The 70,393-nt window shown below is 44.1% G+C and overlaps 5 protein-coding genes and 1 non-coding gene across 12 annotated transcripts; 1 reads left to right on the forward strand and 5 right to left on the reverse strand.

Moving 5' to 3' along the window:
- The first annotated feature begins 14,071 nt into the window (after positions 1-14,071).
- Positions 14,072-18,427, forward strand: LOC133896407 (nucleobase-ascorbate transporter 2-like). Its single transcript, XM_062337004.1, has 13 exons — positions 14,072-14,545; positions 14,646-14,743; positions 15,234-15,410; positions 15,505-15,605; positions 16,068-16,143; positions 16,382-16,626; positions 16,715-16,811; positions 16,900-16,986; positions 17,161-17,219; positions 17,323-17,414; positions 17,496-17,573; positions 17,685-17,845; positions 17,971-18,427. The coding sequence occupies exons 1-13, from the start codon at positions 14,449-14,451 to the stop codon at positions 18,181-18,183; spliced, it is 1,581 nt and encodes a 526-aa protein (XP_062192988.1). The 5' UTR covers positions 14,072-14,448; the 3' UTR covers positions 18,184-18,427.
- Positions 18,428-23,846: 5,419 nt separating this feature from the next.
- On the reverse strand, positions 23,847-23,932 carry TRNAY-GUA (transfer RNA tyrosine (anticodon GUA)). Its single transcript is given in 2 exon segments — positions 23,847-23,882; positions 23,896-23,932. It is a non-coding gene; the product is annotated as a tRNA-Tyr (tRNA).
- Positions 23,933-24,493: 561 nt separating this feature from the next.
- On the reverse strand, positions 24,494-31,854 carry LOC133894851 (protein tesmin/TSO1-like CXC 7). 6 transcript variants are annotated; one of them, XR_009905534.1, is made up of 9 exons: positions 31,305-31,854; positions 29,935-30,430; positions 29,438-29,545; positions 28,463-28,640; positions 27,303-27,644; positions 26,777-27,068; positions 25,361-25,517; positions 25,167-25,260; positions 24,494-24,997 (listed from the first exon to the last, which is right to left on the reverse strand). XR_009905534.1 is itself a non-coding variant. In XM_062335033.1 (9 exons), the coding sequence occupies exons 2-9, from the start codon at positions 30,369-30,371 to the stop codon at positions 24,884-24,886; spliced, it is 1,728 nt and encodes a 575-aa protein (XP_062191017.1). In that variant the 5' UTR covers positions 30,372-30,430; positions 31,305-31,854; the 3' UTR covers positions 24,494-24,883. The 6 variants fall into 6 exon arrangements, 4 of the variants coding, with proteins under 4 accessions (XP_062191017.1, XP_062191015.1, XP_062191016.1 ...); XM_062335033.1 differs by having other exon boundaries at positions 24,494-24,990; positions 25,167-25,517; positions 26,777-26,871; positions 26,959-27,068; XR_009905535.1 differs by having other exon boundaries at positions 24,975-24,990.
- A 2,817-nt stretch (positions 31,855-34,671) lies between these two features.
- LOC133896257 (iron-sulfur assembly protein IscA-like 2, mitochondrial) lies at positions 34,672-38,910 on the reverse strand. Its single transcript, XM_062336829.1, has 4 exons — positions 38,612-38,910; positions 37,526-37,656; positions 37,230-37,338; positions 34,672-35,020 (listed from the first exon to the last, which is right to left on the reverse strand). Exons 1-4 carry the CDS (start codon positions 38,780-38,782, stop codon positions 34,958-34,960), a joined length of 474 nt encoding a protein of 157 aa, XP_062192813.1. The 5' UTR covers positions 38,783-38,910; the 3' UTR covers positions 34,672-34,957.
- A 10,505-nt stretch (positions 38,911-49,415) lies between these two features.
- On the reverse strand, positions 49,416-50,376 carry LOC133895662 (major strawberry allergen Fra a 1-E-like). The gene is made up of 2 exons (XM_062336127.1): positions 50,171-50,376; positions 49,416-49,962 (listed from the first exon to the last, which is right to left on the reverse strand). The coding sequence occupies exons 1-2, from the start codon at positions 50,340-50,342 to the stop codon at positions 49,679-49,681; spliced, it is 456 nt and encodes a 151-aa protein (XP_062192111.1). The 5' UTR covers positions 50,343-50,376; the 3' UTR covers positions 49,416-49,678.
- Positions 50,377-52,170: 1,794 nt separating this feature from the next.
- LOC133895783 (NEDD8-conjugating enzyme Ubc12-like) lies at positions 52,171-57,221 on the reverse strand. 2 transcript variants are annotated; one of them, XM_062336294.1, is made up of 6 exons: positions 56,836-57,221; positions 56,064-56,177; positions 55,725-55,833; positions 52,963-53,041; positions 52,776-52,892; positions 52,171-52,521 (listed from the first exon to the last, which is right to left on the reverse strand). In XM_062336294.1, exons 2-6 carry the CDS (start codon positions 56,170-56,172, stop codon positions 52,384-52,386), a joined length of 552 nt encoding a protein of 183 aa, XP_062192278.1. In that variant the 5' UTR covers positions 56,173-56,177; positions 56,836-57,221; the 3' UTR covers positions 52,171-52,383. The 2 variants fall into 2 exon arrangements, with proteins under 2 accessions (XP_062192278.1, XP_062192277.1); XM_062336293.1 differs by having other exon boundaries at positions 56,847-57,220.
- Positions 57,222-70,393: the final 13,172 nt, after the last annotated feature.

The raw sequence follows: 70,393 nt of genomic DNA on the forward strand, positions 1-70,393 counted from the left end.
ACAGAGAAGAGCTCACGCCATTTGCCATAGTTGCGCTGTGAGAGTTTAAGGGAGAACAGAATCAGGGACTTGATATTGACAGAGTTGAGGTGAGTGGAAGGCTGAGGTTGAGGATCGCCCATGGTGGCACGTAGTGAAGGAGAGGCGGCATGGGGCTAACATAGGCAATTGATACCATGAAAGCATGAACACTGATTGGAAAACCCGTGATGAACTTTGTGTTCATTCTACGGTGTGATTTATACACAAAAGTACAACAAGATTACAGGGGATTAACAAGGAAATAAATATCTAATCTACAGCTATACATTGCCTAAACAAGTGCCAGGTTGTTAGGCAAGTGATGGCGCAAAAGAGGCAAGCGAGCGTCCATGCGAGATTGCCGGGTGTGCTGTTCCAGGATTAGCAACAGTAACGATGCATTCCAATAGATTGACATCATAGGAAAGTTGCCACTAGCCCCGGGAAACTTTCACTATGTTGTTGTGGCAGTTGAGTACTTCTCCAAATAGGTGGAGGCAGTTCCATTGGAGAAGATCACGTTAAGAAATGTTCAAAAGTTCTTGTGACGAAACATCATCCGTCTCTTCAGCGTTCCACATGAAGTAACAGTCGACAATAGAATGCAGTTTGACAACGAAGGCTTCAAGCAATTTTGCAAAGACATTGGTATCAAAATTCGTTTCACTTCGGTATACCATCCACAATCGAATGGAGCTATGGAGAGGGCGAATGGCAACATCGTGGCTGGTGTGGCAAGGCGGCTGTTGGGTCCCCAAAAGAGAAAGAAAGTGGGTCGAGGAGTTGCCAAAGGTACTTTGGTCACTTAGGACAGTAGCAACCAGACCAACAAGATTCACATTGTTTCTCTTACTCTTCAGTGAAGAGGCTATGACTCCAAAGGAATGTAAAAACAAGTCATTTTGTGTCACTGCTGAGATAGCTCAGAACGAAGAGCTAGTAACAAAAGATACACTGGAAGAAATCAGAATGCAGGCCATTGCAAACTTGGCAAAGTACCAAGAGGAAAAAAAGAAAGATGGAGGGACAAGATTGTGTCTCCAAAGGAGTTCACTCCAGACCTTGTGCTTTGAAGGCTTACTAATGCTTCGACTGTGTTGCTCAACCTCGAATCCAAGGCAGCAAACCTCTGGCTTCGAATAAGAAATAGTTTATGTTGCCAAACCCAAGTGAGGGCTACACACTTTGGTATGAACAAAATTAAAGCATTACTCGAATTGGAAATGAGAGTTACATACATGACAAAAGAAAAAAATTCAACTTTGATCGGAAAAACAAAGATTAATACACCCTTCGCCCAATTTGAAATTGGTCTTCAAATAAAAAGATATGAGCAAAAGTACTATTAATCTGTCGAAGAAGCACTCGACTAGACAGCTCATGCCAAAGGTCCCTATGGCTTAAAAGTGGGGGGAGGGGTGGACGGCGTTTTCTGATCTACGCTTCACGAATGTTGCTGCCGAAGGTCCCTATGGCTTAAAAGTCAGGGGAGGGGGATGGCGTTTTTTTAATTGAAGCCTCACGCACGTTGCTACCGAAGGTCCTTATGGCTTAAAAGTTAGGGGCGTTTTTTTCAATCGATGCTTCGTGCATGTTGCTGCTAAAGTTATCTACGGCTTAAGTGTGTGTGGGGGGGGGGGGGACGGCGTTTTTTCGATTGACGCTTCATGTAGTTGCTACCAAAGGTCCATACGGCCTAAAAGTCGAGGGGGCGGCAATTTTTTATCGACGCTTCACGAATGTTGCTGCCGAATGTCCCTATGACTTAAAAGTCGGGGGGACGGTATTTTTTCGATCGACACTTCACGCAAGTTGTTGTTGAATGTCCCTATGGATTAAAAGTTGGGGAAAGACGATATTTTTTCGATTGACGCTTCACGCACTTTGCTATTGAAGGACGACATTATAAATAATCTGGATGTACTCATGATAGTACCGTATTACCCTTAATATATCGAGAATATAGCAGTTGAAAGGATAATCTCGTAAACTGTAACAGAAAAAAACTAGATACAACTTATAAATAAAGTGTAATTGTAACTGACAAGATCGTGACATTAATACTCTGAAAGATTACGCACTTTATGTACTTTTGTCTAACCTTCGAATCACTCTGGGGTTGAAGACCCGTCACTCTATTGGTGACGCTGGATCCCAACAATTACGTACCTGCCAGACATTTGATGTTGGTGCCATTCCATGCTTGGTGCACTAAAAACCTGCCGCTGGGTACCCACACCCACTCCCCAAGTCCATACCTAATGAAAAGGTGAGGGTATGGGCAGAAATTCGTGTACCCATGAGGTTTGGAAGGGTACGGGTAATACCCACGAAAAATAAGGTACGAGGAGGACATTATCCATTTGTACACTTCTCACGTGTCCCCAACTGGCCAACTCCTTCGATGTTTGCAAGTCTGGCAACAGAGTGAGGAGACTCATCGAACAAGAAACCGACGAGGAAGAATTGTTGCGTGAAAGGTGTGTACATCATGATCTGAGGGGTGTTTGGTTAGGGGTTAAAGGAAGCTAAGCTAATTTTTTGTCGTTTTCTGAAACTTTGGTCTCCATTTGGTTTAAGATCAAAATTTAGTCGAAAAAATTTGACCGGTCAAAATTTTTTATAGCATTTCTGGTAAATATCGGACGGCTAAATCGTCTACTAAAATTTTTAGCTGACCATATTTTAGCTTGATCTCAAACCAAACGCTATTTTAACAGCCAAAATTTGATACTACTATGATTTAACTTCTGATCAAATTTCGGCTTAACCTGTTGAGACCAGAAACCAAACAGCCTCTAAAAATCCTCCACGGTTCAGTCTTTCCAATTCTTCTCCCTCTCAAGCCATAGAAGCAATCCGCTTATTCCAACGAAACCGTAGTATACTCTTCCCAGCTTTAGAAGATTTGACCAGTCTACTGCAATTTCTTGTGCTGGATTTAGGTTCATAGGGATGCAGTGTAGTCTCTCATGGTGGAGTCATGGAGTTGATTTGCCTTTGCAATTATATTTAATCAAAGCAAACAAGATTTGATCTGATTTATGCATGTGGGTGCAGGCAAGAGACTTATATCTAGGGCTGGATTTGATTCGAGTTACTGGATAGATATTAGAGTAGCACATGACACCATTACTCAATCACAGGACTTATCCATGTCGATATATACAAGATATTAAAATGCATAACAACAGATTAATGTGCTTCGCTTAGATTGATGCTTTATGGTACATCCACATGGGGTTTTGACATTGGTAAATTAATTAATTTTGGGAGTGCCGTATATACATTTTCCAAACCTGCATCACTAGGATTCACCCACACAAGAAAATGCTAGCTGTGTTACAATTTATAATATTGCCACTAATATCTGTCTAAAAATATTATTATTATTTATAATGCTAGATACAGAAGATTAGAATCAACTAGTACCACTGGCCACGCCATTTCCAACGTTGCCAAGGGAATAACCGTAGAGCCAAGGGAATACTTGTGCAGCTTCTTTCACGAGCCGTCGCAATTAATAATTGTGGCGTGATGCGAGGCAGTCAAAGGGAATTCCGGTCTAAACATTGCCAGGAGCTCCACCGAAACACTTGGTACTAGCTAAAGCTCAAATCGGAATATAGTTAACCAGATGAATCTGAAATCCATGACACGGGGTAATATTTCTCTTTCACGCACTCCAGATTAATTATCATTTCTCTTTGCTGTCATTGTAATAATTAGATCAAATTAAGCACACAAAGAAATAATATGCCAAATAGTCTTCTCCTTTACTGGATACAAACGTTTTATTCCTCTATTTTTATGTATAAATGTCTTATGTATCTTCTATTCCATGCTAAAATTTGTAGAATTATAAATTTAATTGAATTTAATGAGGGAGAAACCTTTTTAATTAGAATTAGCTAAAATTAGACCTTTTGTTTCACTTCGATTGTGAGATGGTGCTGCAGAAAATCAGCTTGCTAATAAGAAGCTCAGATAAAAACACAGCGCACAAACTACCTAGCTAAACGAAGTTAGAGATGCTCCACAACGCTGCAGAGAAGATGAAAGATGGACCGAAGCCAGCAGCCACCCGAAAAACGCGGGGAAGATCATTCCCAGGAGATGCCACTAAGGATGGCATGATGCCAAAGACTTCGTCGTCGCCTATTTCAAAAACTGGAATTGGGTTTTCACCTGGAGAACCTCTCCTAGTAGGCCGGTTTTACCACGGCACTACCTCTAAGGAGGAAACAGCACCCCATGGCGTCTCTGGTGCTGTCATCGACATGAAGCTGAATATGTCTTTTGTCCGGTGCTCCCACACACATCAAGGTCAAATGGGCTAAAAATGTGGATGTTGCCAAGAAACCATCAGTAATTCACCGCCAATAACACAGCCGTCTGCCCCTTGAGCATCGTTATCCAAGGAGCAGCAGTCAAGCCGTAGAGCTCCCCATGAGCTAGATCTAGGGGAAAGATAGATTTAGCAAGAAGAGGAGCCCATATGACGTTGGAGAGGCCCGGACAAGAACGAGTGCCGTGAGAAGAGGACTGGGGTGCCAATGCTTCCAATATGACCAAACACCAGGCTGTGCCACCCATGGAGCCAACCCAAGCTGTGAAGCTCCTCATGGTCCAGATTGAGGGAAAGAGATCTATCTGGTGCGAGGGGGGATGAGTTGAAGCGGCCTAGGGAGACCAAAATGGCAACGAGCATTGTGCAAGCTCGATTACTAGGCCACCCCACCAGAATTGTGCCTACACCACCACATACATCTATATCAAATACACCATATGGATAAGAAGAGGACCGATGCACCACTACCCCCGAACTGACCAATGCCGGTCTCAAGCCATTTGACACACCGATGCTTCAAGCTCAAATACAGGCTAGACATTGCAAAGGATCACCATTGCAAGAAGCTTGAGAGAGAAGAATGGAAGTAATGGTATGATGAACAACAAGCTTCATCATGGTCGAAAGAAAACCACTACGAGCACATGACAACTTCATCACATCAACAACTTTGCCCCCAAAACAATGTAGCTTGGTTTGGATATCCTCAACATAGATTGACCAACGAGCAAGCATGTGTTGAGACCGGACCAAGAAACAGTCCAATCTCTGCTATGCATGGAGCCAAGAATTATTCTCAACAAATAGTGACTTCATTGATAAAAAAATAATATTCAGAACTTGTTTGAATAAAATCGTCTTACAAAATAAATCTTCAAGGGTTAAAGAAGCAAATAAAACAACAGTGAATCTAAGCATAGTCTTCAATTATTCTGACAGCTTTACAAGCAATTGATGGAGAACATCTCCCTAGAATGCACCTTCTTTCGTGAAGTCCTCCTTGTATTCCCCAATTGAGCAGCATTGTTTGTGTATAGCAAGTATGAGTACATGTTGTATAACGCAAGTTGTGGAAAAATGCATATGAATGCATAAACAAGGATAAAGTTAACAGGGCTTATTTGTAGAAAAGCAGCAAAAAAAGTTAAAAAGTGAGTAATTAATTAAGTAATGAATCTCAAGATTTCCACATCTTAACTTGACCAAAAATCCAACCACCTCAACTATGGTTCTCACCACCAAGGTTGACCAAACCAACACCTAAACTATGGTTACCACCAAGGTTTACTAAAACCAAACACCTCAACCATGATTCCACCATCAAGGTTGACCAACCACCTCAACTATGGTTCCCACCACCAAGGTTGACCAACCGCCTCAACCATGGTCCCCACCACCCTAATTGATAAATAACCAAACCATCAAGTTCTAATCATGTGAGGGCTCCTCACTACTCTTGATCATGAGCGCGACTGATTAATCAGTTTTCACTCTGTAGAGGTTGTACACTTTACCGAAAAATTATGATCTACTATTTTGCTAGTGTTGATTAGTCACTTACACACTTCTGGGGTATGCATCTAGGGATCACTACAATGCCTTTACAAAGCCCCTCCCATCATATTGAGCTTTTCTAAAGCATAATTTTTTTAGCATGATACTATAATAGTACAAATTGGTTCAAACAATAATGCTGTTAGAATGCTCGGACACGTTACTAGTTCATTATAAAATGGTTAAGGAATGAAAGGTTTCAATCCTTTTTGTTTTTCTCTGTTAAAAGAAAATTTTCGATTCATTAGAACATCTATTGTTGGAGTACATACTTTTTCAAAGTTTTTCTGAACAATTTAATACATTTGATGCATAATTAGCTATTCTTGTACAAATAATTATGTAGATTCTATTATATGTGTAGTCTTGAGAAAATTATACTTTCAAGTTTGTTATTTTTTTTCTAGACTTTTCTGGTCCTATTTTGTTTACTGTATTAAACATGGAATTTTGGTGTAATTGTACTTTATATTATCGATCCAAATTTAGATGTAGAGCCCTAGCTCACACTGTTAAACAATCTTACATATAGAAAGTTGCTGCTTAGTTATCATCACCACACCGCCAAATAATCTTACAGAGTGACAGTTGATGATTAGTAGTCATCACCACACTGCCAAAAAATCTTACAGATAGAAAGTTCTTGCTTAGTTGTCATCACCACACTGCCAAACAATCTTATAGAAAGAAAGTTGTTGCTCACTTGTCATCAACACACTTCTAACAATCTTACAGAGAGAAAGTTGTTGCTTAGTAGTCATCACCACATTGCACTACTACAAAAAGGGTCATCAGTGCCGACTCAAAAAAGCCATCAGTGACGGTTTTGAACAGACACTGATAGTCATAGACTATCCATGCCAGTTTGTGAGCTAGCACTGATAACGAGTGTCAGCACCAATCCATAATAAAGAACCGGCACTGATGCCCCCTCCCCCTATATAGAATCTAGCCATTGCCAATAATAGCACAAATAATGTCACATACATCACATCCAACAAGATAAACATGCATTCAAGTTCCACATGCAAATATAATCATCTCAGCACATATAATCTCACACACATACACACATTCACATCTCATCTCATTTATGCACACATAACCATGTTCTTTCATATGACATTCACTAAAGTTCATGACTAAGACAAGTTTGCAACAAAAGTTCACAATTAACACAAGTATGCAACAAGGGTAAGAAGTTGTAGGACCGAGAAAGGCGACTAAAGGGGGGGTGAATAGGAGTCTTACCAAATTCTTGGATGGTCTATCCCAATCTTTTCAGCCAACGCACACCTCAAATCAACATACAGAAGCAACAAAACTGAGAGAAATAAAACACAACAAAAATCTCTAAAGAAAGCATGACACTCATGGATGAATATGAACTCAAGGGTTGTAGCGAAAATAGCCCTATTAGACTATAATTGGGATTTTGGTGATTAATGACAACATAGTCATTGGGACTAACATGTTTATAAAGTATAAGCTTTAGTAGGTCTCATGGATGCAACAAAAGAGAAGTCGTCGAAACCAGAATAAAGAGATAAATGAATTAGACTTGTTCCATAAATTTTGATATGATCAAATGGAATAGATTTCTATATAATCTTGTATAGCTCTTCACAAGCTTTTCATAGAGCCAAAGATCATCAAAATCGGAATTCAGAGCCAAAAGTTACGCCCAAAATACATAACGTTGTTTTGCTGAAATTTGCCTGACCGGATAGTCCTGTGCTCACATAAAAATTAGTCTGGTACTACATAGGATAATCCGGTGAGTAGAAAAATAGTCCGGTGTTCACAGAAAATTTAAAGCGAAATCTTTTGCCTCACAGAAAATGAACACACCGGACTATTATTTCCAGAGAGCTCCAAAATGAAGATATACACATAGGATAGTCCAGTACATTTGTCCAGTGTTCAATAAGTTATCACTGGATAATTCGGTGTTCACAGATGAGTCTGAGTGGGTTTCAACGGCTAGTTTCTTCTGCTATACTCACCAGATGATCCGGTGTTCACAAAATGAACACATCAGACTATTATTTCTAGAGAGCATCAAAATGAACATATACACATAGGATAATCCGCTGCAGCCATGTGAGCCTTGGGCCACTTGGCCGAACCGGCCTGCACGCTCCTGCGCCTCTAGGCCACAGCCCACGTGGGCTCCCATGCAGCCGCCTGGCCACCACAGGTCGTGAGCCCCACACCCTGGACTAGTTGGCTCCATGCTCTGGGCCGATCTGAGCGCCTAGGTTCGCAGAGCACTAGGACGACACGCACGTATGACGGCTGCTACCTTGGGTCGTACGCCCAACTGCATCAGACCGACATCTTTCGAGTCGCACAACCAGACTGAGCCGCTCACGACTCCAGTACATACCAACCACATAAACTGAGCCATCATACCAGCAGCTCACCCCACGCACGGGCCTCGCATGCCCACGCCCTGGCCGCTTGTGTATGTTTCCTGCAGTCGTACGTCGATTAGCCACGGACACCTCTTCCCACACGAAGCCGTGTCCAACACCAACTCGAACCAAAGATCGATGCCATCACGGTCTCCCAGCCAAGAACTCAGCTCGCGTGGACCTCAGCCACCGAACCGCCTGAGCTCCTGCTGATCGTGTACTACCCAGTCGATGTACAATCTCCTGCCGATCACGCCATGTTCGACGACCGCACCTCCACCGCGCGAGTCGATTCCTCCGCAATGACATCCGCGCCCGCCCTCAACGATGACTTCTGGCTAGCAATCCTAACCACCGCCGATGCTCACATCGACCCGCCCCAACCGTACGCACACCGTCTGTGTGCACTGGCCGCTACCATGCTCCACCTTGCGATGTGTCCCCTCACACAACCCGTGCATGACACGACGCCTTGTAGAAGCATAATCCTTGTGCCTCTATGTGATCTTCCACGTATCACCTCTAGATCCAATCCAATCCAACCATGGCTCTGGTACCACTTGTTGGGAAATAAGTCATCAACGGAAGTAATAGATGGATCTACCGAGATGATGCACACAATCACAGACGACACCAGAGGCACGATATTTGTTAACGAGGTTCAGCCGAAGCCTACATCCCTAGGGCATGACTACGGGCGCTCCTCCCCAACTAGTAACACCGGCCGCTTCCCGGGGTTTCCGCAGACTTGCTGCCCCCTGCGAACCTGTCGTTATGCCGTCATAGTTACAAACAGCGACCCTCCTCTCATATTTATGAGAAGACTTGAAGACAAGAGTCCTACTAGGATTCCACCATGTACCGTTAATACAATTATATGTCCTATATATAACCAACTTCATACAATTATTCGACACATGTCGAACGTATAAATTAATTTCTGTTCGGAACGTCTTATAGGTTATCTCTTGTAAACCTATTTCGATCTGTTAGAATTGTGGTGTTCTAGGCAATGAGACACGTGTTGCATCGTTTGTTTCATGAACAAAACATAAGTAAGCAGATCAAACATACTACAAGAATAAAAAAAAAAGCATTGTACTACTAAAGCAACTAGAGCCAAACAAATCAAATATGATATAGAAATAGGTAGAGCATATTGCAAAACAAAAATCAAGCATACCACCGGAAAAATTGGCCCTGAATGTATGCAAAATATCATTCTCAATTTACAGTTCTTTCAACTGTATGTAATACAAAAGACGTTGACGGAAGAAAAGAAATAACCTTGTACAAGAAAATTTGGTATACTATATAGCGATCAAAATGACACGCAAGCAAATAAAATCGCAATGTATGAAATATTTGTCTAGTTCATCTCATCACAGTTAACACGGTGGTTCAAACGGGTTTCAAACAGAATGCTCAGTTGAAAGATATACACTCTTAAGTTTCAGTAAAAAGATGGTAAAATTTAAAAACTGCATTGCATACTTTAGTCCTATGGCATGCACACCTATTTTGCTCCGGAAAGTATACAATATTACTTGCGAGTTTAAACCAATTTACTTTTCTGAAATTTGTTTGCAGCAAAATTGTGCACAAATTGTTCTCATTTTTTATTGAAAATATGTAGCCGCTAAATCTAATATTTTATTTGAATGGTTCTAATTTGTTTACAAAATTTTTAGAACATCCGATCTAAATTGCCTTAACCTATTTCTTAAATTGCTCATAAATCTATTCTAATTTGCTTACAATTTTTCATAAAGTTACTTACGTAACTACATTTAAGAGGCAGATGAATAGATGTATTTTTTTTATCAAATAATTCGTTTTTATTGCCACGCATTTAAGTGGGTCACAGATAAGTATTGCAAATCTAGATATAAAAAAAATCCAAAAATAAAATAAAATGCTGAGATATTCAGACTTTTTTTTTACTAAAAATAGGTATGCATACCTTAAGTCTTAAACAATATATCCATGTGTTGGCACAACTCTTTCCCTTGTCATCTACTCCTCTTCTCACACTTGTAAACAATGAAGTTTGGTGCCATATAACAACGAAATACCCACACACTTATTGAATACCACTATGTTCCCTTCGTGGAAGTTTGATGCGGCAGTGTTATTCGAGGCCAATACGTCAGATGGAATGATCACATCACACCAACCGTACCACTCGCTATTCTTGCTGGAGTCACGGGTTGAGGCATTTCAAGTTGGGTTGTGTCCTGAGATATTTCTGTTTTAGCTCTTAGATATGCACATTTCCCTGTTATCTTATGGATTTGACAATATTCAGTTCATCAAGGGTTAGCTAGGCAATAAACAAATAAAATCAGGTATAATCATGCAGAATATTAATGAAAAAATAAGATACACATTTTGGTTGTATCATTGAATGCTGACACTTCAATGAGACTTTGCCACTGGTATACGGCAAATTTTTATTTTTCATAAAAAGATTGGTCATGTGTCGCACTACAGGCACTTGAGCGTTACTTCTCCAGTGGTATACAAGGCAAAAAAAATTCTACTAAAAAATAAGCCACCCGTTGCACTACAGGCACTTGAGCGTTACTTCTCCGGTGGTATACGAGGCAATTTTTTGTTTCTACTTAAAGTTAAGCCACCCGTCGCACTATGCATACTTAGCATTTCTTCGGTGGTGGTATACAAGGCTAAATTTTGTTTCAACTAAAAGTATGAGCCATACCTTGCATTGCATACAATTGAGCATCTTTTCACCAACAATATACGAAGCAACTTTTTTATTTTTACTAAAAAATTTGTCACCCATCGCGCACGACAAACACTTGACCGTTGCTTCTCTAGTGGTATATGAGGCAACTTTTTTATTTTTGCTAAAAAAATTTGCCACATGTCGCATGACAAACACTTGATCGTTGCTTCTCTAGAGGTATACAAGGAAATTTTATTTTTGCTAAATATTTTTGCCACGTGTTGCACGATAGACAATTGATCGTTTCTTCTCTAGTGGTATTTGAGGCAACTTTTTTATTTTTGCTAACAAAAATTTGCCATATGTTGCATGACAAACACTTGATCGTTGCTTCTCTAGAGGTATACAAGGAAATTTTTATTTTTGCTAAATATTTTTGCCACGGGTCGCACGACAGACAATTGACCGTTTCTTCTCTGTTGGTATGCAAGGCAACTTTTTCCTCTATTTAAAGACGCGCTGGGAAGGAGAGCACACACACCTCAACACTAGCCAAGAACCTAACTCCACCTCTTGAGTAAGACTAGGCAGCAAAATCCTTTATGAGCCAGTAGATCTCCATTTCATCCAAGTTGTTGTATGGTTCAGGTAGGGACGGATCATCGCCTACCGCGTAAAATTTGAAGACTCCTTGGAAGACTTTCCAGAAGAAGTTGAAGTTGTCTAATTTCTAATTTATTGGATCATTTTTTGCTTAAATCCTCACAGACTTCTCTCTACAATTCCATAAACCTTCTAAATGGCACGCTTCCTTGATCGCCTCATCTTATTTGTCATAAGCTGGTGGTCAGACATCCCAGATCTACAATCAAATGCGAATGATGAAGCCTATTACAAGGCTTGGTACGCAGGTCCAACTGCTACAGTTGTTCTCATCGGTAGCTGCCACCTCATATATGTAGACAACCATGACAATGATGCTACTGACGCCCCTTACAACCTTGAGCCACCAATAGGTGAACTACTCTTTGATATATACTTACCTGCTTACATTGCACAAAATTATTTATTTGAGCTTCTATTTCGTTGTTTTCATGAAACGTTCCCCTTAGACTTCAGATTTGGATCCAAAAGCATACCGAGTGTCTATTTTCCAAGAGAAGAGTTGCAGATCTAGGCTTAGTCGTTCTATTCATCTGTTTGTTACCTCCCAATAGAAATGAGAAGTGTTGGGTAGATATATTTTTTTCACTCCCTATTCATTCTTTTCGCCCGCATAAAAGCTCCTTCTGCCTTTAATTAGATTTAGATCTGAAGGAATGCAAGATGTCCATTTTATCACATATCTGCACCTTAGCACGAGTAATTATCATTCATTTAATGTTTTCTTGTAAAAAAATGATGTCAAATTTGTTAGATGTACACTATATCTATCTATTGTATTTATTTATTAGATGCATATCTACTTATATATTACTAGAAGCATATCTTTCACAGATCACCATAACAAATCGAATATGACCAACCAAAACCAAAAGGGAGTCACTTGATGAGGCCACAATTAATCAAACAAACAGCCTATTATTCATTTGGCGATGTCATTTTGGTCAAAAGGAATTCCAGCGGTCCAAATTCCCAGCCCACACTACCAAACAATCTTATAGATAGAAAGTTGCTTATTAATTGCCATCTTCACATTGTCAAACAATCTTACACATAGAAAGTTATTGCTTAGTTGTCATCACTACACTGCCAAATAATCTTACAGATAAAAAGTTGCTGTTTAATTGTCATCATCACACTACTGTCGAACAATCTTACATATAGAAAGTTGCTGCTTAACTGTTATTACTACACTACCAAACAATTTACAGATAGAAAGATGTTACATAAATGTACTAGTAGATTGGACCAGAGCGAAGCCAATGGGTTAATAGGATTGAGAAATATAGTATTATATATAAACTATAGCTATCTATTGTATTTATTTATAGATTCATATCTACTTATATATTACTAGAAGTATATCATACATAGATTATGAATTGATTATGACCAAGAGGAGATCATTCAAAACCAGGCTACGCTGCTGTAACAAACATCCCTTACAGATAGAAAGTTGTTATGTAACCATCATTATTGCAGAACTAGAAATTCATGTGTGAGGAGGGTATTTTGGTTAGAGGTGATTCCAACGTGCCAAATTCATAGTACTAGAAGGATACCCCACTAAATTACCACACTACCAAACAATCTTACAGATAGAAGGATGCAACTTAATTTCCATCCTCACTGCCATCTTAGAGATAGATGGTTACTGCTTAATTATCATTACCTCGCAGCCAAACAATCATATAGATTGAATGAAACCTGCCGCATAAATGTACTGGTAGATGGGCCCCACTCGCAGTGGCACATTTGTAGATAGGCGCAATCTTTCCTGTCCCAAGGAAATTATCTGTCCAATTTATTTCGTTCTAGGCAGATGAGTAGAGAGAAGCCATTGGGTTAATAGGAGAGAGAAAGGAAGCAGAGGAGAGGAGAGCGATGAAATGAAGTGCATGCAAACAACGCCTCTGTCTTTCTCTCTCTGACTGCAATTCATCTAGATAGAAAGCTGCTGATTCATCTACAGCTACCCTCTGTTTTCTCTCTCTGACTCTCTCCATCCTTGTACACCGTTCTGTAATCTCCTCTTCGGATTCCCTCTTTTGCCCACAGCTTTCCTCTTCCTCGCGCTACAGACTCTTCCACTAAACCTCTCTGCCTCCACTGCATATCTTTGCAAAAACCAATTTTGGCAGCAATAATTAGTTGTTTCGGTTACTGTCGCCCCGAGCGGCCTATAAATCCAGCGCCTCCTTGGATTGCTTCAAAGCATTCGTGGATCTCAGAGCATTTCGCAGCATTCAGTGGCATTCTCAAAGCGGATTTTTGCCCTAGCTGCTCTTGCGGATTTTAGCAGTAGCATTTTCAACGCGATTTGGTGAGCGTTTTGTGTGCTACTTTTCTTGGTTTCTTGTTTGGATTCTGATGCTAAACTCCTCGTCGTTGAGGGTTTAGCTTTTCATCTCTGTTGTGTTTAGGCTCATAAAGTTCTTGATCATCCATTAAACCTGTTTTAGCAATTTAAGTACATGTTTTAGGAGGGATTTGGGATTGTTTTGCAATCCTTCCAGATTGTTGTACACCTGAAAGTTCGCACAACTTTGTGAGCTAAAGACTGGGACTTTATTTTTCTGCGAATGAATTCCTGTGGCATCTGATGCTCTAGGACCATAAAGCTCATTAAAGCTTGCAACTTTACTGCCTTCCTACCATACTAAACTGCCCGGTGGAATAAATCCTGAAACTGTTTTTCTTTTCCTGCTTGTTTGCTATTGATCATCTTGGACAAAGAAGAGGAAGGGCCTGCTATGGAGGTGGCAGACATGAAGCCAGAGGCGATGAGCCATCCTCCCATGGATCAGCTGCTGGGTATGGAGTACTGCATAGACTCCAACCCATCCTGGGGTAAGTTTCTCAAGTGCCTAGGCTGGTGTGATTTGATTCATACATCTAGTTGTGTTGCGTCTTTCTGGTACTGAATCTGTGTGTTTCTTGGATGGTGCAGGAGAGACTGTTGTGCTGGGTTTCCAGCATTTCATCCTTTGCCTGGGGACAGCAGTGATGATCCCCACCTTGCTGGTTCCCCTCATGGGAGGAAATGCCGTAAGAATATTTTCGCCCTTTAATCTGTATTGTTGTAAATGATCTCATGTCAGATTGTTTTATTGCATATTAGCGTTTGTCTGGCAATATATGTTGGAAATCAAGATTCTGAACTAGAAGTAGATAAGTCATGCCATTTGCAATCATGGAAGATGTCTGGCTTTTTCAAATCAGCATGTCCATGTACTAAGGCTACTGAATTATGTCATTGCATCAGATATATTATTTCTTAGTTAGCTGGTCCAGTTTAATGTTACAAAACTAATAGTTTTTCTTTGAAACTAATAAAGATTTTAGTATCTCCCGTTCCATTTAGCATCTTAGACTATTAGAGCTAGAGTGACCTTGTACTATGAAAATGTGGTCACATTGGTACGTCACTTGCATATATCCAGAATTCGTCTTTTTTGGATAATGATGTTTAGAGCTACTGTTTCATTGATAGAGTCCATCCTGATTGGTGCATGTTTGTCTATTTGTTTGGTTCCAGCATGACAAGGCAAAGGTGGTACAAACAATGCTGCTTGTCACTGGGATAAATACAATGCTCCAAACTCTGTTTGGAACTCGGCTGCCCACCGTCATCGGTGGGTCATATGCATTCGTAATCCCGGTCATATCAATAATCAGTGACCCCTCACTGATGCAAATAGCTGACGACCATATAGTAAGTGTGCAATGATTTTTGTCCTTATAACTAATCGATATCATTAGAAGTCATTTCAGTACCAGAACGTACATGTTTCTTATTCTTATTGCAGAGGTTCAAGATGACTATGAGAGCCATACAGGGGGCCTTGATAATATCCTCCTGCATTCAAATAATACTTGGCTACAGCCAGTTGTGGGGGCTATGCTCAAGGTATAGACAAGTCCCTCCGGTTCAATTGATGTATCATGTGATCCAATTGTTCAAATACGTGCTTGGTCCTTGCAAGATAGTATTTTTTTTTTCCTTTTAACTTGTATGCGCAACTGGCCATGAAACTGAGCAGTGTTTCGTTACTTATGTTACAAGTAAGGGAGCTTTCTTACAAAGTCCTTGTTTTTTGTATGTGCAACTTTTGACACTATGTGTGTTGACCATAGGGGCATAACATCAATCAGTAGTTGTGTCCTGTTTATTCTTTATAGTAGCCCTGGGCCCTTTGACAACCCACTTTGTTGTCTCTCAGTTTGAGAAGTGGGCATCACTTTCAGAAAAGGGCAATATGCCAATATACTAATCAATGGTTGCAGATTAGCCAAAAGTAATGGAGTATGGTTGCAACCTTCAGATTGACGATAGGAATCTTAAAATGTTGTTTGGATGTGCACGTTGCAGGTTCTTCAGCCCACTTGGGATGGTTCCAGTGGTTGCACTGGCGGGGCTCGGCCTTTTCGATAGAGGATTTCCAGTGGTAAAGCTCTAGCTATAAGTAATAGCTGTACTATAAGTATATATGTTCCCTAATTGAGAGCTTTCATTAAATCATTCGATAAAGTTGAAACAATTCATTACTGTGTTAATTTTATAGATCAACATCAGCTATGCATTTATCCATGGCAGAATCTTCAACTGGGAAAATATTTAAAATAAGCATTCTCTATTTCTGCTTACCTAGTTATGAAGCTAATTGTTGGAACTGATGTTGTTAGATTGGGAGGTGCGTGGAGATTGGCCTTCCCATGCTCGTCCTGTTTGTGGCGCTCTCCCAATATCTGAAGCACGTACAAGTGCGTCATTTTCCGATATTGGAGAGGTTCTCAGTGCTCATCTCCATCGCACTTGTCTGGGTATATGCCCACATCCTCACTGCGAGCGGGGCATACAGGCATAGCTCACTGCTCACCAAGATCAACTGCCGCACTGACCGTGCCAATCTCATCACCACTGCGCGATGGTCCGTAGATTTTTATGCCTGCCACTGCTTTTTTCATCTCATTTTCTTCACACATCTGAAAGAAACTTGTTTGAAAACCTTCCCTCAGGTTTCGTGTTCCATACCCACTGCAATGGGGCGCGCCGACTTTCAGCGCAGATCATTCGTTCGGCATGATGGCTGCTGTTTTGGTGTCCTTGATAGAGGTACTAGTCCAATCCTACCATGGTTTTTGCATAGTTGGCTTAAGTTATGCTGATGTGAATTGGTTGCCAATATTTTGACCATTTGCAGTCCACCGGAGCGTTCAAGGCTGCTGCCCGGTTGGCAAGTGCGACACCACCGCCACCATCTGTTCTGAGCAGAGGCATTGGATGGCAGGTCTGTTCTTTTCAAAGACTGCACCTGTGCCAGCGTCAGCATTTATGCAAATAATACTTTCATGATGAGTTTGAGTTTTGTCCAGTCGAATAGGAAGTATTTAATACGTGGTTTTCTGTTGAGAAGGTATAATACTTTTGTCCTTTTTCTTCTCAATTTTGTAAAAAAAATCAGGGAATTGGCCTGCTATTCAATGGCCTATTTGGTACTGTGAGCGGCTCAACTGTCTCTGTGTAAGTGTGTTTGCTTATTTGTCAGATCAAGGAGATTGCATCGAGATCCTTTTGCAGTGTTATGCCATGCCTGACATCATGAACATTTCTTGGCCCAACGCAGGGAGAACGTCGGTCTTCTTGGATCAACCAGGATTGGTAGCAGAAGAGTGACCCAGATCTCCGCTGGTTTCATGATCTTCTTCTCCGTCCTAGGTACCATACTGTCCCTATAATAAAAATGTTGTTACACCAGTATTGCTCCGGTAACACAACACACTTCATGCATGATTGCAGGGAAATTCGGAGCACTGTTCGCCTCGATTCCATTCACAATATTCGCCGCCATATACTGCGTCCTGTTTGGCTATGTTGGTATGTATTTTCAGATGTCAGAAGAAAAGCTTCATGTTCGCCCATGTTCTTGCCAACAGTTTGTTTCAAGCTTTAGCTATCCAACGCCGTAGTCTTGTCTGATCTCTCCAGGTGCTGTGGGGCTCTCCTTTCTGCAGTTCACCAACATGAACTCGATTCGCAACCTCTTCATCGTCGGCGTATCGCTCTTCCTTGGCATCTCCATCCCGGAGTACTTCTTCCGGTTTACGATGGCCGCTCAGCAGGGCCCGGCACACACTAGAGCCGGATGGGTACGTAGCCCTCTCCCCACTGAAACTTCTTGCTATATATCAACTGAAAATTACCAGACACCGAAAAGCAATTTTAAGTTCTGAACTGAACCTAACTTTTTTTCTTTGTGCGATGCAATGTGCAGTTCAATGACCTCATCAACACCATCTTCTCCTCGCCGCCGACGGTCGGGTTCATCGTCTCGGTGGTCCTGGACAACACGCTCGAGGTGAGGAACGCTCTGAAGGACCGCGGGATGCCGTGGTGGGCGAGGTTCAGGACGTTCCGCGGGGACAGCCGGAACGAGGAGTTCTACAACCTGCCGCTCAACCTCAACCGCCTCTTCCCGCCATCTTAAGACGGATGGCTGGATCAACAGTTGAGTAGGATTCTAGTTGGAAATGAAGCCAACCGATGAGTGAATCTAGCCACCGATATCATTTTAGCTATGGTTTGGCTTCCATAGAAATTAGAGAAGAGTAGGAGTAGAAGTAGAAGAGGAAGAAAGAGATGCGGCAAGAGAGAAAGGGTTTGTTGGTTGTACATGCTTGAGTTGGTGGTTGGTGATGAGCAATGAGAATCAATTAATCATTTTGAGTTCACTTTTCTGCTCTCGATGCCACTTCGGCCGTATTTGCAACACAGGAATTTCATAGGATAAGAAACATGCTACGCCTTGCAGGCGTTACCTATCACATTCCTCTCTCGATGAAACACTGAATGAACATGTGAAAACCTCAATTCACCCTCAAGCATCAAAGATAAGGATTGCTGACCAAATCCAGTTATACAGTACGGTACAATTGGTAGAGAGAGCAGCACAGACTAGGGAGATTAGCAAGCTGGATTGAGAGGAAGGGAACAATAGCAGAGGAAGGGATTGGAGAAGAGGTAACTCAGGGAAGGAAGAAGGCTTAGGGAAGAAGGTGGAGTTCTCATGTCTGTTCTTCGATATCCCTCTGCCTTACCATGACCTGCACATATATGCCAAGTGCTTCACAGCCGAGCGGGCCACTCTAGCCCATTGCAGTCCAGGCCAACATCCGGCCTGTTGGCCCAGGCCATGACATTCCTTCCCCCTTGAGACTCATCTTGTCCTCAAGCCGATGCCTTGAACTCCGAATGTTTGAACAACTGTGATTGCCAAACTTGAGACCACCCGGATCCATGGTGCTTCTACCTCCTTGGAAACAACTCTAGCCTTCCACCATCAAGAGCTGCTCCTCTCACCATCTTGGATAGAACAATCAAGGAATGGCTGAGAGTAACATCAGGAAGCTCATCATCAGTGCATCCAGCTCTATCCATGCCCCCACCCAATTCATCACAGATTTTCTCATGCTTGAACAGTACATCCTCAACACGGTAAGTTCCAAGAAACATATCCTGACAAGATCCAGAAGCGACCTTCCTTACAATCTTCAGAAGTCTTGTGTCACTGTCTGATTCGCAATCTTCTGCTTGGAATGACCATGATTTTTCTGAAGTTGAGGAATCAAGCCAGACCATGAACCCTCCTTTCTTAAAGTTGATACTCCCAGTGCCTTATGCAAATCATCAGTATCCTCAATCAACGGCCAAAACATTTATCTCTTCAAGCCTGAGAAAACAGACAGAGAATGCCAAGCGCCTATCAGGATCTTTTGCTTCTGCTAAGACCTTATGAGGGATTATTAACAAGGCCTCTGGTTTGTCAACACTCACTTCAAGTAGATAACTGATTTTTAGTTGAGCTGTAGATGTACTCATCACTACCACACCATGATATGCCTCCCTGAGTGAAATTATGCTGAGATTCCCATTGTACAGCCGGGCTCTCGTTATTGTCAGTTCTTCCGCTTCACTCCAATAACTGACAATACACACAACCTTGAGATTGACTGGCATTTTGTAGTTAAGTGCTTCTGCAAACTCGACGATGGCTTGAGGCAAGTATATGGTGGCTGTGTATTGACGCCACTTCGTTCGCTCCAATTGCTCATTCTCCAGTTTCAATGTGACAACCTCCCTCATCTGTTGAGTAGCCAGCTGCTGCAGTGGTTCCCAGACGGCACCGAAGTGGATGGGGTCGGTGGCGGAATTGCTCGCGGATACGGACAGGCGCGTGTTGCAGCTGTGACACGGCGTCGAGCACTTGGCAGTCTCGACCAGCACCCTACTCCCGGACTGCCACTTCCGGCCCACCTCGTTGGTGAGTACCGCGCCCCTCTCGACGTCGCCGGAGACCTCGTAGGTGATGGAGCGGAGGAGCTCCTCGCCGTAGGCCTCGACGTAGGCGCAGCGGATGGCCTCGACGTAGGCATGGATGCTGAAGGAGATCACGCCTTGGTGGAGGTCACCGCCGCCGGCCTCGAGTGTGAAGCACCCCAGGATGATGATCGACAGCTTGGCCATCCGTCCGTCGAACAGCGCGGGCGCGGACAGCGACGCCATGGTGTCGTCGACGAATCCTGAAATGGTCAACACGCACGGAAGCTTGGGAAGGTGATAGACGCATTCCTTCGAGCTGTTTGCGTGCGTCTGCTCAAGGGGGTCGGTGGCCGCAACGGGGGTGGTGATCGCCTCCATCACCCGGATGAGCGTGTCGCCTAGCTTGTCCTGGTGGACGAGTAGGCGTGGAAGTGGCTTCCCGGGGTTTGCACGCTGGTGGAGATCGTGAGCGCGCGCGCGCCCGCGCAGCTCCTCGCGGCCAAACCTGCGTACCTTGACAGCTTCTCGCGCTCGCTCGCCGTGGAAGGAGATGGTGGCTGCGGCGCAGGTGACGACCGCGGGAGACGGCGGCGAGATGCGGCGGAGGAAGAAGACGGTCGGTGGTGCAACCGTCTTCCCGGAGACGAGGCACGTACTCTCGATGTCGAGGATGGCGGCCACCTCCTCCGATCCGGAGCTCACTCGCTCCCCACGCGACTGGAGCGACGCTCCGCGAATCGAATCCACATCCTCGTGGAATGGCGGAGGCGATGAGAGCGCTCGTGCCGAGAACGAGTGCTCGATGTCGTCCTGGTGCGCGGTAGGGGCGATGTGGATGCAGTCGGTGTGCGTTGTCGTCGCCGGGGAACGGGGAAGGGGAACAACGTCGATGGCGGGGTCGGGGTGCCGATCCGAAGCAGAGTTCAGCGAAACCAGCGAGCGCATCGAGGCCGCCAGAGAGCGCACCGACGCTAGAATCGCCGCCGAGGACGCCTGCAGCGCTGCCACCCTCTCGGAAATCTCTGCGAGAATCGACGCCGAAACGGTGAGTGGCGTAGCGGATGTCGGCGCGAGGTCCTTCGCTGACGCCGGTGTGGACGACTCGGGAAGACCCTGGTGCGCGATGGAGGCGTTGAGGACGATGCCGAGCGGGGACTGGTCTGTGTGGCTGATGGTCTTGGACGTCAGGGTGGTGGTCGATGCGGTGACCGATGCGGGCTCGCAGTCGAAGGTCGGAACGCAGGTGGCACCCAGCGGTGGTCACCGGCTGATGATGGCGAGCAGATATCGCCGAGGTTGCCGTGACCGAGGCCGTAGTCGAGCACGCCATCTCGCCTTAGTGATTGCCGACGCCGGGAAGACGGTGCACGACGTCCAAGGCACAGCAGCCGGCGTAGACGCTGCGTCCGTGGGTGGCAGGTGGCTTGCCTCGCCTGCTCCGCTCCCTGACTCGTCCGGAACCAGACGGCAGCCTGACACGCCACGTGGTCGTCGACACGAGCACTTGCGCCGCTGTCGCCCCCATGGACGTCGTAGACTGCGTGCAGCACTTCCTCGGTCACCGGGTACCGCACCTGACTGACGGTGACACGAAGAAGACGGCTCAGGGTGGTGTCTAACCAGTTCAGCATTTCACCGAACGAGTGGCAAGCACTTCCACCACGATCTCCTCCACCAACGAAATCCATAGCTGCTGCACCACAGCTTCGAGGAATCGATGGTTTTGATACCAATTGTCACGTTCCTCTCTCGATCAAATACAGAATCAGCATATGAAGACCTTAATTCACCCTCAAGCATCAGAGATAAGGGTTGCCGACCAAATCCGGTTATACAGTACGGTACAATCGATAGAGAGAGCAGCACAGACTAGGGAGATTAGCAAGCTGGATTGAGAGGAAGGGAACAACAGCAGAGGAAGGATTGGAGAAGAGATAACTCAGGGAGGAAGAAGGCTTGAGGAAGAAGAAGGTAGAGTTCTCATGTCTGTTCTTCGATATCCCTCTACTTTTTTTTGAGAAGGGGTAATATCCATTAAAACGAAAGCACCATATACATATCTGGACAACAGTACCCTAACAAAGATAAAACAAAGAAAAATACAAAGCCTGCTGCGGACACCCCGAGCTTCTTCTCCGATCCACCGTCGCCAAACATGGTCGAGGGAACCGAAGTCACAAACCACACAGAGAAGGAACCATTGAAGGCCATTAAGTTTTTGATAGCCACCACAGAGAACATCCCGCAAGCAATATGTGTAAAGACCGTTGAACGCTTCGAGGAACCTCGCCAGGTAGAAAGAGATCTGACACTGTCGAGCACGCCGACGACGTAGAAGGGAGAATCGGCATCTTCAACGAGAATGTTGTCGACCCAGATAGGAAGCTTAGACCCCTTCGCAAAGAGGCCCAGCAAAGCTAGCTCCATACCTTCCACCAAAAGGTAGAGCAGAACAATCCTCTTTCGTCCAACGCCAAAGAAGACGTTATCGTCGCCGCCATCGCAGGAGAAGCCGAAGAGGAACAAAATCACCCCAAATGATACCGACATCGTGGGGGAAACCTAAGCCTTAGTTACCTAAACCCCTCCGCAGGAACTCGCCAGAGCAAACACCTCCACAGCCGGAAGAAGCTGAGGGGATCACATTCGAAACAAGTTGTCGCACCGAGGATCGGGACCCGACCGAAGGTGCCCACAAGGAGACGCTGGATCAGGCCGGACACGAACAATAGCACCACTCCAACGAGGTGCCCACCAAGTAGAATGAAGGCGCGACCACACGCGGAGCGGGGCCTGGACCTCCCGACGACCAGGAATCCCTGAAGGAAAGCACCGCCACCTACAGGTGAGCCCGCAGCTCGACGGCTAGCTCGATTATTTTAACTACCTAAACTAGCCTAATACAGCTAGAAGCTAGACTATAGAAGCAGCCGGACGCAGATCCGAGTTTCCTGCCCTCACCGGCGCTAGGAGGCTATCGAAGAGGAGGGGGGACCTAGGAGGAACGACGCCGGAACGGAGACTCTCGCTTTTTGCCCGCTCTCTAGTGTAGAGGAAGGGGAACCCTCGAGAAGGATTCTTTTTTGATATCCCTCTGCTGAACCATGACCTGCACATATATGCCAAGTGCTTCACAGCCGAGCGGGCCACTCTAGTCCATTGCAATCCAGCCCAACATCCGGCCCGTTGGCTCAGGCCGTGACATTACTCTGATCTATTCCTAAATTGCTTAAAATTAAGCTAAGATTAGACTCCCGTTCTTTTAATGTACTCCCGATGAATTCTAGTGCATATATGTATGTACATGTTTTCAGGTAAACTACTACGTAGGACTATTTTTACCGGAGGGTCAAATCATTAAAAACATTAATGGTGCCATGAGGTTGTGTATGGTTCATATAAGCATAGCTAAAAGGAATGTGTTAAAGTGTTTGATTTGAAGAGTGGGATATGTTTGGTTTGAGAAATAAGATGGATTGATCTTTTAAATCAAACATTCCATATGTTCGCTAGCCTTGTGGGATACAAAATTACAACCCGCTAGGAGGCCAACCTAAAACACTAGTCAAGTACAAATACAAATTGATAGTTAGTCATCAAATGTAATCAGTTTGTTTTGAATCATGTTCCATCACATGGAATGGAAGCCATTAAACTGTACTCGCAAAGTGCAACTAAAAAAATTACTCCCTTGTACAGAAACTTTGCTAATGCACGGATTATCAAGGGGAAGAATAATGCAAGAACTTGACCGGGGGGGGGGGGGGGAGAACTCTGCCCATTGGGTAGCTTTGCACAGGAGAAAATGAAAAAGAAAATAAAAATTTAAATTCCGACCTGCCGGATTCGAACCAGCGACCTAAGGATTTATCTGCGACGACTACAGTCCTCCGCTCTACCAACTGAGCTAAGGTCGGTTACTGACAATGCAGCCACATATATAGTTAACTTAAATGTTAAATCCATCGAGAATACCGTACTGTTTGCTGATTCATTGGAAGTTTGTATATATCTGTTGTTAGTTGTTAGCTGTGAACAAAAAAGAAAAAAAAACTCTCTACTTGCTGATAGAGGCTAGAGCTCCTCGTTCCTCAGTGGCTCTACCGCCAGCAAAACCAATGTGTACTATCATCTCTTTTTTACACAGAGACCTCCAAATTACATTACTGCCGTTTAAAATGTTAGTGACAAATTACTGTGCAGGCAGGTCCAGCTTTTCTACAAAGAGCAGTAAATTCCGATCCCGTTTCTTGTCGATCGAGGCGTTGGCCAACCAGCCAGCCATGTGCGTATCGTACTGTAGGAGCACACGCAAACACCAGGAAGCCATAAATAGTAAAAACTGAAAGGTTCATACAACTTTTATCCCCAGAAGAGACAATGACCGGATGAAACGTTCCTGATTCTCATCCACATACCAGGCGACTATAGTATGAACAAGAACAATTCCCAGATTCACGTAGAAAAAAAATGGCACGGCGAATGGAGATCTCCCCACGGCTCACAATGCCGCACCTTCTGCTTCTTGCCATTTCAGCACTTTCCATGGATTCATGGTAGGGCAAACAGGGTATTCGATTACATTGGACTTGGGGGTTGGTAGAAAATTCACAGATGTACTGGGAGACAATTTACATGAGAAAGCCAACTCAACAATGTACAGGGGCTGAGAAAAAAAGATGGTGGCGTGTCAGGAATTGCTCAGCACAGACCAGATTCACGTATCAAGTTCTGCTATAACCAAGGGAGGTCTCAGGTTTTCTGTCCCCTGTCGACACCATTTCTCTGATCAGGAAATGCGATGATCGTTCCGCATTCAACATTTCCTCGCCTCTAGGTGTTCAATATTGGTTCTTTTCTCAGATGTTTCAGTGGACTGAAAAGTGAAGTTCATTGATACTGGATGGAGAATGGAGGGATGATTTGTCCGAATCTGGATACCTCTTCAACCCTTGTTGTGGAGGAACTGGTGATGCTGTTTCCTTTCTGCTGTTTCCTTTCAGCAGAAGAAAAGCAGTTATCTGCATACTGTTTGCTAGGGTAAATATTAACCATGAAAATGTGGTCAAAGAGAACATATAATATTAGATGCTTTCAGTAGCTTATGTGTGTGCATTTACAGAATTATATGAGCAGGACAGTATGACTCACCTTGCAGTCTCCCACAGTTTGCAAGCTTCCAAAGATAGTCACGGAAATTTGTCAGTACACGCTTCTCTTTCTCTATGAAAATGTCCGACAAGTCCTGTGCCGTGATTGAGTGAATTGCATATGCAGCTCTTGACAACTGGAAAACAGCGTCTTGCTCATCACACATCAGCGCCTGGGATCCAGGAGACACATACCTGTTGTTAGCCTTGCATCCATCATAACTACTTTCCTGAAAGCACACTTGTTTATCCTGTTCTTTATGAACTGCTTCCTTATCATGGTTTGTGGAAGAGAGGCAACTCTCCGCTCGATGTAACTTTTTTGTGTTGGTGCTTTCCTTAATACCTGAATCTGAAAATTAGAGTTTCAGAGAAAATACGTCATGACAAGATGTGTGTGTAAATATAATATGCATGTATTAGGAATCAGCAATAAAAGTTTTATATCCACATATCAAGACTGGAGGAAACCAACTGTTGTGAGTGCTTGGAGAATTTTATCAGTAAACAAGATTGAAGTTCAGAAGATCAATGAGGATGAGCGGTGAGTAACATGTAAAATGCTCATAACAATTACTAAGAAGTGGATAAAATGTAACTGCAGCAAGCAGATAACACTTGGAACGAAGAATAAGTCCAGTTGCACTGGTTGGGCTTAGTATAATTGTGATGAGCACAAGGAATGAACATGAAATAAGTGCAAAGGGTCAGATGGACACAGCAACTGCCTGCATGTGTAAGTCGTATGGGCGCATGGCCGAGCGCAACCATTTGATAAAGGGAAACAGAAAAGCACAACCTTCCAATAAATAAAAAAAATATAAATGGCACGGATATAATTCTAACTATATGTGTGTGGACATGGCAATTATCAATAGGCAAAACAGTGAAAGATAATGATTTCAATTCGATAATTGGTCAAAGTGATAGGTTTAGAGAAACAATGGTGCTTTGCCTTTTCTTTTCCTTTTCGTGGGCAAGGGAGAAGATAAACATAGTTTCAACTTTCAATATCCAATTTGAGTAAATACTTCACACAAGGAAAAACCTTACAAAGCTTACAAGAAAAACGGGCTTGTAACTTTTAATATATGTATTGTAAAAACTAGGATCCAAGTGATAAACCCTACACCACCTAACCAACCTATTCTGGCACCTTGGACCAGTTAGAAGGCCTATATTATAGACTATGCTAACCTCCATGGATTGTAACTGGCTTGCACCCATCAATAGGGGGTAGTAGGAAAGATTGAGACACTAACTAAACATTGCATCAGACCTTAAATTGTTTTTCCCCTTTTCAATTCTTAAGCAGAGTGGACAAATAAGATAGTTTTGGAACCCGATTTGGACCCATAGGTGTCTAACTAGTACAGATTTACCCATACTCTCCCGTTCCGATTTCTACTTTCATATCTGTGCAAATTTTCATTAGGTGGAGCAATTCAAGCAATTCCCTCACAACACTTTATGGTAATCAACAAGTCATGTGAAACATAACCAGAAGTTTCTATCGTCAGGTAGCAAGAAAAATACGAGTCAGTAACGTTTATCTTGTAACTCGCATATCGAGTGGTGATTCACTTGTACGGTTTTTTAGATAGAGCGAACCTGAAAATGCTTCAGCAGATTGGCTTGATGCTAGAATCAAAAGTTTACAGAGCTCATTTACATCCTCCATCTGGATAGTGTTTGCTAAAAGCCGCCTTGAGGAAGATAAAAAATATTTATTATACCATAAATTGAAATAAGCACAGAAGAGGAATCTAATATAAGCATAAGCTGAACGCCACCTGTAAGAAACTTCATGAGGTCCTAAGTTTGAGGGACTTTTAGTACCGTTTTTTGAAACAAGAGATTCAATATCTTTTATAGGAAGAGAACTGAGTAAAGGAACAAGTGCCTGCAACGGGGTAAAAACATGGAGATATGTTATGAACCAGAGTTTTAACTTCTTGTTGACCTTTTGTTTTATAAATCTAAAATATATGCTTTACGAATTATTAATCATAAATATACAATCCTTATATCCAAAAGGCACCACAACACCCAATGTCATGTCTACTACAGTTGGTAGCCTTAACTTTTTTCGTAAGTCAATATCATAAAAGCAGAAAGCATGTTTGAAAATAATTACTTGTGAAGAATTGCTGTTGCTAATGGGCTGATGACTGCCTGATGCAGATATTGTGACATTGGGGCCATTTTCTGTTGTGTGAAGGGCTGAAGATGGCCCAAGCATTCCACTTAAAGCATAATTCTGCACATGCTGCACAAAGACAGCATGCTGCGGGGCAATATGGAAAATTGCTTTTCTATCTTCATTACTCTCATAGTTCTTGCAGTTCTTACAGTTGCAGTTCTCTGAACAGAGAACATTATATAGAAAGCACTCACAGTATTTCTTCAGACATTCTGATTTCCTGCAATTGCAGCCCCTTGTATGCTTACCAACAAGTGGGCCTTCAGCTGTTTTGCCCTGGAAAGTAAAGGGGGAACAATTTCATACTTGACATGACAGTACAATAGTACATACATATTCATATACAACTCAGCATCTCAATTGTTTTTCAGATAACTGTTGCCTTAATTTGTGATATGCACTAACAGTCAATAACTGATTAATTAGGATCTCACTCAATGCTTGCATTAATTGAAATATACCAAAAGGAAGAAATTAACGCAATTCAATTATGTCAATAGAATAAAAATATATATTGGTATGCAACTCAGCATCTGATTTATTTCTCAGATAACTTTTACCTGACTTGTGATATTGATAACTTATTAAATGCTAACACATGATCATGTTTTGTCAGTATTATGCAATCTTTGAAAATATACCAAAAGGAAGAAAGCAAGGTAATGAAATCAACCATGGAAAAAGTTAAGGCGTAGAAAATTTCAGATGACTGAATGATGAACTTCATGTTACTGTTTTTGAGGGAGAAAACTTCATGTTACTGTTGCTGCCTGAATCTCATAGATCTTACTTAAGGATAATGGAAAATAAAATCCAAGCAATCAACAACTAATTATATACTTGTGCACATTACAACGTTACACTTTTTCCAAAGATATTTGACTCTCAACCCAAGAAAAATTAGCTGCAATTGTATTTACTAAGCAACTTCAAGTTTTTCCTTTATTTCACTTTGTTCATTTAAGAACGGAAAATATCGAACAAGTATTTTTACTAATGATATGGATAGTTGAATAACTAAGTCCTTCAACAACTAGAGACCCTGAAACAAAACATAAGTAATCCAATATATACATACATACATCATGCCCTACCCAATAGTTTTGCGCTGTTCGTGGGCTATTCAAAATTTTGGGATTCAAGGCCATAGCTTTTCGTTCCATTACAGCATTGACAGCATCCTTTCTTGCACTCTCATGACTCACATTGTTAAAACAGCCTGTGCAGTTGCAATCATTGCAGTATCTGCCTGTTGCAAAACACTCACAGTACCTAGAAATGATTCAGTTGAAAGACCAATTAGTAGGATTATGATTCAAAAGAAGCAAGTCGATCAACAGCAAAAAATATTAACAAAAAGCTAATGACCATCAACTTCAAGACTATGGTCGGAATTAATCATTAATTGAAGTGTACAGAAATCCAAATGTAGCAGCTCATCATTATAAGAAATAAGAGTTTCTACTTCTTATGCTCTTTCATAGTTTCATACTCGAACTTGTGTTCTACAAAATTTGTAGTTGAAGGGTTTGTTGTTAGTACCATATGCAAGTGATTGTAGCCTTGTAGGCTGTTGTGGTCAATCCTTTGTATCTGATGCACTGACAGGATATTTTTAATCAAATTTTCATAAAGGAATCTAACATAGTATCAAAGTTGTAAAAAGACAAAGCATCTGAGTCTTTAATCCTACATCAAGTTCAAATCTGTCACATGCAATCCTCTTGAGAAAAGCACACGCAATTACAAATGCACACTTCCCTGCAGTTCCTACAGAATCACCTTATACAATATTTTTACTTTCAGTTTTTTTTGATATAATTGCTGGGCAATAAAGAAAGCAGGTGCACATGTGATGCAGCCTGCAGGTACAACCATAGTGAGATTTGGGCATACTAACAGTGTGGTGTAAGCATAAAGTGTTATATCTAAATCACAAAATACATAAGAAGAGAACAAGGACCAAACAATCAACTGTGATAGTAAGACAATTCTTATGATGCACATTGTTTGGACAAAAGCTATTAGGACTTTTGGAAAAAATGAAAGAAAATTATTAGGGAACCTACAGCTTCAGACATTTTGAGTTCTTGCACTTGCAGTATTTTCTCCTTGTCGGTGTTGTATCTATTGATTCAGATGATGTTTCTGTCCACGGCTTTAGAGAATTCAGCACCCTGAAGAGAACCAAAAAAATTCACCATTCAACAAATTTTGTCGCATGATGATAAAGAGTTATTAAGCCTTTTAGTACAAGTATTCCAGTCTTTCAGGCAACTCTTTATTACTCCGACAAGAGAAGAGGAAGGGGGCATGTTGAGAGATAGTTTTGTGTTTATCATATCTTCTTGTATCATTAAATTCTCAGTTGACTTAGGAAATTTACATACACATTGGGCAAACATCTTCAAAGACAGGGTACCAACTGAATTAATTTTTACACAAAATATCCAGCATGCCGCCAATAGGAACTAATAATATTCCATTCCTTGAACAAAACATTCCCGATATAAGGCATAAGCCTTGAAGCTTCAAAAATTAAATGATAGTGCAATAGAAAACTCACACGCCAATAGAGGTTGCAGGTGTTGACAACAATACTGGCATCTCCTTCTTCAGTGACTCTTGCTCCAGCAGTGGCGATGCCTGTCGCAATGGGCGACGCACCTGCAGCTTTGGTCGTTGCAACTTTGCAACCGGCAATGCCTCCAGAACTGGCAAAGCTGTTGCCAGTACAGATGAATTCCGCGGCACCTGCAGCTTCTTAGCTGGAGGGAGCGTAGGTAATGGCATAGGGTGCTTTACAGCAGCAGCTGTACGCCATATCAGCAGTGGCGACTGCACGCTCTGCGGCGAGGGCTGATGGCGGGGAAGCGTTGGTGCTGGCCCAAGCGCATGGGAGACTGCTGCTTCTGTGGCAGCAATCTCTGGCTTGCCAGCATAGAAGGCGGAGGCGATGTCCAGCTGCATGGACCCCAGCTGCAGCTGCGGTGGATTGTCCATTCCCCTCAAATGTTGATCCAATTGGGGTGCTAGATTTATGCTCCCATCTCCAAGATCACCTATGTTATCACAAAAAACATAGCTCAATTTGGCTACAAACTAAACAATTTCTAACTCACTGGATCGTTTGGGCGATGCAAGCTTCCTCTCAAAGTGAGAAAGAAATTAGAAAACGAAAGCCACCAAAAATTTAGAAACACACACACACACAAAAAAAGATGATGATGGACTCGATGTCAATCAGTAGGACAAAATCCGTGTGGTTAAACATAACACCGCCGAACTAGGCAATCCCCCAAATATGTCGAGGAAATCCCACCTGTAAATCCAACAATTTCAACCAAAAACACAACATGTCCCCCTGATCACAAGTTCACAACAATTCGTAACCCACATTAACCAAACCTGACGCAATATTGGCAGAAAAATCAAACCCCGGCAAATATGAATCGCCTACCAAACAAGCCCAAATTTCACGGTAACAAAACAAAAGTCGACACAAAATCGTCAAACCCCCTCCCCCAAAAAACCAACAGAGGCCAGAGAGTCACCTCAATCCCCCCCAAAACTTTTGGTCCAAACGCTAACACTCATCAACTCTCGAGAATCCTGACCACATGTAGTACCAGAAATCCCAGAATTTCATCCGAATCCAGAAAATTCCTCACAAACAACCAAAACCCCACACCGACATGCTCCCAAACCTTCACAAAATCCAAACAAAAAAGCCCCAACAAGAGAGAAGGAAACCGAGACCTCAACAGACGGAAACACGAAGCATCCATCACTCCCCGCATTCTCCACCCCCCCCCCCAACCCTCCACAACGGATGGCCCGAAGCCCAAACCACGCACCCGCAAACTTCTCGCAAATATATGCCACCCGCCAAAAACGAAAAAGAAAATAACCGCATAAAGTTCGCCTAGTATATACCTTATCAGCGACGCGCATAGGACCGGCCGACCGATCGGTCGGGCTCTCCGTACGGGGGGAGGGTGACGGCGGGGCGCGCCGCGGCGGAGGCGACGAGGTCGATCGGACCGGAGGAGAGAGATCAGAGAGTGGGGTTTTCGTTTCGCTCCGGTTTTGAGGGAGAGAGACGGGAGTTCGTATTTATAGCTCCTGACGCGACACCGCTTTTTTCAAATCGGGATCGCTTTTGGACGGCATGATCCGGAGCCGGGGTGTGCATCGGACGGTGAGCTGGGCAGGCTGGCGGATTTGTCGGGAAGCGGGACCAGATGGGAGGGGTACCAGGAATTGTTTGGGTCCCTTTTGTCAATGGACAATAAGTTTTCCTGTGTAAAGTAGACCACTCGCGAGACTGGCACGAGTGATGTTTTTCTCTTGTTAGGCACACGAGTGGTGTTTGACTGTTTGGTTTTTTTCCCGGCAGATGTAACGAGCTTTATTGATGAACAGCGGGATTACAATCTCAGAAAACTACCTACAATTGTTTGGTTTTTCATATCTTTTTCATCCTAATCAATCCTAGTCAGTGGATAGGTAGAATCCCGATAAGAAAAAAAAATTATTTAATTATTTATATCAATTGTTGCAGTAAGACTCGATGAATACAAATATACAAAATCATCCTAATCCAAAAGTAAAGTTCGATTCGAACTTTATTCCGCAGTGTAGTGGTGTTTGAATGTTTGTTTTTTTTTTTCTCCGCAGATGTAACGAGCTTTATTGATGAATAGCAGGATTACAAATCCTGGAAGCTACCTAATCGGCGATAGGAGCTAATGAAGCAGCGACACAACGCCCTAGCACCTAATCGGCGATTAGAAGGGAGCTAAGTGGCGTTTCCATATTTTCCTTAGTATGTTAAAACGACGACGGAGCATCTGCTCAACTAGTGTTTCAGTGATGCTACCGGTTCCATGTCATTTGCTAGTGGTCTGTAATATAATAACAATGTTACTATGATGTGAACAGCAGCTGATGATTGAGACATAAAAAAAAAAGTAGAGCTCGAAGCTAGTTGAAAAATAACAGTTTCCAAGTTTCTCGTGATAAAAAGTACTCTATAGTTTTATCGATTTCACATTTTGTTTTTACAATTGTTGCACAACACACGAGCTCAATAACAATAAATTAAGTTTGGACTAAGCAGTAAGCACTACTTTTTGGTTCACTAAATAAAATTTTACATAAAATTAATCAAATTGAGGGCTTCACTACTGTTTGGCGACCAACTGATGGTCCACATCTTCGAAAAAAGCTAATTGCTCTGGGACTGCGAAGCCACATTATTGCTGTTTCTAATCCAGTGCTTGCAGTTAGTCGGCAGTTCGGCACACTTAACAACTTTCTTGCAGTTTTTGTGCAACTGATCTGTTCATATTAGCAACAGTATACTTTATCATGAATTTTGTCATATAAATAAACCTATAGATTCATTTTAACTTAAACTGACTCTCTATTGCTGAAGTAAAAGTGAAGCATGCATAAATCTCTTCAGCATGCGGAGAAGTATAGTTAAGACATTGTATAATGCAATTTCCAGAACAACGTTGATCAACAAACTTTCTGTTTCTTTTCTTCTGATTGTAGGCTAAAACATCATCAAAGATTTATCACTTGCTCTCAATCCAAGTACAAAGCTACAAGGGGCTCTGTCAGTACTAAAAATAATATTCTAGATACCAAAATTATTTCTCAGATCTACTTGTTCAATCGAGTAAAATGGCTCCGTAAGTTTTCAAAAAATTCTTCTTTCTTGAACTCTACGCCTCATAAAAGGGTTTAATGCTATGTTCAGTCGTCCATTTTTAAGTTTCGGCTTTTCAATAAGTAACCTTATTCTCCATGGTCGAAAACAGCTGTTTGAACAGACATTAATCAAACTAGGAAAGCATACTAATTGGGGATCTTCAGTGCTTCATGAGCAGAAACTTGATAACAAGATCAACAGCTTCAGGAATATCCAGAAGAAGGATTTTGTTCCCAGATCAGCAATAGTGAACAATAAATGGATGTGCATGAGAATGGACTGAAAACTGAGGATGTCATTTCAGAGAGCACAAAGTTTTAAAATCTAACAACATCCACCACGGCCTCCAGCCATAGATCCTTGCATGTATAAGAACTGGACAACTAGTTCAAATAGCTCCCCACTGAAACCGGTTGCTAGTTTGCCCCACAGGAATTGTCAAGTTATTATATCAGGGGATGCCTCACAAATAGCATATGCTGCGTCATCAAAGATATCACGCAACTGCTGGAATTTTCTGATTTCAAGATAAAGCAAGGTAGAAGATATTGCAATCAGGACGCAAATAATTTAGCAAAATAATTTGTACGAAGGAACCTTGTTTGAATCAGCTCACAGTACTTTCAGCAACTTTGTTCAGCAAATTGGAAGACTAACCATTACTCTAAATTAGCCTCTTTCTTCAAAACAAACATATAACATGAAAGAACTTGGTAACAAAGAAATTGGGCTTCTTTTTTTCCGTAGGAGTAACATGCAGATAAAATACTGGTTATCAACATGAACACTCAACAAACATGTCAGCGGAAGACAGTAAGCCCGTTTAGATAGTTTAACCCTTGATAAAGAATTAACTACTTTCCTAATGCAAATATACTGTTCTCTTCTGTAGCCTGTTGGCTGATCAAGTTTGAGCAGGAATGTAACGCAAGAATGGGACTTTATACCCTTACCACTTCCCGAGTAACTTTGGGCCAAAAATTAACAAGCAAAGATAGAAAAAAGATCGCAGTGTCCTTAATAATACAGATTTGCTAAGAGCTGCTTGAGGTAAATCAATTATAGTCAAGGGTGTTACCTCATCCTTGGCTTTCGCCATCAGATAAAGTTATTTAAGAGTAATGGTAAGTGAGAAACAAAAAACACAGGCACAGATTTAAAAAGGAACAGTTTCTCAGCTGGTTGTCTCGCAAGATGTCAAGCTGAAGGTGTGATTTGTGCTCAACTCTGTAAACAATACTATTAGCAGCATATAAAACTGAAATGCTATTATGCTAATGTGCCATATAATCACAACTTGGCATAGTGTTACAGAGAAATTAATAGCACCAGTCACTTAAAAATGAAATAATTAGCTACAAGGCACATCCCAGCATCACACAAGGATAAGTCTGAGCAGGAATAAAAAGATAATGCTCCTGGTTTCCATTGGAACACAGACCATAATGAACAGATATTACTGGGAAAGGATATCAGTGGCATAACAATTTTTCAATCAAGCATGTGGAAATATATTATTACATGCAGAGATAGAGTTATTCAGGATTGATACTCAAAAGTTCCCAAAAATATTCAGTCATATCAGTACAACAAAAGACTGTTCATCTTATATAGAATTTTGGAAGCAACAAAAAATAAGTGTTAAAGGCCAGATGATCACATGTACATAGATTTGTCATCACAAGGTAGAGCGAAACAAATAGAAACAGAATGTTTGTGATGATGTTTAAAACAAGTAACAAAATTCAGAAAGAAACATATTCAGAACTACCAAAGATGCCAATTGTACACTCAGTATCTAAAAGGTACATTTTGCCAGAGAATGCTATTTCCGGTTACCCATCTCTTTAAGCTTATAAAGTCGAAGCTACTTGACCATAAAAGAACTCTTGCAGCTGCAGCCCCCAACAGCACTGGGATTTGTTGAGACCTGGATATAGTAAAAAGCACATATAAGTCATAATAAACTTACAGAATACGAGATGTTCTCGAGTTGAAGTTTACAACAAGCATGTGCTTTTTTTTTGGAACAACAGTCATGCGGAATGCATAGCATGAAATTAACAAAAGTGGTACGGTAGACAAGCGTAAGAACTATGTGTCCCTAACACCCGAAACCAACCATCCACAACCCACCAACCACCCAGAAAAGGGATAATTGCATGCACATACAAAACGATAAGCTCCAAAGCAATGAGAAATGTGTGCTGGGGAAGGTTAAAGAACCAAGCATGAAAGCCCTAAAAAATGAAACAGCTCATTCATTTCAGAACTCTGCATGGCAGACCTCAAGGCTTGAAAACAGACTCAGCCCATAGCTATTGGAAGTCTAGTTCCAGAATTTTTGTCCACATCTGAGAAAATACTACTATTTTAATGACCTCATTTACACCCTCCTCCATTCTCACAACTAAGCATCAATGAACAAGGAGGTAGATCCACTACCTCCCTGTTGTTATATGGAACAACACACGCAAAGCAGCACTGCTGGCCAGCATCATTCACCAGCGACTAGCAAAATCGATTGTCTATGGCCTGCTTTTTTCTCCAGTAGAGACCGTGTAATTTGCTATGTCTGCTACCGTGCCCAACTTCGCATGGTCTGTCCAGCACCAGTGGCGGGTAGTCCTCTTCAACATAACCACCTTCCAGATCCTAGCAACGGCGACCACATCTCTGCCTCCTCTCCTCTCGCGTCCCCATTCCTCAATACATCCTGTTCCATGGTGAATCCCTGCAGCAACTGGGCAGAGACCCAGCCAGCAACGGGACAGCAACCCTGATTACTTTCGACCCAGTCGTTACAGGGTTACAGGGTTGTAGAACGCAAGTTCAAACTCCTGTGACTGTGCCTGCATGGCACCTAGTCATGCAGGTGAGACACTGAGCACAGTGGCATGGGCATCAGCAATTAATACTGCTGAACTTTGAGCGGCGAGCTAGTCCCCTTGGCCTCTGGTACGAATTGGTTAGCTTTGTCATTCGACAGGCACACATGTAGTGAGTGATTTTTGTGCCTGATGAGTATTGGCTTGAGTGGTTCTCTCACTCATGTGAAGCCAGGTTAGCAATACCTTTCATCCACACCTTCTCCTGAATCTTGTTGCATTCATTCTTCCCCTCACTTTGAAGGGTCTCAAACGAGTACAACTAGACAACCAGAAGATAATACAGTGAGTTGTGCAATGTGACAGAGAGCCACAGGTCAATAAACTGATATGTGCAATGGCTAGATGAAAATGGGCGACAATGACTACAACTATCCAGAGCAAATCAGAAAGCAAAGTTGCTTGTTGGCAGATGCTGTAATGTGAACAGTGTCATGTGGCAAAGCTAAAGCAAGACCCAGCCCTGGCAAGATTCAAATTTAAAATTTAAATTAAGGTTGTCCTTCAAGAGACTATAGTTTTCTATTTCTTTGTTTCCTGTCTTGTCCCCTTGCTTTCTACCACCTACAAGGCAACTGCTACGCAACGTAACTAAAGCTAGCCAAGTGTTCTTGTAACAAGTTTGAAGCAATATAAGATGTACTGGTGGGCTATTCATCTTTAATGGAATGATACTCAGCTCTCCTACGCGTTCGAGGAAAAAAATCCACCATTGAGTCTTCAAGGCTTCAGGGGGGGGGGGGGGAGCCATAAAACTGTTCTTTGTAGCAAAGAGAATCATGGAGAAATAAGAAACAAACATAGAATTTAGCTATCTATACTTTTCACAAAAATGAAGTTCTTTTTAGGTCCTTGGAAAGGTCAAGAGGTGTTATAACTTGGGAGGTACCAATTTTCGGAACCTTCTAAGTTATAATTAGTGGAACCTCTCCAAGGATGGTAAAAAAGCTCAAAACGAAAAGATACAGTCAACAGAATTTCCAAAATCCATCTTTAGGCGGCTAGTAGCTCAGTTGCGCATTCCTCCGAGTTTACTATTTTCTACTGCATCAACTATCAAACAGATATGTGCATGAGCTGAAAGGTGTTCCTGAATGATAATTTATGAAAGTCAAAATAGAACCTAGAAAAACCTTCAAGATTCAGCAAGTTTTGACCTAACTAGTCTAGTATGCAGAAAAAAAATTCTGAATTAAGGTGCCCTTGATAAAATTCCAACTAAAGAAATGAAGAGCCAAGTTCCAAACTAACCACGAATGCTGAACGTATAAGTTCTTCCTCATAATCAACAGTGGCACCTTTCACAAAGTCATATGAGATGTCATCCACGACCAATCTAACACCATCAGTCTCAAAGAACCTACAAGTAAATTACACAATTATTGAGGGAAAAAGAAAAGGAAAAGTCCAATTTATTGAGGAAAACTACAGGGCAGTCACAGTTGCAATGCATATTAAATTCATAGGCTCCACAGTGAAGCTTAAAAGAATGATTGAATGAACAAAAATGTAGAAAAACAGTCAGGAACTCAGGATAAATGACCTACCTGTCATCTGAATTTTTCTTGTCATCGAGAGAGAAAGAATATTGGAACCCAGAACATCCACCAGCTTCAACACTTAACCGCAGCATCTTACCATCAGCAGATGGTTCTTCAGCATGTAATTCTTTTAATCTCTGCAAAGTGTTAAATTGCTAAGCGTAACAAAAATGACAAACTACTACGAAAAATAGAAGGAAAGCATGACAGGAATGTATTCGCTTTCTAGAACACCAAAAGCATATTTCAAGTCAACTTGGCACGAAGCAAAGAACATAGATGAGATGCTCCTAATATGTCAGATAAAATGTGGTAGAAAGTACCACATACAAATGGAAGAGTCCAAAATTTAGCAATTCACAACTCAGTTCGCCGTATTATATCATCGCAAATTTATTTCAGGTTGCAAACACATCTTATGAGTCTTAGGTTGTACCATTTGTTGGAATACTCCTCTATTGCCAACCCTGTTGCCCGTCCGGCAACAGTGCCGGTCACGCCGTCACGCCCACACGTGCCACGCTGCGCGCCCGGTCCTGTTCATGGACCGGCAACAACCGGCCTTATCTCTTTGTAGATTCTTTGGTTGCAGTTGTTGTTCAGATAGAGATAATATCTGATTTAAAGCACAGTTAGTTGTATTAGAGATAGACTTGACTTAGAGATAGACTGAGTCAGAGATAAACTCCTCTTGTACATTATACTCTATATAGCACCAGTGCTATCCCAAATAATCTAAGCCCGAAGTTATTCCCCTATTTTCAGTCTTTTCACCATTCCGTATTGGTAGTTCAGGATGACCCAGAAGAATTTTCTTTTGTTGGATCCACCCTCTATCTCAGAGCAACAAAATTAACATGAAGGCATTTACTGCTTGCTGATCGAAACCAATTTAAGTTGGCACAAAAAATTCCACAACTACTCTATAGGAGGCAAAAGCAAATTATGGAAAAGGAAACCCCAGCTTCACTAAATTGCACGGTCACTAAACCAAACATAATCTTCACCGTACCAAAAAAAACAAGAAACAAGCCTTCCGAATTGCAAAATTGCGGCAGAATGACCGACAGGTGGTAGGGGAGAGAGACGTACCCGAACGCAACCCTCCGTCATGCGCACGGTCTCCGGCTCCGCGGGCGACCGCGACGCCCGCTCGGCGGAGACGGCGGCGGGGGAGGCGGAGGAGAGCAGGCGGTGGTTGGCGCGGACGCGGCCGCCGGCCATTGCCGCGAGGCGGCGGAGCAGGGGCCGCAACGACGCCATCGACGCTGCCTACTCGGCGGCGGCGGTGGGGTGACGATGCGAGGGGGACGCGGAAGGGGAAATCGGGGTTGGCTCGGTGCGACCGAGAGGATGAGCCGTGGACCCCACACCTTCTTTCGTGTTCTTGTCTCGGGGCATGTTCATCCCTTATCAAATTCTCCGGACTAAGTGATTATCCATGTAAAATGATTATGTGAATAAAAATAATTTTTATGTAAATTCTATGGTAAAAATGAATATGTATGACAAGTAAATCAGAAGAAGCTACTTTTTCAGCTCCTAACATTTAGTTTATTTTAGAGAATTTATCCCATAAAATCACCATCGAAGCTAAAAACCTTAAAACTATTGTTTGATAGAGCTTCCCTGATTCCATTATGTTAACTCTGTCAAACAAACCCCTACTTTGCTACGCTTCGGCGGATTCAGGATTCAGGCAATTCAATCTTCAATGGTGATCTCCAGATGTCCTTATCAGATATGCTCCTGTTGTCATTCTCATGTCTGTTTGGCGGAGCTTCCAGACTAGCTCTTACAGTGGAATCAGTAAGAGCTCTGCTAAATGGTAGTTTGCAATCTTTATCTCCCAGAGTGATTTTGTGGAAGTGACTATCTAAAATAAACTAGATACTGGGAGCTGAAAAAATCAGTTTCCCCTGATTCACTTCCCCTCAGAATCACTTCATCGATAAAGTTTACCTAGAAAATCACTTTCAGTAATAGAATCACTTTTCTCAGAAAATCACTTATATCGGTGTATCAGGAACCGGGGGTCCCTGAGTCCCGAGGCTAGGCCAGCCGTCCGCCACGTGTCACCATCCCGCGAGGTCCCTCCTGCGGGATGAGGAAAGTCTAAGTTCCGGGAGAAGGGGTTCGGGGCCACAGTCTCTGGTCCCCGAGCACCCCAGTTCCCCGATGACCTGCAAAGTCTAAGTTCCGGGAGAAGGTGTTCGGGGCCACAGTCTCTGGTCCCCGAGCACCCCAGTTCCCCGATGACCCGCAGAGTCTAAGTACCGGGAAGAAAGTGCTCGGGGAGGTGCCCGGTCACCCCCGAGCACCCTAGTCCCCCGATGATCAGAAGGGCTAAGTTCCGGGAGAGAGTGATCGGGGACTGCGCGCAGCAGTCCCCGAGCACACAGTTCCCCGAGGGCCAGTGCGAAAGTGCTCGGGAGAGAATGCTCGGGGCTGCACGTGGCAGCCCCCGGGCTCTCGGTTCCCCGAAGGCTCGCACAGGGATAAGCATTCCCGGGAGAGAGTGCTCGGGGAGGTGAACAGTACCCCCGAGCATCCAGTACCCCGAAGACAAAAATAGGCATTCCCGGGAGAGAGTGCTCGGGGAGGTGAACGGTACCCCCGAGCACTCGGTTCCCCGACGACCCAGAGAGGCCCCCAAGGGGTCCACCGACGAGGTGTCCGCCCGTCAGAGGTCCAAGGCCGCATTAAATGAGCGCGCGTGGCCTGACGTATCCAACTGCTCCCGCCGCAGCGTCAGTTCCTGCCACGCTTTGGTAGAGAGGCGTGGGGCTATTAATTGCACGGGTCCCGTCCCGTATCATCCGGTATGTCTCGGAATAACATTGCCAGGATCAAGGCGTTCCGCCTGCCGCCCTGTCGTGGCAGAGGAACAAGACAGGGCGGGCACGCCGGGTGGCTCTGTGGCTGCCCGGTGGGCCCTCTCAACGGTGCCCGTTGCCAGGGCGTTCACAGTGACAAGTGACCGGACGCGCGCCGCATTTTTCCACCGCCCCAGTCACTTCGCCCAGAGGAAATGATGACGCCTTTCTCAGCCGTGGCGTCTTGGAACTTGTGCCCCTTCCTTCCCGTTCGGGGTATATCGCGGCCGGCGAATGCATAAAAGAGTGGGCACACAGAAGAGAAGAAAGAAAGGAGAGATCAACAAGACCAAGCAGTCAACCGTGCCGCAACCAACGAAGAAGAGACCGTAAGCATCGGGCACAGAAGCACCGAGAACAAAAACCATAGTCTCTGCCCAAGAGCAAGGGGCTTCAAGCTCTTAGTTAGACACAATATTCTTGTAACCAGCTACATCCTTGAGGGATCTCCCTCAGGATAGTTATTGCATCCATACAGGAGTAGGGTATTACGCCCCTGTGCGGCCCGAACCTGTCTAAACTCCAGTGCATTTACTTCCCTTTGCACTAGGTCGATCATCCCCCACCACCGGCCGTTGCATTTACTTCCACTTCCATTTATTTCTCCGACGAACTCATTCAGGATCATCCCCCCAGTCGAATCTCTAAAAAGGGGTCTCTCGGGATCCCTGCGACAGGAGTTAATCCTCCGACAACTTTCCTAGAGAATTTAGATAAAAAGAGTTCTACCAAACAGGCCGTCAATGCTTCACTGTAACTTATTTCTAAGATATTAAATGACTATATCACTTAGAGTTTTAATGAGTTAGTAATAAATTAAAAAAAGAGAGATGGAGCTAGTTTCTCTTTTAAAAAATAAGCTAAGAAATCATTTACGGTGCTCAATATCTATGTTCATGTGTTGTATGAAACAAACAAATAAATAAGTATCAATAGAAAATTAGATGTAGATATATATTTTAAGATATAAAAGAAACTTCACATTAGATTAATAATTTCTTCACTAACCTCTACTTGGTCGCAAGGAGAAAAAAGGCGTGCAGCCGAGAAATAATAGCTGTAGATAAAGCCTGATAGGGTAAACCAGCCCAGCAAGCCCACAACATCAACTCAACCCAGTGTCTAATTTCTCCCCTCAGCTAGTCACCTTCCGTAATCCTAAGTAGTCCTACAAGCCTCCACCTGCACACCTCCACTTGAACACCACCGCCCCTCTCCAGAGTCTCTCTCATGCCTCCTCCCACACGCATCAACCTGCACGCCGTAGCCATTGTCGTTCCCGCACATCACCTGCATGCCGCCACTCCCATATGCACACCTGCATGCCGCTCCCATGTCATCCTTCTTGTCATGACCGGAGTCAACTAAGTATGATGGATGATGGGGATGGAAGGATACAACTTCACAGGAGATCGACGACTGCCAGCTTCTTTCTTTAGTTGACACCTACCTATTGCTATGTTGTCTGTGCCGGATGGCACACAGTCAGCGCTGAAACTTAACTTTGTTGTAATACCTTTTTAAACCAATTTAACAGTTGTAAGACAGGGTTAACCCACTGGAGATATAACCAGCTGGGAGTAGTTGGGAACCTTCTAGACCATTGTGATGAACATTGCCCAGTTAGTAAAGTAGATAGTTGTTCTCGTCACTTTCCTCTTTTCTCTATTTTTTCAAATTGTTCTCTGTTCTTGCTAATTTCTTCATCAATTGCATTCAAATTAATCTGATTATGTTCATGATTGTGATATGGTATCAGAGCTCATCGATTCTTGACAAATCAACGATGAAAACGGTAACTGGTGAAGGTTGCTAGGTATCTGTCCAAGCATAAATTCTAGAGCTGATCTCTGATCTAGGTGGCGATAGATATGCGGGGTGGATCTAGAAGGGGAGGAGTATACTCTGAGCCGATCCATTCTATACCTACTCGGCATGACACATAATACTAAAAACTCATCGATAGCAGCGGCTTTGGCGGCAGTGACAACAGCTGCTGCAACAATGAACTCGTCTGTGGTTGCTAGCCATGAAGAACTGGAATATTCATGTTTCGGGTTTGTCAAATCTGTATAGGACGAGGTGATGGACCTAAAGAACCGAGTCTAGAATGTGGAGTTACACTTTTCTCACATGCAGGACCAACTCAATTCTATCCAAACGACCTTACTGGAGCTAGCCAAGAACTCAAGACCCTCTGGTGAACTTGGATCCATTAAGGTGATTGATCTGGATATGGGCAAAGGCATAGGACATGACACTAACAAGGATTTGGGCAAGGTCCTTCTGGAAGAAAAGGTGGCCAAGCTGCCAGCTGAATGTAATCCAGGTAACACCAAGCATGTATTCACCAATCTTAATCCCCATAATAGCTATGTGTATACTGAGTTACTAGTTAGGCAAAGCACACATGTTCAGGACCATGAGTGCATTCAGGGCATACCCTCTCAGTCCCATGCTCAACATCAGCATCGTCTCACCCATTTATCTACATATATACCTCCACATGCACGTCCTAGTGATACAAGCAGACTATGACTAGGTGTAGTCCAGGATAAGTGGGGGTTAAGGAACCAAGAAAACACATTTTGCTTGTCAATATCGAGGCCAAGTTGGACTTCCCTACTTTCACAGGAGAGAACCCAAATGGATGGACAAGACAATGCGAGAAATATTTTGATCTTGACTCAATACCACCAGGCATTTTGGGTATCAATGGCAACTATACATTGTTTTGGGAGAGCTGAGAACTGGTGGTCAAGGTTGAGGTTGAATTCTCGCCATGTTATGTGGATGCAGTTTTGTTCTATGGTGTGTAACCATTTTGCAGAGCACAACATGTATGAGGTGGTTGAGATTTCCCACTCTCTAACTTAGGAAAGCAGTGTTTCAGTCTATATTTACAAATTTGAGGATCTCATGGCTAGTAAGCAAAGGCAACAACCTAGCTTCCATGAGGATTATTATGTTTGATGCTTTGTGAGGGGGTTTAAGGAGCAAAAGGAGTAATTGTTAACTGTTGCAAATAGCTAGCACTGCAAGAGCATGTAACTAAATAAATATGCTATTATCCCTACACCACGAGAATGAATATCCCAGGATCATGGTGTGAACATGAGGACTTTTAGTCAAGCCTTGTGGTATTATGCCCTGCCATGGACGGTGCGTGTGTCAGGAGCCCACACCGAGTGGACACGACCCACCCCTTAATTTTTTTTTGCCTTGGACAGTGCTCACTGACCAGTATTCTAGGCCGCAGAGTAGAGAACTAAGGGGATTTAAATAAGAGATGCTAGCACTACGCATGCGGTGCTACTCACAAACTCCCTAGCATTATGCGCATGTGCAAATATCTACGAGCAAGTGGAGCGTATGTTTCCAACAACGAAGGGCACGTACGTGCTTACCTTTGCATGGAGCTATGCTCGGAGCCGTCGTCTCAGCCTACAGACCTGCGCACTGTCTGCCCACGAGCATGCCCGACGAAGGGCCCGGCGAGACCACCACGGCGACCCCGCATACGTTAAGCCGCACGACGGGGGCTTACACGTTCAACGGTTGCGAGCTCCCAAGAGACGGTGCTCTCGTGTGCGCGGAGCTACGCTTGTTGTGGATTTTCTGTACCATTGTCGTAATAATGAAGAGCGGCACGCTCGTGCGTGCAAAGCCGTGCAACCATGGCCCGTCATGCCTGGCCCATCGAGCTGTGCGGTGTTCAGCTCTCTTGATGTCTTCCTAACTTCTTTCCTCTCTTGGCTTCTTCTATCACCTCCCCACGGATGACGTCACTGTTGGGGTACAAAAAACATGCCCCAAACAAAACACGGCAAGAGCCCTACTCACTAAGGAGGACTCAAGCTTGGAGATGGCTAATAGCTTGGAGGAGAGGAAGAAGTAGGAATAGTGTAATATCATTGAGTCCAGAGAGGGAGTTGTGTATCGCATGGAAAGGGAAAACTCGAGTCCTCCTCTCTTGCCCTTTGAGGTCTATTTTATAGGAAAAAGGGGTAGAGAAAATTACCACTCTGCCCTTAAGATATTATGTTATAATCATGTACATGGGTGAGTATTTTGGACCTCTCACCCCTTTACATATCACATAGTAACTGAAATACTATGACCACTATATTAATATCTCAGTATAGGGCCTAAATATCTCAAAACTAAGACGTTTCCCCCAATACAATCAAAAATCAAGTAATGCAGATGCACCAAGGGCTTCATATCGACATGAGAGAGGTGAGGCGTACTCAAGGTTGCTTTTATGCTTTAGAAATTTCAGTCCTTTTATATGTGGGTCACCAACAATTTAACATGTTGCACGTGCTTGTTTATATATGGGTCACCCACAATTTAACATGTTGAAGCGACACATTGCAGAGATTGCTTCCATTGTCTAACCGCCAAAATGATCGATCAGCATGAATATATTCTTTATTTGTGAAAAGACCACCAACAGGAACTAGTTAAATAACTTCACTGAACAAGAAAAACACCAACAGGCTCTCGGCAATTAGTTGAACATAAAATGTGTAATTGACATCCTAAAACTGCCAGGAATTTGACGGGCGACAAGACTCAGCCTGAGGTACAATTGACATCTTATTTAATTCTCATTATTAAATAAGCACGATTCAATGATCTTATTACTTGCCTTATCCTATCTGCTTCTCCATGGACAAGAGAAACACTACTATAGATGTAGGCTCCCTTCCCTAACGCCTCGTCCTTGGTGACGGTTCTTAAGGTGGAACTCAGCCGCAAAGAACAATCATACGTGATAGGCACTTATCCCAGACAGTTCGTTTTATCATCTTCCTGGCTCCAGCAATCTATGCAATTCTGGACAACGATCAGGATGCCTGGACCTCAGTGTGTCCTGTGAAGAAACAAGACCACCAAGAGCTAGAGAGATGCTACTGCTTTTATGTATTTTTTGGTACTTCTTATGAATGCTCATTTTATGTCTAGCCTCAACTAGAAGCTCTCAATCATGTAACTCTGGATGTAGCGTAAACATTAAATAGCTTTGTGTTGGATCATTCCATTTTACCTATGAATAGACTATTTTGAATTCATATATGATGCTGATGTTCATGAAAAATTATTCATTTCAAATAAGGACGGATTGAATGAAAAAAACTAAGTAAGGACACTTAAGCTATTGTTGGGGCCGCTACAAGTTGGTGGTAGAGGGGACATTAGTGTCAAAACTTGATATGCACAGTTATGGGCGGGAATTGAAGGTGCCCTAGGCCGCCGTTGGGCTGGACGTGAATCTTCTCCTGTTTCAGATAGCCATTCCTGAAATTCATAACCTACAGTAGCACGCACCGTATCGGGAATTCGGGATCGGATCCTCTAACTTCAGCCTCCGACGTCATGGGCGTGCAGTCAGGCCGCATCCGCCGTCCGTTCTATCCGACGGCTCACGTGACTCGAATGACCACCTGGAAGCGGAGGGTCTCGCAAAGTCACAACAGGGATGCGTTCCTTCACCCGCGGCGGATTCTTGGTCGCCGGAGTCGTCGCGCTCGCACGTCGCCAACGCTAGCTCCACTCCCAATCGAGAGAACGTAGCGGTGGATTGCTCAGCTGCTTTGCATTTGGTCCTAATCAGAGGCAGGCCTGGTCCAAAGATTTTGATGACCTAGCACAAAACTAAAAAACAGGGCCCATTAAATTTAAGTATAAAAATAATTAATATATAAATTATAAAGATAATAATTGTTGTATTAATAAATTATTTTTGATAAATATTTAAAGTAAATAAAAATAACGCTCGCCTCAAATATTTTGTAGAGATTCTCATTAGTGTGTTCTTTTACAACAACGATCACACATTTATCCAGATTTCTTGAACTGCTCGTATTACTATTAAAAATATTTGTCAATAGCTTCCTTCTATGGTTCTATCAACTCATCAATTCATTTTCTTTTTTTACCTTTTTTCACTATCAGATGTATGCTTTTTAGAAGACATGATATCGAGAATGTGATGAAAATTGAAAAAAAAATACATTAACGATTGAAAACTAGTGTAAAGCTACAAACCACCAAATCAACTTAAAAAATCTTACCAATTACCAGTGGTGACGTGAAACTCTCAATAATTATATCCTTAAGACCCCAACCCATGTCGTTAATTGATGGCTTACAATTTACTATAAAAGTGCGAATCTTATAAATTAGGTCAATTCGCCAACAGAGATAATTATAAATACAGTAGATTAGTCTATGTAGTATGCTTTTCATACAATCATACGTCTAATTGAAAGTGTTGCATATTGGTTCTGTAGAGACAATGACTAGAAGAAACTAATTACCACGCAGATCAGGAGTTCAGAACCTAACACAGCCACCGTGCCGTACCTAATTCAGTCATCATGGACCTTACTTACCTTGAGTAATTGAGTCCTGCTGGCTGTTGCAGTCCTGATCAGCGAGAAGACGATCACGTATTCAGTATTCACGTCGATCAGCACTCAGCAGCGTTGATGTCCTGCACTCCTGCTGATCACCGGCGCTCGGGCGCTGAGCCTGCAGAGTTCAGACGGGCGAGCCTGGTCCGCGTCTCCGGCTCTCCGCGAGTGCCGATGGCGACGGCAGGTCGGCACTCGGCAGCCGCCAGAGGCCAGGGCCGGGCCAGCCGATGGTGATGGCGGATGACGGATTGACGGGATCGATGAGTCGATGTCGATCTGTGATCTGTCGATGAGACGAGGTCAGAGGACTAGAGGAGACGAGAAGACAGATCGCAAGACGCTGGGTTTTGGGGCCCGAGGCGGTCGCCCCGCTTGCCCCCCAGGGCCGGCCCTGATCAGAGGTGGAGAACGTAGAGAAGATTTGGGCAGAGATTGAGGTAGGAATTGTGGAGGAAATAGACATGTGACTGGAACATTCAGTGAACCTCTTCCAGCGCCGAGGATGAAGGGAGGAATAGGCCTCCACGGCGGCGGTGCTAAGGCCGAGCGTGCGGCTAGGATGCCTCGTCCAACCACGTGGTGCCACCCGGTAGGAGGACCGCCAGCGCCTGTGAGGCCTGCGTGAGCGCCGACCGCCGAGGCACGACACCTGATCCAGCCACGCGCCGCCGTCGGGGAGCTTGAGCGCGCCGACATGCCCGCGTGCTCCCTGGAGCAACGGCATTGACGGGAAGGTCGCCGACTGGAGATCCTCCACTTCCACCAGGCGCTCATCCAAGTCAAGTGAGCCACGCCTGGAGGCCTGGGCCCTGAAGTCGATCGAGCCATAGAACGTAAAAAGTCAGAGGATCTTAATTCACTTTATGGTTTGTTTGGATAGAGCAGTACCCTTTCAATCTATAGGAGAAAATGAGTGAAAAATTAGTTCATTTTTCCACTCCAATCCATATAGATTAGAAGGGATTAGTTTTATCCAAACAAATCCTTATTGATGACATCCTTATATGGATTGATGGGAAGGTCGCCGGAGATCCTCCACTTCCACTAGGTGCTCATCCAAGTGAAGTGAGCCACGCCTGGAGGCCTGGGCCCTGAAATCGATCGAGCCATAGGATATAACGGACGGCGGATTGAGGCTTGAAGTCAGAGGATCTTAATCTACTTTATGGTTTGTTTGGGTAGAGCAGTATCCCCTTCAATCTATACATTAGGGAGAAAATGAGTGGAAAATTAGTTCATTTTTCCACTCCAATCCATATAGATTAGGAGGGATTAGTTTTATCCAAACAAATCCTTATTGAGGACATCTTAAACAGTATATTTATGTGCATATGTTACATTTTATTACAATGTCTAGTGCATAAGAGCATCTCCAGCGAAGAAGCTATCATGCTCACCATCGCCATGCGCTCGCCATCTTGAAAAACAAGACTCCAGTAGTCTCGCTAATAGCCTCGTCAATACTGTAGACTCACCATAGCGGTCCCCTGGATCAGCAAATGTAGCTCCAACCTCCAAGCGCTCCACCCCTGTTCCGTTCCAGCAACTTGAGGCGTTTTGTTCAAAAATCCATTCCTTCTCCCCACATTCATAAATTCAAAAGGTGACTTTATAGAGCTCCTAAAATTATGCCGATTTTTCTGCTAATAGAATAAATAACAAAGAATCCATTTTAACTGGATTTAACTCAAAATATCTTACACATATTAAATGAAAATTCCCCAAATTTAACTGTTTTTGTAACTTATTTGAATTTTTAGGGCATCAATTTAATTCTCAAAAATCAGGGGAGAACATATCAATTCATGTTAACTGGAGCACTAATTTACAAAATTAATTTCCACCCTAAATTATATAAGGAAATTGAAAGTTCCTTAAGAATGCACCATTTTGTCTTATTTAAACAATTCAAATTTGAACGTAATTTCCTTTAGCCTGTGCACAACAATCTCAGAAATGGTGCACATGAAGCTCATGGGTGCTCAATGACATGCATGCAGAATTTGGGATGTTACAATAGCTATTACAAATAAAATGGATATCAATAAAATATAGATAAATGAGATATGAAGAGTGAGATTTAGCTAGTCTGCTTGAGTGTACAGAAATATAGAGAGGGAATTTTTTGGAGTGGATAGCCAATGAAAATATGGAGAGTAAAATTTAGCTAGTCTGCTGAAGATACTCTAACTTGTTTTCTACTCATCTTCTTAGAGTTCTGACTTAGCCATCACCCTCTCCAGTACTTCAAATCATTCACCGGTCAACAACTCTTGGTTCAAATTTTGTTTATATCACTTAGAAATAATACGATGACAAAAGAAAAGGGATACGACCTACAATATTCTTTTAAGATCATCAGACTTCCCTCCTGCCGTCTTCAAAAGCCAGTGTTTTTTTAGATTAAAGGAAGTACAACATCAAGCACCCATGTCGAGTCTGGACTCGAACCCGAGTAGGTAGGTTTCACCACAAGGGTCTTAACCAAGTGAGTTATGCTCAGTTCACAAGTCAGTGTTTTGTATATTATAGTTGTAGATTATATGCTAAGCTTATACAATGAATTGAACAGAAAGATGTATTGACAACTTTACAAAGGACAATGCAGTGCTTACTGGAAAATTCTCATAGAAATGTTGTAGCCAAGTAGGGCACATCAAATATAAACAGGGAAGGAGAGCAACCGCTGAGGAATACAAAACATTACAATCCTTATTGCCCTGCACTTGTATTTCTTAGTGCTCGTCAGGGCACACATTATACAGGCACAAGACACATAATACCATTGGCATATGACACATCCCAAAGCCAATGGAGTTGAGCACATTTTCTTCCGTGACCAACATCCCTGACATGTACTAGTCGGAGGCACCGCACGTCTCAAACAGCTTGAGGAACCCGAGGGCGGCATCCTTGGCATTCTCAGGCATTGGAGTGGTGGGGGAGATCGGCTCAAATTCGGCTTTCCATGTGGCGATGCACTGCTCGCCTTCCTTCCCCGGGACGGGGATGAAGGAGACGGTGACATGGTAGGGATCATACATCTCCTTCAGCTCACCACGGATGACTTCATACCCGAGGCAACGGCCTGACTCAATCTTTTCAATCTTCTGGACTGATTCCTTCACAAAGTGATGCAGCGCTGTAGTTTGCAGGGGGTAACAGGTTCATACAGCAAGATCAGATATATGCTTTTATCGGTGTCATGTCATAGGAAACATGTCAATTTTTATCAGTCATGCTTACACATTAGAGCGGTTGCTTTCTATTCAACACCCAACTATATTTTACACATTATCACAATGCATGTTACAGGGCAAAACTCTTCAACTATTTACTGAAAACCTTACCAGGTCCTAGCCTGAAGAGCCTGAGGCTGCCTGGGCTGCCATCGCCTTCCAGGTACTCTGCTCCAGCAAGCATCTCAGGGTTGATCTTGGCCACAGTTTCATTATTGGTGAAAATCTCCCACGCCTTGGTTGCAGGGATGTTCAGCTGGACCTCACCTTGCAAGCTCTTCATTCTTTTTACTCTCAGTCACACTCACCTGATGACTCACAGTCTTGGTGTTTATATAGTGGCAGCTGAGCTGCCATTTTGACCCTGCAGCGCTGTTCATCTGGTAATATTGAAACGTGTCCTTGATAAGGATGGCCACACTGAGGGGGTGGAAAACACACCCTTCTTATTGAATAATCGATTATTAATGGTATCGAATTACAGCCCTATGATAGCGTCTCTTTTGATTTCTCTTATGCCAAGTGGACACATCAGTTGAAGCTTTATTCTCCACCATTACCAAAGGTTACTGCATAAAAATCTATAAGGACAAAGTAGAAAACAAGATCTTTCTCTGTGCTGGCTTTGACAAGGAAAAGGACTACTGGTGGTCCTTGGTTATGTGGTTCATATGATTTAAGAGTTCGTATTGTTTTTCTATATACCAAATAGCAATTAAATATCTGGATCTGCTTCAATCAAACATCATGAACTCATTGTTAGAACTTCCTCCCATTCTGCTTAAAATTTGTCCTTTGCAAGTTTTGCATGTAGAACGTTTTCAAGCTCAAACATGTAGAGAGTTTCGTATGGAAATGCATATTGAGAGACAACGATGCAAAGAACATCAGGGGATTATGAGGTACTGATAAGACGAAATTTGGGTCGATTAAAATGCAAAGCACTAGTCTCTCGGGAATCTTATCTTTGTAGTACGGCGTAAATCTTATAAAGCAGAATGGACGGACAAACAAACGAGAAAGAAGCGATAAGCATATGCCCTAGCCCTACTTTATATGACATCATCATTGATTAGTTCATGTCACTAACATTATTCCAACTAGTCAATGCACTACCGCTAGTTATATATGACATTTGTCAAAATTTAGCTGCTCTAGCTCAATAGATTTATATGGTCACTACGTATGACACTGCTACAAAAAAAAATCATCACAGTCGGTTCCCATATTTAATCGGTCCAGAAACCTGTGCAACCCGACATATACACGTGTCACAATTCGCGAACCTAAATATATGCAGTTTGTGGGAGTCGAATTTATGACTTCTCACCACGCGCAAAGCCTCCTAACTATCTCTTATATCACTGATTGTTGCGAGAAATGAGATATTGTTTTCTTTTGATCCTTGTTATCTGAAACTTATGATAATTATTTGATCATCAAAATGACTTCAAATAAAAAAGTTATCAACTACAAAGTTTCAGATCTTATTTAGAACTAACATTTTCATATAAAGTTTATCCCTATCCAACTCCGCTTGAATATTATATAAATTTATAAAGATGAGCTGAAAAGATAGAGCTCCACTATCACTGCTGATAATCCATTATCAATGCCAATTTGTAATAGAACTGAAACAGTGAGTATTAATGTCGGTTCTTTTTTAATGAACTTTTAATGCCGATTCTTTATACAAACCGACAATAACATACTATCATTATCGATTATATCCGTATCCAAACGAGCAGTGATAGAGGAGCAATGAAGTGTTCATGTGTTAGTGTGAATCTTCTTTTTTATATACTTTTCGAATAGATTTTGAACTGTGACTACAGATTTGAAGAATGTAGCACCTCCTGGTGGTGACCATCTGCCGTTGAAAGGGGATGATGGGCTGTTTTCAATTTATATGTGGAGCTGGAGGCCTTTTCTTTTTGAAAGCTTTGAAATAGAAAAAGCAGTTCCAAGGTTAACTTGGAAAACACCGAACACAGTAATCCTGTCTAAGCTTGCTGCTGCAAGCATGCACTGGTTGCAAGCCTTGCATCCAGTGAGTTCAGTATCTTCCCCAGAGCACACACAAGCATTCCATGCAGAATTAGAAATCTGAATGAACCCTGCAACGGCCAGAAGATGAAATTTGTCACGACAGCACAATGCAGAGCCTCCTGATTGTAAGTTCAGTGACTATGTAACATCAACTTATATTACATGACCCGAATACTTGAATTTAGCCCTTTCTTGGCGTCTTATGTTCCCCATAGCACATTGCTATGGTCAGCAAGAGTTGCCACAAGTCAGACACCGATCACCATCTTCAGGCCTTACATACACCTAGGGAAGTGGGTTTCACCGACATAACCACCAGCCATCGCCCTCTGAACATTTTTCTCAAACTTTTTCGGGTCGTCACGAAGAACAGCTGCTGCCTCATGGTTTAGGGGGTCCTCATCATTAGGTTGCTGCACATGATATTGGAATATGATTAGCAACTAGGATATCAAATACAACAAAGATATCAAATGATGAAGCAAAACTGTATCAGATGTTTCTGCTCCATAAAACAAGTGTAGGTGAAATAATGTCAAGAGGGAAATACAGTTGAGATAGATCAACTAACGGAACTAGACACAAATCTCTTTCAAAAGGATGCATTGTTAGATTTTTCTACGTAGATTAGTAGCTATCTTAGTAACTAATCAAATACTATACTCACCGAAAAAAGAAGATTCAAGCCATACACAATGGTGTTGATATTCAGGACAGGCTTCCAATCTTCACGCAGAATATTAAGGCAGACATTCCCCTCCAAGTCAATATTGGGATGGTAAACCTTTGTTACAAATATGGAATATTAGTACAAAGAATTAAAAAATAATGTTCAGTAGAAAGAGCCTAGTTACCTTAGTCTTGCACTTGACTTTGGGAGGTTCATGAGGGTAAGCCGGAGGAACTTGGAAGGTAAAAACAAATTTACCACCCCTGAGAAAAACAATTGCACGTTAGAAATACAATTTAAAAGATGAAAACAGGGCTAATATTCAATAAGAATAAGAAACTGTTAGGAATAATGTGCTACTATAAGCAAGAATAAGAAACTGTTGTGAAAAGGCAAAAGCGATTTATATTTCTCCCCTGCATTTATTTGCAAAATATTATGTATACCAAAACCTATCAAGCACAGTAGGTCATTTACCCCTTTATGATGTTTGCTATTTGGCCCATGTGAAAAATATATCAAAAATCTTAACAAAAACCATACCTTGCTACAGACTACAGCTACAACCTCATTATGGCCCCTTCTAGACAACTTATGGCCTAGCTTATGATCCTAGGAAGCCATAAGTTGTCTAGAAAGCAAACCTTATGGTCCCATAAGACCATATGTATTCCCGTTGGTAGCAAAAAACCAGCAAAAACAAAAAATGAGGCTTCTCGAGCTCCTCACTATCCCCACCTCATCTCCTGACTAAAATACCCATAGCACTCGTATATAATTCTGAAAAAAAATTCCCCTCCCACTCTCCCCACCTGGTCCCATGCCGCCCCACCCTTCCCTATCCTTCCCTACTCTGGCATTGCTCTCCCTGTTCCCGGCCCGCGACGCGCTGCCCTGGCCTGCCCCTCCCAGCCCCTTCCCCACACCGACCCAGATCTAGAAGAGGGTTTCGAACTCAAACCCAACACCATGGAGTCAATTAGATCTAGAAGAAGTGGCACATCATGGGAGGCGCCACGCGACTGTCGTGGCATCCCGTAAGACATTGAGCGGTGAGTAGTGATGTCTACAAGAGTGGAGCGAGCAACATATTGGAAGGCCTACAGATCTGTTGGCTCGACATGGCCTACGGCGGCATGGGCAGCGGCTCAGTGTTGCGCTCTGTGGGCATGGGCAGCGGCTCAGTGTTGCGCGGTTGAGGACATGGTGGTGCACTACTGCATCGATCTGCTAGTGTACTCTGTCGACAAGCTCGGGTAGTCGTTGGACACCATGCACCTACAAAGAGCATTTTCTTTTGTTGTTTATCTATCCTACAATTAGCTATACATATTGTTTTCATATTGAAATAATATGTGTTTGATTGGTGAAGCCGAACAAAATGTTGCAATGTCAATGTGTTCGTCTTGATGGGTGAGCATGTTATCATCTCTGAATATTTGTCTATGTTGTTTTTAGATTTAAAAATTAGGTGTTTCCAGGTTCTTTGATCAACAAGGTTTCGATTTTGATTTCTGGGCGTGCTTCTGAATTATGATTTTTGGGCATGCTTCTTGTTCCCCTCATCGTCGATGGGCCTAGCAAGGCGGCGTCCAAAGAGCCCAACCATATCTCACCGAATTAGGGCCACGGCAAGGCTGAGATCTTTGTTGCGGCATCATTGGAGGCAGCAAGCTATTCTTGTTCCAGGACGGAGCTCAAAGATTGTGGCAGCAATGCTAGTGTGAAGAAGAATTGCGATGTTGATAGAATTATAGATAAACCTACCCAAATGTGAAGAATCGGTGCGCAGCCAGGTGGTAGAGAGATGTAATTTTCTATCAGAATTCTTTGCTTCGATGCAAGAAGAGATTTCTGTAAACGAGTATATTGAACTGTTGTTGTTCTTTGTTTGCAGCAATCAAATAGTACCCCACTAGCTTAGTGCTTGCTTGAACTTTTGATTTGAGATTTTTTGAGGTTCAGTTCTTGCAGAAGAAGAATGCTAATATGTTGCTGCCAAGTAGGAGAACATTTCAGTTTTTGTTCATCGACCGTGAGGAAGTTCGGAATGAAAACCTTTGCTTTCAATGGTCTGTATAATTCAGAGGCTTCAAGACCTTCAGTTAAGAACTTCAGTTCTAAAATAATGATAATATCAATTAAACACCAAACAAAACAAGTCTAGAGGTAATACAAACTTTTCACCATACTACATAAACAATAAGCTTAAATTTCAGAAGCTGTTTAGAACAAGACATAGGGCTTCTCAGGGCTTCTGTAGGCAGTTAAGCTTAAGCTGGGTTATGCATAAGCCTAAGATGTCTAGAAGGGGGCCTATGTCATATATCTTGTTACCTTGACTCGGATTATGAGAAGAAGAAGATAATCCATCCATTAGCCTTGATGTTAATATATAGAGTCCTCATGGGCCAATATGGGCCTATAGTATATTGTCCTAGATATATATATACTTGACCCCCCCCCCCCCTCCCAAACTCAGGGTGGTAGAGGAGGATCAAAAACATTGAGTTTGTGCAAATGAAGCCAATGATACACTTGAGTTTGTGCTTTGGTGAAGAGGTCTAAAAGTTACAACTCTAATGGCACATACTGAAGAGCAATTGTTTTTCTAATGACAATGAGACCGACTAAAGGAAGCATCAACACTAATATGCTTTGTGAGTTCTTGCTTCATAATCATTAGCCTTGATGTCAATATATAGAGTCCTCATGGGCCACTATGGGCCTAGATATAGATACTTAACATACCTCTCCATTCTCACCACACTATCTAGAAACCATCCATTTCCTACGCTAAATCTATATATAAGGTAGATGCACATCTTTCGCAATTAAATGTTTGATGGATATCTATGTGCAAAATTAAGATAAAATGGGTAAAGTGTTTCATAATAAGGCGCGTGAGAAAATTATATGTAAATAAGAACCTTTAGGACCACTTACACATAGTATCCTTCATCAGGCCGAAGAGTGACCTCAAAGTTCATCAGATCATCCTTGCCATTTGGAAAAGAAACTTTGGTGGTCTTGGGAAGGTTAAGTTCAGCAATATCTGCCAAAAAATGAAAAGTGACAGTAAATAACCACATAGACAACAGTGTGCAGCGCCACAAGTAAGAACCCATGATACACAGATATGTTAATGCAAGCTAAACAAAAAACAAGAAAGAGAGAGAGCCTTCAGTAAGAAATTATGCATAATCACATTGCCATCGTGTATGTAGGAATGTGAATCAGACATATATTTAAGTGCAAAATTAGATTGTTTACAAGATGACAAACCTTTATGGACACGCAATTCCCCTGGACTTTGCTTCTTGGCAGCAGGCTTTCCATTTGCATTTGCTGCATCATCCTTCTTCTGGCCCTTAATCTTAAAAAGATTAATCATTTTTCCTGTGAAAGAAACTAATCAGTAATCACAGTTCCCGCATGTCATGAAACATGGCTCAGATTCATCTGAATTTTCCTAAAACTGCCTGGGATCATAATCAATGTACAGCAACGAATTACTCAGCATAGCATGTTTCTTGAATTATTTCCTTCTTATACTTTATAATGTACAGCAATAGTCAAATAGCTTCCACTAAAATTTGTAGTGTAAATGAAATTTTGAAAGAAAATACAGGTGAAACATGATAACGAAGCCAAACAAAGCAGCACAACATGTAAGAGTTATTCAACACAATCTTTTATCTATCTACATGAAACTGCAAAAACTATCATCGCCCTGATCCCACCATGGTTCAGGCAGAAGTCAACATATGGGGAAACAAAAAGTCAAATTGCATGTAACAAATTACACAATAAGTCCAGTATATTGCAAATACAGCAATTATCAATGACAAAATCAGTGCCAGTACTCAAAATTATGTCTTCATCAGTTTCATCATGATCGGTAAGTCAAGAGGCACAACAAGGCAACTGTGCGAAGCTGTGTCAGGTGCTGTGTCAGGTGTAAAGTAGAGAAAAATCAACACACAACAATCCATACTCCAAACAACAAGCCCTATAATTATCCATCATATTTACTGCAAACAAGCGCTTTTTATACTTGAAACCAACCAGTCAGGGTCGGATCCACCACTGAGGCGAGGTTGGGCGGCCGCCCGAGGTGTCCCGGCGGCGGAACGAGCAGAGGAACGCGCTGGCGCCAGTCGGAGTTGGAGACGAGGTGAACCGCCACGGAATCGAGCTGGACAACGAGAAGTGGAGACGGGGAAGGTGAGTTGCGGATTGGGTAGAGAGAGGAGGAGAGCTCCGCTTTTAATAAGGAGAGGAACTGCCGGGTCCGCCGGCGACCAAGTCCGAGTCCGAGTCCACCGAGCGAACGTGGCGCGGGCAGGAAGCGGGCGTGCTCTAGCGCCGACGCCGCCGCCGCCTCTTCTCGGAAACCCTAACGGCAGCCGAATGGGCTAAATGGACTGTTCGGCATTGCCTGGAGTCCGTCCCATTAAGCCAACCGCTGCCCTGTTTCCTCTCTTTTTTTCTTCTTTTTTTCTATGAAAATTCCACATTTCAAATTTGGCTACAAACTCAAATTCGAAATTTATTGAAAACCTCCTAAATTTTCCAACAGTTCTTAATGAAAGATTAAGGTGTTGTCTATTGCGTGTTGTTATTGAAATATTACACTCAGATATTAAATATTCAATCTATCTGTGGAATCATGCTTAAACATTTAATTCAAAAATACACACTATGCCACATTGTACCTTGTTGGAAATATATCAAAATTGTTTTAAGTTTTATGCATACTCTAATTTGTAATATGGTGTAACCATTAGCAACAATATTTATTATACCTTAGTCAAGATTTTATTGTTTCCCTCACTAATCCATCTATATTTACCTTTACTTAATTTATAGGTTTATACTTTTCTGTTGTTTTTTGTTGGGGAATTAATATGTTCTCATCATTATTCAGGTATTCTTCTTTACTTAGACTTTATGTCTCCGTCTTAGCTTAAAATTATTCCTGGATCTATCATTGGATCTCTTCAAAATTATTCTCTTCTTTACTTTAGAAGAACATAGAGAGTCAAAAGTTCTATAAAAGTCAAATTGGAATCATTATCTTTTCCACAGTTATTCCATGAATTTACATTTGAGAAAAGAGAAGAATCAATTTGTATCAGATAGGAGAAGAATGGTGTTTCTCCGCATTTATAAGAAGTTAAATATTTCTACTATTTGTAAAAAATTTCAACAAATCTTTGGCAGGCTAAGATACCACGTATATAGATGCTTTTGCATTTTCCCATTAAGGGGTAGAATATCTTATTCCCTTCTCTTTCAACCATAGTTATCATGGCGTTGAGATATTGTCGCCATAACGGCAATATATCATTGTGACGGAAATCCTCGTCTCACCACGGGGACGCCACGGCTCAGAGGCGTGTATGGCATCCACCCCCACCTGGATCCACGCCTGCCTTGTCGTCTCCCATCCGCCTGCCTGAGCTCTATGCTCACCGCCCCGCGGCAGCCGAGCTTTGCGCTTGCCCGCCCACCACTCCACCTACCGGAGCTCTATGCCCACCCACCCGCTCGTCGCTTCCACCACGTTGAGCTTGGGAGAGAGAGAGAGGGAGAGAGAGAGAGAGAGAGAGAGAGAGAGAGAGAGAGAGAGAGAGATGCTTGCAACGAATGGAGTGAGGTAGGGTTTGAGATTGAATGGGCTGCTTTCACGGTGGACGGTTGGTATGCTTCCCGAGCTCAGTTTTCATGGTGATCTTTTTTGTGCATGCCTGTATGCTACTATGCCAACCCCTTAAAACCTCAACTAAGTGTATTGTGTTTTGTTCTCTCTTCTCTGTTTTAGCACTTCTGTAGCATTGCTCAATACGATATGTCACACTAGTTCTGATAAGCTAGTGACACTTCAGTTAGCACTAGTAATTGTGAATTCTGAATTTCTGATAGCAGTATACTAGAATAGCACTAGTTCTGAATTATGTAGCATTAGAGCACACATTTTCAAAACATGGCTATTTTGATTTCATAATATCCTACATTATAACTTTTGACCTACATTTATATTATCATTTTCTAATATCCTAGACTATAATATGCGTATTCGCCACATGTGTATGACGCTGCCATGGCTGCAACACCCTTCTCCTGCGACCAACGCTTATTTTAGCCAAAATTCAAAATTTTGCTAACACTTCCTTTGTATTTTGAGGTTTAACTGTCAAATCAATATAACCATGACAATATATCATCTAAAAATTATATGAACAACAACTAAAATCCTTCACAAACACCATTTCACCATACAACTCCGTACACCACAAACGAGAATAATTCTTCTTTTAAACAAGCTTGTACAAGGAAGAACGTAGCACTACCAGACTGAGTTTGTGAACATAAACTAGATTATTAACATTGTGGTGTGTGCAAGCTTCTAACTCCCAACCCATTATGCTTGTCAAAATGGCCTAGGCATACCTGTAAAAGAAATCAACAGGGTGAGATAACTCAGCAAGTAACGACTATAAATATATACATATCTCACTTGTACTTTAATTAAAAACTAACTTGAAAGCAAAAGCTTACTCTCGAATATAGGCCCAGATATGAGAAGTAAAAAGTACTCTTCCACATAGTACAATATCTGCTAATACACTCTCCTGTTTTGCTTCTTCTTGTCGATGGAGACTTCTTCTGGTGCATAGCGTGATAGCTCAACAAACTTGCAAATGTACTCATTAACACTCATCTTGCCTTGCTTCAGTCTCCTGAATTCATCTACCTTGAGTTCCATAGTTCCTTCCTGTCGGAGGGTGAACTCCTCTAGCAGGGATCCGGAGGGACCCCCTTTGAGATTCGGCCGGGGTAATGATTCTGAATCTGTTTTGCGGGTGAAATAAATAGGCGTAAATGCGATGCAGGTGGAATGGAATGATCGGATGCAGGAAGCAGTAAATGCTTAGGGGATTTTTAGACAGGTTCGGGTCGCACTGAGCGTAACACCCTACTCCTGTGTATATGCTATAAATGCTCTGAGAATGTCTCTCTGAGTGTTTACTGGGTTACAAGAATATTTGTCTAGTCTAGAGCTTCGTGTTCCTTGTTCTTCGGCGCTCGTTCGGCTCGTCGGTGCTTCGCTTGGCTACTGTCCTTAACTTTTTTCTGGTTGTACTGAACCTCAACTAGTCTTAACTTTTTCTCTCCGGGGAGCTCGCCCCACCTTAAATACCCGTCGGGGGGGGGGGGGGGGTAGCGTGCCCAGAAAGGGATGACGCGAGTTCCAAGGCGCCATAAATGGAAAGCAATCATCATGGGCTGCTGCGCGAGGTGACGGGGAGAGTTGCAAACGCGCCCCGTCCAGTCTTGTTAGTCATCATGCCGTTCTTCAACGGGCGCCGCGGGGAGGGCCCACCGGGCAGCCACCGAGCAGCCCGGCGTGCCCGCCCGGTCAGAGCAAGCCTGACACAGCAGGGCGGCAAACGGGGCGCCTTGGGCCTCGCGATGTTATCCCGAGGCGCACCGGATGTCCCGCGATGGGACCCGTGCATTAAATGTCCCCACGCCTCCCAGCCAGGCCGTGGTAGGGACTGACAGAAAGCGTGAGGGGAGCAGTTGGAGGTGACAAGCCACGCGCCCTCTTAAATATAGAATCGGGCCTTTCACTGGTTGACACCTCACCGCTGGATCTCTGTGGGGGCCATCGGCGAAGGACTTCTCAGGCCCTCGGGGAACCGAGTGCTCAGGGGCCACTGTTCGCCGCCCCGAGCACTCTCTCCCGGATATGCCCTTTCTTGGTCCTCGGGTGTAAGACCCGCGTTGCCGGGATCTCCTGTGCCTCCTGTATCAGTCCCTGGATTATGTAGCTGATACGCACAGTACAACAGTTGTAGTATCACAGTCAAACTTCGTACAATACATTAACGTACAGTGTACTTTAAGTTACAAACCATATTATCTTTTACAAACATGGCCTAGCGGCCTTCATGAAAAGCACAGCAGAAAAAGGACCCAAGCCACAAGCAGCGAGGGTGCGAACACGACGCTTAGACTACTCTTCGTCTCCGGCTTCGCCCCCAGCAAAGTCGGCGTTATCTTCTTCATCTGAATGACAGCAAGAGTGAGTACAAAAGGTACTCAGCAAGCCCTATACTACTTTCAAGGGTTTCATAGAGGCATAATGAAGTATTTCAAGGATAAGGCTTTACGGAATAGTTTTAGTGTAAAGCAATCTATGCAGGTATTCAGTTGTATCATCAATGATTATCTTTAAAACTGTTTTAATAGTTCAAAACCAGTAACAAGCTTTATATGAGGGTTTTCGGTCCTGGGAGGGGCTATACCTCACTCCGCAGTCCCTTTTATCACAACTGGTGTACCTCTAGTACCACACAGCTTCTGGCGGATCGAGCCAGGAACATTAACATACGGACATCTAGTCCACACACTCACTCATCAAGACACACGCACCCTGAGTCTAGTCAACGCGATTGCTGCTTTCGCATGTCCATGACCGTGGACATGGCTATTCGAATAGTTTTACACTCTACAGAGGTTGTACAACTTTACCCACGCGATATGCTCAGCCTCCCACTGTTGCATGCAGGGGAGCGAATCATAGCGAGACCCTCCATAACACCTTTCCTTCCGGGCTTTTCCACGAGACACGCCCAAGTACCAGAGCTGCATGCTTCCGAAGGCCAGCATCCCTTTTTAAGCCTTGGCCGGTACTAGAAACCTCCAAGCATGCGGGACAGGATAGTACTTGCCTGCTCGTTGCTCTCAGCCTCCTGGTATGATGTCCGACCCAGTCCAGTGAAAGGAAAGTCAAGTCCTGCCCTACAGGACGCATGGTTGTACGTAGTGGCTAGGCTAGACGGACCGCAATGACTCGGTCCTTAAGCGGCCGGGGTGGGCATCTCCCAGCACGAGTATTCCCACAATACCACATGCCCCCAAGAGCATCCCTTCCCACAGAGGACTACTCTACCTGCCCCCGCCAAAACAGTTTTCACTAATTTTTACACACCACCCACCATATCCCACACACCGATAAGGATCTCACATCCATCACGAAATTCATATCCATCAAGGATTCATGGTATATGACTTGTCATTGGATAATGATAATTTATCATCCCCGAGGAGATGCAGTTTTAAAAGCGACGCCTCTGAGGAGACGTATTCAATCCTAAGTATGCTAGATATCAAGAGACGTCTTCCATCGTTAATATAGATAACAATAGGTAATCCTAGGGTGATATGTATTCTGGGTGAAGTTAGTTATGGCATGGCAAGTGTTGATAGGATTAACTACTACAAACAATTGCAAAAGCGTAATACATAGCACATGCAGTAGTATTCCCAGTTTTAGTTGAGCATGTAGATTATCGGAAAACATAGGTTCAATATGATCAAGGAAAATAGGACTTGCCTTCTCCGGACTTCTCCTCTCGATTTTGGTCAAAGTCAGGATCCTCCTCAGCCCGAATAATCCCAGCACAGATCTCGCAAAACAAATGTCCTTGTTCCTGCTCTTGCTCCTCTGTAATTCACAACTACGATCAACACGGCTAAACTAAAGAAGAACCAATTAACACCAATTGAAAAGCCAAACAAGCCCTAACAGACAACACAAGTTGGCCAATAAGTAGATCTTGATTTTTAAGGAATTTCGGCGAAAGAAACGCCGAAATTGGAGCCAGAACGGAGAAGTTACGGCTCCTGGAAGATTTAACTCAGGAAAATATGAAAAAGATACTATTCATAGGTGGGGCCCACATGAACAGTAGCAGGCCCACTTGGGCTTTAGGTGGGCCGGGTCCGGGCCTGAATGGGCCAGGCTGGGCTTGGGTCTACAGTAGTGGGATACACAGTGCAGCCCACACAGTATTTGGGCTGGCTGCTGAATGGGCTACGAGAGCTGGGCCGGCCTGCTGAGGCCTGGCCCGCTGGCGGTTGGCTGCTTGGGCCGAGCTAGCGGTGCACGGGCCGAGACGGCCGTTGGGCCGAGCCGAGGCCGGTCTGGCCAAGCCAGGCCACGGCCCGTTGGTCGGTTTGGCGTGCGGGCGTGCGGGCGCGCCTACGCGAGCGAATGGCGGAGAGGGAGAAATTCGGCCGGCGGCGAGCAATCTTGCGGCGGTGCGCACCAGAGAGCTCGCCGGAAAAGTGTTTCGGCCAAAGCTTCACGACGACGAAGGCACGCCGGCCAACTTTGAGAACTGGGACTCGGCAGGGGGCAACTCGACGGCAGCTGGTGGCGGAAACGATGCCAGTTCGTCGCTGGAGGGGGAACAAGGCGCGGAGAGAAACGGGCGGCACCTCCCCTGTACGGGAAAGGGGCCAACCTGCAAGAAAAAGAGGCCTGGAGCCTCTTTAACACACGGCACGATGGCCGGCGACCACACTACTCACACGCACGCCGGCGTCAACGACTGCACGGCGGCGGAGACAAATGTGCCATGGCGCGCGGCGGCAAGCAAAAAGAAGTACTCGGGGGCGTCTATACGCTATCTACGAGATGATAAGGGCGGGGCGAAGACGATAGACTCACCGGAGGGAAGAACGGCGGCGAGTATGGCCGGCGCTTGATCAAGGGGCGATGGTAATGGCTCGGCTCCAAGCACGAACGGCTCCCTTCTGTTCCCGGCGGTTAGGCGATAGCACGAAGACGACGGCAAGCCTCTGGTCCTCCTCGGCGTTACGTCGACGTCGAGTCGTCGGTGGCGAGCGGTGGTGGGGCGAAAATGGAAGCGCGGCAGCGGTGAATTTGGTGGAAGGGGGGCCATAGGGGTGTGGCCGGCTATTTATAGGGCGTGGCACCGGGGATAACGCAGCTCGACGCGGGGAGGTACGTGACATGCGGCTACACGTGCCCCCGGCGAGCAGCGGTGGCGGCGTCCATCCATGTCCGGGCGATGCGTTGGCAGCGGCAGCCAGCTCTTCGCGTACGGCTGTCGCTGTGGCCGTGGCTCAGGCATGGGCGGAGAGAGAGAGAGCTGAGAGAGGGGGAAGAGAGAGAGAGAGACACAAGAGGGGATTTTCCCCCCACGGAGTGGGCGGCGGCCGGCGAGCTGTTGAGCCTCGCTGGCAGGGGAGAGGAGGGGGGAGGAAGGAGAGGGAAGGGGGTGTGGCGCGGGTGGATGGGCGACACGCGGCATCGGTGTTCAGCCCGGAGCGAACGCGTGCGCGGGCGCGCCCGGCGCGCTGGCGTGCGGCCGAGTGGGCCGGGAAGGCGATGGCGGCCCACGCAGGGAAGGAAGCGGCCGAACGGGCCGGCAGCTAGCCTGTGCTAAAAAGAAGAAGAAAGAAGACCAGTTGGGCCGGATAAAAAGAGAGGGGAAAAAGGAAACCGGCCCACTGAGAATTTGGAGGAGAAAAAGAAAGAGAGAAAGAGAGAAAAAGAGAAAGAGAATAAAACATATCTTTGGAATAATTCAAATTGGAAATTTGAATTTGGAACTTGACTTTGGATTAAGATCAACTTCAATTATTTATTTGGAGTTGATTTAATCTGGATCTCTGAGCTTGGAGATAATTTTATTTAAGCTGATCAGAGTCTAAGAGTAGGTTTGAATTGAGAGACATTCAATTCAAACCTCCACACAAAGAATCATAAAATCCAACAATGCATGACAGTCAACCTAATGCAGTGATCATGCTAGAAATTGCACTGGTAAACTTTGGAACAACCAGTCAACTCAATACCTCCAACATGTATGAAGGTGTATGTACTGGTATACATACACATCCCCGTACATGTACTAGCTTACTTAATTATCCTCAAAAAGTTTTAGTTTGGAGCTAATTCTGTAATTATACAATATGCTAAACACAGGGTGTTACATCGGGGAACCGAGTGCTCGGGGGCCACTGTTCACAGCCCTGAACACTCTCCCCTGGAACTGGCTATTCGGGTCCTCGGGGAACTGAGTGCTCGAGGACCACTGTTCACAGCCCCGAGCACTCTCTTCTAGAACTGACTTTCGTTGGGTCCTCAGGGGACTCGGGTGCTCAGGGGCCACTGTTCGCAGCCCCGAGTACCCTCTTCCTGGTACTTGGCTCTTCTGGTCATCGGGGGACTTGAGTGCTCGGGGGCCACTGTTTGCAGCCCCGAGCACTCTCTTCCCGGGACTTGGTCTTCTCGGGTCATCGGGGAACTCAGGTACTCGGGGACCACTGTTCATGGCCCCAAGCACCCTCTCTCGGGACTTAGTCTTCTCGTACCTCACGGAGATGATCCCCGCGGGAGGGCGCCACATGGCAACCTGCTGATCTGGCCTCGGGACTCGGGGACCCCTGGTTCCTGTGTCACCAGCACTTTCGGGACATGGTACCGGTGGAATTCTTCCATAAACTCCTCCTAGGTGATAGCTGTAGCATTATCTGCAGCCTCACAGTAGTTCTCCCACCATGCCAAGGCTGTCCCAGCTAGCTGATGGGATGCTAGGAGAACTCGATCTCTTCCCACATAGTTGATAGCATATAGCTTCCTTTGTATGTTCCTTAGCCAGTCATATGCATCCATGGGATTATTAGAGCTTGCAAAGGTGGGTGGCTTGATTCTCACGAACTCAGCCATCTTATTAGGAAGTTCTTGTGCTTGCTGGCAAGGTTGGTTGAGTCCTTCAGCGAGAGCTACTAACAGTTGGGTCTGTTGTGCCATAATTACCACCAAGTCATGAACTGGAGGGTCTGGCAAACCTTGACTATTCTGATTTCCTTGATTTCTTGCTTCACTTTCATCCTAATGTTCCTCATCTGCTCTGCGGTTGTCTTGCTGCTGCTGGCTTCCGGCGGTCCTCCTGTGGGCCATCTACTCAAGAGGGGAGAGGGGAAGCATATGTTGAGAGAAAAGAGACTAGGGTTATTTTGTTTGAAAATTCTGTTTAAAGAAAGATCACAAGGCCTCAGGCCTTGCTTGCACTCAAGAGAAAACACACACAACAGACTTGCTTATTCAAGGGGGAGAGGGGTACAACACTTGGGGTACTACAAGCGTCTACACCATGATACTTAGGTGGGGGGGGGGGGTACATAGGCGTGACTCAAACTAAGGTCAGACCACAAGGCTTCATCCCATTTCTTCTGGAGCTCTAGGCTTCAGAGGGACCAACAGGGTCTTCATTATCCTTGGGGAGAGGGTCCTCTGGTGGGGTGAGGGGGGTGTATTCGTCATTTTCTTTGGTGTCGGGGGATTGCTGGGTCCACAGGAGTGGTGCTTCTTCGTCGGCAACTTCTTGAGGGGTGGGTGGTGGTGGAGCAGGAACTACTTCTGAGAATACTCCCCATGGGGCAGATAGGGAGTCATTCAAGCAACGGGTGACTTCCTTCTCCCGGGAGATGGAGGTCCTCCTGTTGGCACGACCAGTGAGGTAGGCTTCACCGATCAGTTTATTGTGGCGCTCTTATGCTGCCTTTGCTGCTTCCTCAATGGACACGGCGTGACTTTTGTCTTTTGCAGCTTGAGCTTGTGCTTCAGCGAGTTGGACACGTTGGGTCCTCCCACGTGTTTCTGCATCCTCAGCTCGGCGGATGCACCTCCTTAACTGCGTTGCCTGCTAGTCGTGCAGCTCGTCCAGGTCCAGCAGGTAACATGTCATGGCCACCACAGTGGGGTCATTCTCACGCATACCCAGGCCTTCTAAGGTCTTCATCTGGGCCATCCAAGTAGAGCGACTTCTCTCCATCGGGGGAAAGAACCTTATTGAAGTGCGGCTAATGGACTTCTCACAGATCTGGCAGAGGTGACGCAGGGCCTTGCGAGCGACAGTCTGGTAGGTGTCTGCGAACCTAAACCCTGTTGTGGTCACACTCCACGACATCTTGTCGGGGTAGTCCTCGCTGCCTCCAATGAGGATGGTGACTTCACAGCGCTCAGTGCCGTATTCCTCATATTCCCTGCCAACATACTCCAGGTGCTCCATGATACCTAGCCTGGTCATGGCAACGTACAGCACCTTCGGGAACCCAAGGGTATCCAAGCAGTACTCGATAACCAATCCTTGATCTTCCATCTGTAGAGAGAAGGACATCACTTGAAAAAGGGTTTTTCAATAGATGAGAGGTGAGCAGAAGGTTTCGTAACATAGTTTTTAAGAAAAAATTTCACGTCCAGGTCTATGGTCTCGTCCTACATCCAAGGATAGCTCTGATACCACCTGAAGCGCCCCGGGTTATCCCTGGTGCTTAAAACCATTATTATACCAGTTCTTGGATCAGTTGCTAGTAACTAAGAGTCTTACAACAGATGATATATCAGTCATACACGTGGAAAGTGATGATTACGACCCACCATCCCAGGAATACATAAAGGATTCCAACGATCAACAGAATCCACATTATCAGAGAGCACAACAGGAACGACATGGAGATCACACCACTCCATAGGCAACTCGGGTGCGGACGCGACCGAGACCTATTAGTCAGCCTCACCGTCTGCTTCGGTGAAGTCCGGATCGTCCTCTGAAAGCATAAGCAAGGGTGAGTACAAGAGTACTTAGCAAGCCTCAACCCTTGCCCTACGGCAGGGGTATGGATACATGTAGATGATATTAACAAGGACAGAGTTGTAAGGTTAACTTTGCGGATGCCAAGTACACACATGCAGGGGTTCATCTTCATAAGGCAAGTTTGCAAAAACAACATATCATCGTTATTAAATGAAGGGGTATTTTGGCCATGGTGGAAGATCACCAGAGTGTTGCTGGACACCCCGTCCACGGCAACCCACGGCATATAGCCGGACCTATCTTCCAAGAACGGGCACACCTTGCCCACTCACACATCAAGGAGACACACACACAACCCATGCTAGTTGCTGTGACTGAACTTCATCCATGACCGTGGATACGGCTATTCGAATAGTTTAACCTCTGTAGAGTGGTACACTTTACCCACAAGCTGAGTTTAGCATCATACCACCGTCGTGGCAGTGCGACTGAACAAAGCCATTACCCACCCCAGCATCATCCCACTAGCCGCCTATAGGAGCTAACCAGGGGTTCATGACCTTTAACTTAGGCCTCCAACTGGGTCGCCAAGCTGGCACTGCCTGCACCTGCTCCATGGTTTCCCATTGCACACCTGCCTTCGGGCGATAGTAAACTAGCTGGCGGGGTTTACGCTAAGTTCTGCCCATACAGGATCATATGAATGTACTGTAAAGACTAGGGAGGATGTCACATCAACTCGGTCCTTATGCGAACCAAGGGAACATCTCCACATGGAGCTTGCTATAAAGCCAGCACTCCTCACAAAGTCTACCACTTAGGCAACACTTTAACTCCCAAAGCGTCCCCAACGAAACCCTGATTTGCCCCAGCTCTAACCGGTTCTCAGTTGTTATCATCATCCGCAAGTTTTCCCATCCCACAACCCACGCAACACCAAACACCAAGTTTCACACAGTTCGCAAAGCTACACTTGATTAAGCATGAACTAACAGTAGAGATTACTAAGCATACTAGTAACAACGTAATCATCTTAGCGTATAAATAGCCAAGACGAAAGTTCAGGATGTTCACAAGTTGGCCAGCTAATCTATCATAGGACTTAACTAGCTCAGCAGTTTAAATTATGCCATTAAGTAATGCATCATGCAATTGAATCTGTGGAAAACGGCTGTTACGGGATGTGGTGATAAAACCGGGTTCAATATGATCAAAGGGAAATGGATTGAGAGTTGCCTTCGTTGCAGTCCTCGAGGGGGTCTTGCACGAAGTCTGGCGTTCTCGGCTCCTCCTTCTCCTCCTCGAACACTCCGGTTTCTAAACCACGGCACACAAATAACGACACAACACACAAATAAATACACATAAAATATAAATAATTTTGGAATAAATATGAAATTGGTATGAATAGATAAAGCTTGAATTTAGATGAATATCGGTGGAAGAATCGTTGAAATCGGAGTTGAAACGGAGGAGAATTAGGCTTCGGAAGTCGGTAGGCAAATTAAATCAGAAAAAGGAAAAGGGGATGAATATTCCAGGAATATTCCTTGGAAATCTAGTTTTTCAAAAAAAAAGGAAAAGTCACTGTTCATTTGGGCTTGGCTTGAGCTGGGTTGGGCTCCTGCTGCTGGGCTGTGGCTGGGCTGGCACTACGGGCTCGGCTGGCCACTCGGCCGCGGCGGCCTTGTGCAGCCCGAGAGGAAACGGCGGTTGGCCGAGAGGCTCACGGGAGGCGTTGCCGTCTGCTCGCCGAGTCACGGCAGTGAGCATGCCAGAGCCTCGCCGGAATAGGCCTCCTGACCGTCGTTCTTGACGGCGAAGATGCCGGGATAGAGAGGGAGGTGCGGGGAATCCATTTTTGCGGAAGCCTGAGTGAGCGAGGGAGTGGGGCCGGCTGGCAGCGAGCCGTCATGGGAGCGTGTCGGTGGGCTCGTGGAGAGGCTCGATGGAGGCCGGAGGGGATGAGATGAGTGGATGGGAGGTTGGAGGAGATGGATGTGGTGCTCTGGAACGGCTCATCGGTGGAGGATTTGTGCTAGTGAGGTAAATCAACGACGAGGGGCGAAAATGCTTGTCTTGGCGGAGAGAGGCAGAGTAACGATGATGAGAGAAGAGTGGATCTTGCCTAGGTAGTTCGGCGAGCGGCGGTAAGGGGCAAGGGGGCAGTCGACCGGTTTTTATAGGCAGTGGAGGGCGACCGTGGCTTACAATGGAGTCCACGGTGACAAAGCACACATGGTACGACGCGATTTTGGTCAAGGCAAGTAAATGCCGGTGGTGTAGAGGCGTGGACGTGCGCAGCGTGCGGCGAGGATGTCCAGTTCAGTAGTCAAGGCAGCAACGAGCTGTTCCACGCGCGCGTGCTCTCGGCTGGCGGTGCTCTCGGGTGCGATCACTGTTCGCGACGGCAGTGGCAGCGGGCTTGCAAAAAGATGGTGTGGATGGCAACTTCGGGTGGTACGGTGCAGCGGAGTAAAGGTCGGTAGCTGGTAGGTGGCGGTTGGTGGTGTTGCGGCGGCCGGCGGCTTGGTGTGAGTGCACAGCACGACGCGTGCACGTGTGAGCAGGGCAAGAGGAGGAAGAAGAAGGGTGCCGGGCCGGCGTGGTGCGTGGACCGGGAGAAAGAAAAGGAAAGAGGCCAGGGAGGGAATTGGGCCTGAAAGAGGAGTGGGCCGGCTGGGAAAAAGGGAATTGAGCCTAAAGGGAGGGAGGAGTAAAGAGAGGTTTTGATTTTTTTTGTTTGGGTTTTGAAATTGGAGATAGATTTGAATTCTTTTACAAAGATTTTTGAAATTCAAGTTTGGCTAAAAACTGGGATGTTACAGGTAAGAGCAGGTGTTTGTGCAGACATCAAAATCCAGGGGGATTGGACGAATTCGAGATGCGTCAACATACCTGTGATCGGGGTTGTTAAGGGAGTCATGACCAACCCGTATGCCTGTCCCTGGTGCTCATGATCATGGCAGTGGCCATCAGGCCTGGGATGCAGGTGTGGTGTATGCATCCCCGAGAGCAATGTCATTGTGGAGTCAATCGCTGGTGCCAACGCCTCTTGTGGTGATGGAATCGTGGTGACCAACGGTGGAGCGGTGGGGTGTTGTAGCTGGTGGACCTATTGTTGAAGATCAACAATGACATGTTACAGATCCTCCACCTTGTTCTCCAACGGCTTCCACGCCTCGACCA

This window comes from Phragmites australis, chromosome 16, assembly GCF_958298935.1.
Source record: "Phragmites australis chromosome 16, lpPhrAust1.1, whole genome shotgun sequence".
Classification (NCBI taxonomy): Eukaryota; Viridiplantae; Streptophyta; class Magnoliopsida; order Poales; family Poaceae; genus Phragmites; species Phragmites australis.

Excerpts from the sequence above, each read along its gene's own strand:
- LOC133896407 (XM_062337004.1), top strand. The coding sequence starts at position 14,449 with ATGGAGGTGGCAGACATGAAGCCAGAGGCGATGAGCCATCCTCCCATG. Across the intron at positions 15,411-15,504 it reads AAATAGCTGACGACCATATA|AGGTTCAAGATGACTATGAG; the intron begins GTAAGTGTGCAA and ends TTCTTATTGCAG. Across the intron at positions 17,415-17,495 it reads GATCTTCTTCTCCGTCCTAG|GGAAATTCGGAGCACTGTTC; the intron begins GTACCATACTGT and ends GCATGATTGCAG.
- LOC133894851 (XM_062335031.1), bottom strand. The coding sequence starts at position 30,371 with ATGGACAATCCACCGCAGCTGCAGCTGGGGTCCATGCAGCTGGACATC. Across the intron at positions 29,546-29,934 it reads CCTGCAACCTCTATTGGCGT|GGTGCTGAATTCTCTAAAGC; the intron begins GTGAGTTTTCTA and ends GGTTCTCTTCAG. Across the intron at positions 25,518-26,776 it reads ATCTGCTGAAGCATTTTCAG|ATTCAGGTATTAAGGAAAGC; the intron begins GTTCGCTCTATC and ends TCTAATTTTCAG.
- LOC133896257 (XM_062336829.1), bottom strand. The coding sequence starts at position 38,782 with ATGGCGTCGTTGCGGCCCCTGCTCCGCCGCCTCGCGGCAATGGCCGGC. Across the intron at positions 37,339-37,525 it reads AAGAAAAATTCAGATGACAG|GTTCTTTGAGACTGATGGTG; the intron begins GTAGGTCATTTA and ends ATTTACTTGTAG. Across the intron at positions 35,021-37,229 it reads TTATACGTTCAGCATTCGTG|GTCTCAACAAATCCCAGTGC; the intron begins GTTAGTTTGGAA and ends TACTATATCCAG.
- LOC133895662 (XM_062336127.1), bottom strand. The coding sequence starts at position 50,342 with ATGAAGAGCTTGCAAGGTGAGGTCCAGCTGAACATCCCTGCAACCAAG. Across the intron at positions 49,963-50,170 it reads GCTCTTCAGGCTAGGACCTG|CGCTGCATCACTTTGTGAAG; the intron begins GTAAGGTTTTCA and ends TGCAAACTACAG.
- LOC133895783 (XM_062336294.1), bottom strand. The coding sequence starts at position 56,172 with ATGATTAATCTTTTTAAGATTAAGGGCCAGAAGAAGGATGATGCAGCA. Across the intron at positions 55,834-56,063 it reads GGAATTGCGTGTCCATAAAG|ATATTGCTGAACTTAACCTT; the intron begins GTTTGTCATCTT and ends ATTTTTTGGCAG. Across the intron at positions 53,042-55,724 it reads CCTGATGAAGGATACTATGT|GGGTGGTAAATTTGTTTTTA; the intron begins GTAAGTGGTCCT and ends TGTTTTTCTCAG.